Genomic DNA, 72,089 nt, shown 5'->3' with positions numbered 1-72,089 from the left:
GGCATTTGAAACACTGAGAGTGGCCCTGACTACCGCCCCAATCATGAAATCCCCAGATTGGTCGCTTCCCTTTGAAATCATGTGTGATACCTCCGATTATGCTGTGAGGCTGTGTTAGGCCAAAGGGTCAATAAGGCACCATTTGCTATATACTTTGCTAGTCGCACTTTCTCGGATGCACAATTGAACTATACTACCACTGAGAAAGAGTTGCTAGGTCTGGCCTTTGCCTTAGATAAATTCTAGTCCTATCTCCTAAGTTCCAAGGTCATAGTCTTCACTGATCATGCCACTTTACAGTATTTACTATCAAAGAAAGAGACCAAACCTAGGTTAATTAGATGGATTTTGTTGCTTTAGGAATTTGACCTAGAGATCCAAGATAAGAAAGGATCTGAGAATGTGGTGGCGGAACACCTCTCCCGAATCCTTGTCGAGTATTATAGCGATCCCGGTTTTCCTTTTCGTGCTTAACTGTAATCTGGATTCGATTTCGTAAGGGTGCTGTTGTCTTATCCTCTTTCTATCCCTTTCTCTTTGTGTTCGAGCTTGGAGTTGTGTTGGGCAAGTTGGGAATAAGTTGGTTGCGTTTTAAAACGTAAAGTCTTTGCCCAGTTTTTGGTCTTTCCGCTCGAGCGGCGATTTTGACGCTAGAGCAGGACTCTGTTGTTGTTTGTCCGCTCGAGCGGGGGTGGTGGGCGCTCGAGCGGGGAAATCACCTATCTAGTATTTTGTCTGTAGTGGTATACGCTCGAGCAGGGGATTGGACGCTCGAGCGGGAGTATGTGTCTGACGCTCGAGCGGGAGTTTGACGCTCGAGCGGGCATCATGTCTGTAAAAGTTCTGGAAGCGTGCATCCGCTGCTCGAGTGGGGGATTGGACGATCGAGCGAGGATCTGTGAGTGAGCGGGGCGACTTTTATATAAAGCCGAGATTCGACCTTTTTGTTCACTTTTCAACATCATTTCTCTCTCTTACTTTTCCAAAAAGCTATTTTGAGAGTTCCTCTCACTAAAACCCTAACTTCTCTCTTGGGAATGATCTAGTAGGAGTTGTTTTCTCACCTTGGGCCTTTACAAAAGTTGTGTTGATCATCGAGGGCTATCTTTTAATCTGAAAATTTCGAGATTTGGAGCATTTTCGTTTCTTCACCTCCTTCGTTGAGCCCCATCATTCGAGGTAGGGATAACCTACTCCATCTTATGAGCTTTGTCTTTAAATTTTAGCATTTTGTTATGTTGGTGGTTGTTGGGTAATTTTTGAGAAAGTTTGGGCCTTTGTATAATTTTACAAAAGTTGGGGTTTTAAATATATAAACCTATATGCATGTTAGGCATAGAGAAATGAAATTAATGTTGGGACATTGATGGAAATGGAACCTTAGGGTTGTTTTGTAAATTATGGTAATTTGCCCTAATTGGTTTAATTAATTAATGCATATAATTAATTGAAGAAAGCGAGGAATTGAATTGAGAATGTTGAAATTAGGAATGTATGGGATTAAAGAGTGTAGACAAATCATTTGTTGCTCACCTAATTGGAATGTTGATATATTATCCATTTGTGCATTTATTTCCTGTTTAGAAATAATTGCTTTGGGCTACCGGTGGAGGGTAGTGTTGATTGTTGTAGACAATGCATGATGATTAGGCAAACTAAAACTAATCAATCGGATGTGTCATAGAGTATGACAGTTGATGGAATACATTAACTTTTTGTATTGAGTGATTGTGTATATGACCAATGTGTTTATATGCATTATGTGTAGACGGTTGGTAGAATACATTAATTTTATGTATTGATTGATTGTGTATAGAACCTTTGTGTTTATATGCATTGTGTATAGAGGAGGAGATGGGGGATGTACTCCGCGGTTTAGGGGAAGATGGGAGATGTACCTCTAAACCGGATAGGATTGGGGGGAGATGGGGGATGAACTCCGTAGACACAGCTCATATGCTTGTCTAGAGAAGTGAAGATACAGCTCATATGCTTATCTTTGTGAAGTGTAGATACAGCTCATATGCTTGTCTTGTGAAGTGTAGATACAGCTCATATGCTTGTCTAGTGAAGTGTGGATACAGCTAATATGCTTATCTGTTGATGTGTAATATGCTTATCTATTGGAATGTTGATGTAGCTCATATGCTTATCGGATTGTAGTATTGATGTAGCTTATATGCTTATCTGTTGTAGTAGTGATGTAGCTCATATGCTTATCTATTGAAAAGTTTGTTTGATTTGATATAGCGCTAAAATGTATATCATCATCGTTTGTGAAGTATGGAAGTAGTTTATGTGTTATTAATATAACACCAAATTGTGCATCCACCGTGAATTTTGAAAGTGTTCTAGTGATGAACTATAATCTCATCAAAATGTTTTGGCCAGAGTACTGAGCCCTGTTTTTCAAACTCAAAGTTGAATAAGAAATGAAAAGTGAATTGTAACGTAGGCTTGGTTGTCATGGAATTGAAGTAAGATGTAAATGGAGGTGTAAGTATCGACCATCTTTCAGTTGCTAATCTTTTAGGCATTATTTATAATTGGTTTAGTATATCTCTGCTGGGCGGTGGCTCACCCTATATGGGAACATCATTTCAGGTACAGGTAGCATGCCACCTCTGAGGACATAGCTTGGAAGGCTAGGGGCAAACATACTTTTGTTGCCTTATTTTCCTTTTAATGTATTACATACTTTTGTAATGAAGTACTCTGATGAATTGAGGAAATGTGGATCTTTTGTATATAAATGTATGTTTATATTGATGGGTTTAATGTTATTATTTTGAGGGCGTTACAAGTATACTAGTGACCCTCTTATTTTTCATGATTCGTTTCCGGACGAATAACTCTTTGAGCTATCACAAGCGAGCCCCTCGTGGTTTGCACATATTGTGAATTAATTGGCCATTGGGCAAATTTCGCAGAATTGGTCTAAGCAAGACAAAGACCGATTCTTTTCGCAGGTCAAATATTATTTTTGGGAGGATCCAGAGTTGTTTAAATATTGCTCTGACCAAGTGATCCAACGGTGTGTGCCGGAGAGTGAGGTGCATAGCCTTCTTACATTTTGTCATTCTTCTGCATGTGGCGGTCATTTTAGTGGGCATAAAACAGTCTCCAAGATTCTACAAAGCGGGCTTTATTGGCCCATAATTTTTAAAGATGCCCATCAATTTTGTAGAACTTGTTTACGTTGTCAGCAAATGAGTTCAATATCTTGGCCTGACATGATGCCAATGACCCCTATTCTTGTAGTAGAGATATTTGATGTTTGGGGGATTGATTTTATAGGATCTTTCCCGTCGTCATTCAGCTTTGAGTATATTCTCTTGGCAGTCGATTATGTGTCTAAGTGGGTGGAGGCGATAGCTACCCAAACAAACGATCATAGAGTTGTAATCAAATTCTTGCATGAAAACATCTTTAATCGTTTTGGGTTTCCTAGAGCCATAATAAGTGATCAGGGTACACATTTTTAATCGGTTCTTTGAGTCGATAGTTAAGAAATACTCTATCACTCATAAAGTTGGCACTCCTTACCATTCTCAAACTAGTGACCAAGTAGAAGTCTCAAATAGGGAGGTAAAGCACATAATAGAGAAAACGGTGTGGCCAGATAGGAAAGATTGGTCACAATGGTTGATTGATGCATTATGGGCCTACCGCACAGCTTATAAGACACCCCATTGGGATGTCACCATATAGGGCGGTGTTTGGCAAAGCTCCATCTCCCGATTGAACTTGAGCATCGAGCATTGTGGGCCATAAAGAAGTTTAACTTTGATATGGTTGCGGCTGGGCTCAACCGGAAATTGCAACTCAGTGAGTTGGAGGAAATCCATAATGATGCTTATGAGAGTTCAAGAGTTTTTAAAGCTCGGACTAAAGAATTCCATGACAAGCACATTAATAGAAAATCTTTTGAACCCTACCAAAAAGTATGGCTTTTTAACTCAAAATTGAGACTCTTTCCGAGTAAGCTAAGATCTAGATGGGATGGACCCTTTGTGGTTGTTGAGGCATTTATTGATGGCGCCGTTGAGGTGCAAGATCCAAAGAATGGCCACACTTTCAAAGTGAATGGCCAAAGATTGAAACTATATATAGAGGGGATTGAGAATGGGGAAATGATTGAGTCCATTGCTTTGATGGACCCTTTTTACTATGATTGATAGATTGATTTCTTGTTTTCCTTTCTTTCCCTTCTATTCTATTCTATTTTTCTTTGTTCTTGTTGTGCTTTATTTGCGTCTAGGAGACTTTAAATCCTCTAAATGTGTAATTCCTTTGGTGTTGGCCGTGCCCGAACGGCATTTGATGGTCTGGTATAGCCACCTAACCGTGTTTGTAGTGAGTTCCTAGGAGACCAACTGAGACGGTGGAAACTAGAGTTCGAATGGCAAAGCCTAGAACACAAAGGTTTGGAATTTCCGAGACTAGAGTTTGGTTTAAATACCTAGGGGTGTGGAGATTGCTTCAAAACTACCCCGGCTTGAACTTTGTATGGCAGCCCCATAGGTTGAGGTAGCTTTATGTACCTAAATTCTGAATACCGAATCAACCTAGTCTGTCACCCTGTTGGAGAATAGGAAAAGTTACAAACATAGTTAGGGAGAAAAATAGTACCTGTGTTTTTCGCGTGAAGATTATACCTTTGTTCGGCATTCCGATATTTTCTTAAAGTGCTATATTTATTGCGGATGGCAAATGATGGTAGGAATGGCTTAGCATGATTTTGGTAGTGCTTGGTTTTAATTTATTTTCTTTACTCTTTTAAAAATATTTTATGGTGTAGATATATTTTTATACTAAAAATAAATAAAAGAAAAAAAATATATAAATAAATTTAAAAAAAAATTGTACTTCGTCAATTTATATATATATATATATATAAAGAAGAAAAAAATTATACTTGGTCAATTTATATATAATAATAATAATAACCCAGACTGCTTGAGCGGATGGACTGGGTGCACGAGCAGCCCAAGCCCAAAGGCGTACTGTTTTCGCGCCGTAGGAACGGCCCAAATTAGGCGCTCGAGCGGCCCAACACCAAAAAAAAAAAAAAAAAAAAAAGACCGCACGAGCGGATGGGCTGGGCGCACGAGCGGCCCAACCCAAAATGGCTACTGCTTTCACGCCATAGGAGCGGCCCAAACAAGCCGCTGGAGCGGCCAAACATAGGCGCTCGTGTGGCCCAAATGGGCGCACGAGCGGTCTAGCGAGAAAAAAAAAAAAAAAAAAAAACTCTGCAGTTTGTTTATTTATTTATATTATTTATTTATTTTATATTTCGTTTAAAAAATAAAAAAAATAAAATTTAATAAATAAAAAAAAATTTGTGTATATATTTATATTTATATACTTTTCTTTATTTTGTTCCAAAAAAAAAATGCAGATTTATTTTAATTTTTATTATTTGTTTTATCTGATTTTATTTTATTTTATTTTTTTTCCTATTTCTTTTTCTTCTTCTTATACTAAAATAAATAAATAAATAAAGAAAAATTCTCTGCAGTTTTAAAAAAAATTAAATAAAAATAAAAATAAATTCGTGTATAAATATGTAAAAAAAAAAAAAAAAACCTTTGACCAAACCCTACCACCCAGATTAACTATCACTTTCCCAACTATCTCTCTCTCACTCTACCTCTCTTATCTTTTTCTTATTCTTTAACTTCTTATTCTCTCTCAAAACTCCACACACCCACAAACTCCATCAAACCCCACCATCACCGACCTTCACCTTCCTCTTCCTCACCACCATCTCACCGCCGGCGCCCTATTTTCTCTCCATCCAGCGAATCTCCGACGACCACCATTTTTTCCAGCGAATCATCTTTCTTTTCTCTCTTTCTCCACTTTTTCAAGGTAATTTTTTCTTCTTTGTGTAGATTTGTGGGTGTAAAAGTATATTTGTAGAGCCTTTATTTTTGGTTGTTGTTGTTCTTGTTTGTGATTGATCTGGTTCTTACTTCACTAAAAAAATAAAAAATAACAAACAAAATTCCAAAAGTGTGTCTGGGTGTCCTTGCCTCGCTGGATGTGCGCCCATGCTGTCTGGTAAGATCCTCTCTCTCATTTTACTATCTAATGTCTACTTGCTTACACTGAGGATCTAATGTCTACTTGCTTACGTTGAGGACAATGTTATATTCCAGTTGAGGGGTGAGAGTATTTGAAATAAGTTTTCATGTTTATACTTGCTACACTTGATTGCACCATTTCACTTAATGTTTACTTTGTGCCAGTATGATAATGATATGAGCATATGTTAATTGGGAAACATAGTGGGCTTGTATCAAAAGGGTTTATTGGATAAATACTCACATGTGATGTTTGCACTAGGATAGTTGTTTGTGTTTGTGGTATTAGTGCACTTGTCATGATTATGCCTTAATTCACATGAGCACACTATCATAGTAGTGACCTCTTTATTATAATCCCTACTGTACATCATTGATAATGGTTGGGGTTGCAGAAAAAAATAAATGAGTACCCAAGATTCTTGTTCAAAAAATAAAAAAAAATAAAAAAAACTTGACTTGTTTAGGTTCATAGCCTCTTTAACTCGAGTTACTAAGCCCGTAGGAGTGTCTCTACACCTAGTGTCCTAAAACCGTCTGGTTTAGGAGTCATTGGCCCAATACTTGCTACATGGGTTAATTAGAAAGCTTATGAGACATTGCACAGTTAAGGTAAAATAAGAATAACTTGTTCGGATTCGTAGCCTTTTTAGCTTGAGTTATTAAGCCCGTGGGGGTGTTTCTACATCTAGTGCCCTAAAACCATCTGGTTTGAGAGTCATTGGCCTAATGCTTGTTACAAGAGTTGACTAGAAAGCTTAATGGATCAAGACATTGCACAATCTTTCAAAAAAAAATAAAAAAAAATAAATAAATAAAATAAAATAAAATATTTGAGAATCTTAGTTGCAACAGTTTAGTTTTTCTGTATATGTTGAGTGTTATTATGAGTTACATTGAGCTATTATAGTGAACAGTTAACTAATATGGAGATTGCACTTTACACCGAGGGTACTAATGATGTGTCTACTAGCATTCACAAGTACAAGGGACTTTACTTTTATATAAACTGAAGTGTAGTTTTGGCTCAATAGATTCCTTCATACTTGTCTACTGTGTCTCCAATGACTCATCATTTCTTAATATCATATTGTAATGGCATATAAGTTGATTGTTATGTGGAGTAATGTGGTTCATTGTTGTTGAGCGGATATGAATATGTTGATATTTGTGGGTATCATATCTGAAAACCCTCACGAGACTATACTCGTCCACTTGGGGTAACCTTGTGGTTTAAAAACTTGTTGCATATGCTAAATGCAATCGTGATCCCTACGAAAGTGGCTGAGAGTATTTTACTTTTCTTATTTGTTTTGTTTTACTTGAGGACTAGCAAAATGTAAGTTGGGGGGTGTGATGTAGGCCGAAAGATACCACATTGAAGCCACTTAAGTTACATTTTTAGTTTTTTAATTTTATTTATTTGGCGGAGATGATGTGTTTCATGCATTTGTACATATTTAGCAGGAAATATGAAAATTCAATCAAAAAGGCGTGAAAGCAGATCTTCCGAGCGAGAAGTGAAGAATCCGAGCCAGCCAGACCACAGCACGTGCGGCCCACATAGGTTCTCAAGCGGCCCATCTAGGGACACGTGCACAGAATTTTTGGTCTGTTTTGCTCCGAATAAAAGACAGAAAAATAACCAAAATGAGGGTTCGAAAATTAATTTAGAGGAAAATGAAGGCTAAGGTTCCAAAGATGGGATATTCTACCAAAGCTTGAAGGACACTTCCATGGGGGTTTCTTTCTCATCTTCTTTCTCTTCTCACTCCTCCATGAGTGGCTAGTCGTCTTTTCTAGGGTTTTGATGAAACCCTCGCTATGTAATAGGATTTCTCATTAACTTTAATTGTAAATGAGTTAAATGGATGTATGGATGATTTAGAAGTTTTTAATATTCGTTTCTTTCATCTCTTCAAGCATTTTTACTCTCTGTGATTGTCTAATACTTTCCATACATTAGTTTTCTTTGTGTTTGTATTCAAAGTACGAGACGAGTCATGCTATGAGAAACGGGTCGTGTTGCTATCATAGTTTAGAGCAAACGACTCGTACTACTCGGGATGATTCGTACCTGTACGTTGAATGCAACAACCCTCTTGATCAATATTTCAAACTTGTAGTTGTGAAATATTAGGTAGTTCAAACCGAATCGCAATTGGTGGCCAATGTTAAATCTTATTCATGTGGTTAGTGGTGAATTCTCTACCCTAGGATTTTTCTCGAAAATTAATATCTCAAACCCTAATATTAGTTGTCAGTCTAATTCCTCAATTTCTTTTAATTGCTGTTTAGTTATAAAATCAATCTTATCTTTTTAATCAAAATTAATTTAGGAATTTTGCGATTGAATTAATCTAATTTCACATTTGTCCTTGCGGATCGATTCCTGGACTTGCCATTATTCTGATAGAATTTGGTATAGTTTAGTGATTTAATTTTGGTGTGTTCAACGACTCATCAGGGAGCTTTTAAGTTTTTATCAAATCTCACAAATGGCCATTAGTAGACGACCGAATGAATGACTGGGTGGATGACCGAATTGGAGAAAATTTGAAAAAAATTTACATTAAGCTAGACAACAATGTGGATATCTTCTCAGTCGTCCTCTCGATCAACCGGTTGTTTGATGAAAATTAAAAATTTAACGTTGAAATGTTTGGTATTAGACAAAACTTTTAATCCAAATCTTTATTTAAATTTAATAGGAAAAATAAAAAAATAAAAATAAATAAAACAGTATACATTATAAAGATGTTCTTACAAGAGAGACGATAAGCATGGCTCACTTCAACCAATCACCCCAAGAAATAAAATAGAACTAGTACATAAAGAAAAACGATTTTTAATTATGCCGATTAATCCACTTCTAAAACCGACCACGTATTGGTATCACGTCGGTTAGTATGTGTTGGGACACATAAACTAAACCAATGTAATACTAGATACAAGATGGATTAGGGCAGGATTAGTCGGTCTAAACAACAATTCTCAAAATAAAATAAAATAAGAAAGTAAAAGCTAGTCCATGAGATTCATGACTTTCTTCCAGGCAGGCCTGCTTGAAATATCCATCCACCAAGAATTCACATTCTTTCTGTTTCTAACCAAGTGTCCAAGCCCAGCTTCATTCAACAGATACCTAATTGCCGGAAGGTGGCTGAGGTCAGCGAGCGTGAACGAATCTCCAGCTAGATAGTTGCTCTTCGACAACCTCTGCTCATAGATGTCGAGCACTTTCTCAAGCTTGTCCTCACAGCTGTGGACCAATGCCAAGTCGCTTTGCTCCCCCATGCGTGGGAGGACCACCTGCTGAAGAACCAGGTTGTACACCAAGTCGTTGAAGTTGTGTGCTTCGATCTCGAGCCACTGGTCAACCAGGGCTTTCTCTTCCAGAGTGGTTCCTAGTAGGTTGGGACCGTAGTCTGCATTCTTTGCTGCATAGTACCTTATGATTGCCCTTGACTCTGTAAAATGGGTGCCCAACATGGCCCAAAGAAAAACAAAGATGACCATTTGTTAGAATTTAGGCTTTTTCCAAAGGGTCTTGTTAATGAAGATGCACGACCACAAATTATGATTTTAGAGACAAAAATTTAATGACTAAATCATTTTTTTTTTGGACAAAATATTGTAATTATCAGAAGTGTTACTTTTTTACTTTTAGTAATGAAATTAGATATCTAGTGATGAATTACTATATGTTTGGGATGAATTTTTTTGTTCCAACAAGTAAATATTTTTTGGCACAAACTGTTGCCTTTAAAATGTATTTATTAGCAACATTTGTAAATTGTTATCACTAAAAGTTATTTTTTAAATTTTTTTTAAAATAACCTTTTAGCGACGATCTTTACGACAGTAAGAATTGGTCCCTAACTGTTTTTGTAACAAAATTTTTAATGTTAGAAACAACAAATATTAATTTCTAAAACTCTTATATGTTATTGAGATGTACAATCATTTTAAACATCCTAACAAATATCCTAAGGGTACATATTAACAAAATCTTTTACATTCACATACTCTACAAAATTTTTCTTTGTTTTGAATGAGAATTCAAATTTAACAAATATGACATTGAATTTGTTTTTAAATTATTTTTTTATTTTCAATTTATTTTTATTGTTTATTTTCAAAATTTATGTATCTCTTATTATTATTATTATTATTATTTAATAAATCAACTATTGATCGTACATTAAGGCTCCAATTGTTTCAAAGTAAAATGCTTTGTTTAGTTGATCAAAAAGCAAAAAAACATTTTTCAATTAAAATATTTTTGGTCATTGGACAAACAACGAATTATATTTCAAAAGTTCGTATCGTTTTTGCTTCTCTCAGTCAGCGCTTCATCAAGTTCAATCCTTATATTATTTTAATTTTTTCATTTTTTAAAGTTTTATCTATAAATGATTCATCTAAATATTTTGTCAACAAAACACAGAAAAATTAAAAAGAAAATTGCCTAAAATAAAAAGATAGAAATTTAGAAGAAATAATTTTTGAATCAATCCAATTTTCCTTTTTCTATCTGACATCTTAAAAGCAACCACATTTGTTTGCATTTTTTGTCTTTAGTAAAACTAGTTTAATTTGTGTCAGCAAATTTTATTTTCCAAGTTCGTCTATTATAAAAAAAAAAATTAATTCAAAAATTCAAAAAAAATATATATATCGATTATTTTTATTTTTTGTTTCTATGCAATTTCAATTATTTTTGTTTCTTTTACTTTTCAGAGGTGTTTAATCTAATAGATCCCCAAAGAAGGAAAAAAAAAAAAATTAAGAAAATTTTTATTAATTGCCTTTGGAAACAAAAAATTTTAACTGAAAAATTAAAAAGACATTAAAAGGCTAAAAAAACTAAAAACTTATATAAAAAATCAAAAATTCTTTTCATTCTCTTTACTTTTTGTATTTCTTTTTATAAGAAGTTAAAAAATTATTTTTAAATATTTTTTATACTTTCAACTCATATTTTAATTAAAAAATTACTCAAAAAATTAGTTCCCAAACAAATAATACGACCAAAAATAACAACAAAAAAATTTGCTAAAAAAAGCAAGTCAAACCCAGCCAGTTGGTCGGCTAGGGATCGTATGCTTATTTAGAGGTAAGCGTGTACAAACTCTGTACACAACTTGCTACCCTGTGTACGCTGTACTTTATAACACTTCCATGTTCTCCAAATCAACCCAAAATAGACCAATCCTTTTCTGGCAAGTTGGGATCTAACTGCATGCATTTTAGGTGTAATAAGGAAAAATTAAGAGTTTGAGTTTATGGAACAGTAACGATTCTTTTAAGTGGTATATTTTTGTACATTAATTTTATTAATAAACTAATCACTCTAACTTCTTAGAATGTTGACAAAAAAAATAAAAAACAAAAATCAATTCAAATAAATTCTTATTTGATTTTACACTTTTACCCTTCCATTTTTTTAACAACAAACATAGCATAAAAGTGGTCACAACCAATACTTTTATCTCTCATTTTGTGACCTACTGTAAAATTCCTCAGTAATGTTAAAGACTCATAAAAATTATTTAGAAACATATCATATATAGATTCAACTCTTATCCAGGTATCAGATAGGTTTACTGTAATGCTTTGTGCACCTTTTGTTTTTTTTCCTTATAATGTATTAACATATGTAATGTATGATTTTTTTTTTTCATCAATAAAGTTATCTTTTTTGGCTAATAAAAAAAAAAAATCTAGATTCAATTCTTATTAAAAGATCTCAACCGCAATTATTTTTTGAATAAATTTTCTAAATCTTAATATTGCTGAAAATTCATAACAAATTATGAAATGCACAGTTATCATTTTTGAATTAAATCTATCCTGATCTTTCTGTAAAACGTTATTATTTGGAGGCACGTCGAACATATTCAATGCAAGGAAGTGAAGTAAGATAAAAGTGTTGTTGAAAGTAAATTAAAAGTTGATGATCTTAAAATAAAAGATAAAAGTGAAAAGTATCTCTTATTCATCTTTTAAAAATTAACTTTTTTTTTAATTTATTTAAATTATTTATGTCTAGTAAATTATAAATAGAAGTGTACCAAACAACCTCAAACAATAATTTGAATATATATTTTTTTTATTGTCAAGGTTATACATGAATATATGGGTGAATTACACTAACCACCTTCAGTTTTGGAGAAAATACAAGAAGTCTCATAATTTTGACATAATTACACTGAGCTCCCTTATGATTTTCATTTTCCATTTCTATCAATAATTTGTTAGTTATATGAACGAAAAATGATATTGTCATCTCTTTAACATCAAAATATATAATTTACATTATTTATTTTTTGTGTTTTCACAACATCTGCATTAATTTCAATCAATTTAATCTTACAAAAAGGAAATTAGTATAATCATGTCAAAATTATGAGACTAAATGTATTTTTGTCAACTCTAAGGAGAGGTTAGTATAATTTTCCTATCATGACACAAAGGTGCGTAGGGTCCAATATCTTTGTAACCACGGGTAACAATATTTTTTTTTTATAATTATTATAATTTTTTTCTTTTTAAATTTTTGGGTAAGGAGAAGTTTAGCTTAGCTCAATAAATATCATTTTCAAAGAATTGAAAGAAACTAATATATATAGGCTAATTTTTATGTATGAAACAATCTTTTATTTAGTAGTCAATTTATTGGATAAAATGAATTTAAAGAAGATCTAAGGCAAACTCTTTTTCTCACATCTTTTCTAATCATCAATTAATCATCTCTTTCACACATCACTATAGATCATAAAAATAGGTTTAAAAAATGGATTTCTATATGATTTTTAAAAAAAATTAACTGAAAAAAATGTTGACTGATTAATTCCTGAGAAATTAAATACTTAGCTAATAGCTAGAATAAATTGAAAATGCTCTTACCAAAAAGCCTGAAGTCGCCATCCTCTATGACTGGAACTTGTCCAAAGGGCTGCAGAAGAAAAATAATATTCATATTAGTAAGTTAAATAAAAAGGAAGTCTTGGTATACACTCAGGGTATGTTTGATTGGAAGGATTAAAGTATGAGATTGGGATTATTAATCCGTGGGCCCAATCATCCTATATTTGTTTTGACATTTTGGTTTAGGATTATTATTCCAATGCATAGTTAATCTAACAAATTTGTAGGATTATTAGTAATGGGGTAGGGGTGGGATAGTTAATACCACACTAATTTGATAGGATTATTAATACCTCACTATTAGTGTTGTGAATCAAACATGGTCTCAGTGACTATATTTGATTAACACAAATTTATTAAGTATTTGATATGTTATTTATATGGCACTCATAATATTATCAAGCTGATATGAATCATTAAAATATATATATATATATATATATATTGTTTAATTTTTTACATATGTGGTTTATTTTTATTTTTTTCAGTAGAATAATTACAAATATAAAATGTATTACATCAAACAAACCACTAGCCTAACAAGGCTAGAAGGCCAACAATCACTAAGCCCAACAACCAATCACCACTAACTATACAACCCCATACATGAGGAAAAATAAACACACAAAAGAAATATCAAATTTCTTTCCATAGGAATTAATCCGTAATCTCATATCACAAGAAAGAAAAAAGCAAAATAAAATAGAGAATGAAGGACATGAATTAAGGAGAATGAGGACATCATAGTATTAATGAGGTCTCTTTGTAATAAAACATGTAGAATAATGATGACTTGTAGTATTTTGTTTATTAAAATGGAGTAAAATAGAATGAGGATTCTATCAAAATGTTTATTCTTATATTCTATTGAACACAAAAATAGTAAAAAAATAAATAAAATGAAATTATCATTCAATATTATAAAAAAAAATGATCAATCCATAAAAGAGTTTGGGGAGTGACCTTCCATTCTATTCTATGTTATTCCAATAACTGAATAGAGCAACTTTCAACTTCACAAGGGAACAAAAGTTGGAGAAAGTACCAAAGGAAAACAAAAGCAAAGTAACGACAATTATGTGCAAGAAAGCAAGAAAATTGTTTAACAGCTCTAAAACAATGAGCTCTAATAGCTCTAAATACACTGTAGTTTCAATTGATTTGATGTTTTGCTCTTTGTTTTATTTTTTTTATTTCCTGCACTGCCAGCTCTAATGAGCTGGCTTGGTACTCTCTTTTTAGTGGTATGTATCACCACTCAGAAAACAATGACTTTGTTTGCGGCAACTTAAATTAATTAATTATAAATTTTTGTTAGTGTAATTTATGTTTATAATTTATTAAGCAATTTAAATAAGTTAAAAAATTAATTCTTCAAAAGTTGGAAAAAGATATTTTTGGGCATTGTATTTGGAGACCTCTTAGGCAACCATATTTGGAGTCCTCCTCCAAGCACCACTTCTTTTGCCAACTACTTTCAACCGTTGATAAGTATATCTCTCACTGACAATAACTACCTTCGATCTACAATCATTTTCCGTCACCACTTTCCATTAATCATCACCTCTAATAATCAATTATTATTGTCGCTCACCTCCTATTAATAATACCTCCAACCACCTCCCATCATTTGTTTTTAAAATAAACTTTCAAAATACATGTGTATATTAAACATATTTTTTTATTTTACCATAAACAAAACAAAACAAAAAAAATTAGACAATTGGTGTAACGACCTCTAACACTCCATATGTAACGAATTAAAGGACAAAGAGATTAATGTCACCGTTACACTCAATGTTTTCTTAAAAAATGATTTAAAGGACAAAGAGATTAATGTCACCGTTACACTCAATGTTTTCTTAAAAAATGATTCAATAAATATATATAGTTTGAGACAAAGAACAAAAAGTTTGGAAGTAACGAATAGCATGTGGAATTCTTGAGCTACTCATCAATGATTAGATAACTAGGCTGCCAAGGTTAAGCTGCAAAGGAGGAGCATGGGATTTGTTTTTACTTACTTGGTTTTCACAGAAAACATTCGCTAGGTAAATAAAGAAAAAAAATAACTTTTACTTTTAATTTTCACCCTTGATCAGAAAATTCCTTTCTTACAAAAGAAAAAAAAAAGAAGGTAAGTTCCATTTTTTGGGAATAAAAAAAGGCTAGAGGGGGCCAATAGCACATAGTATGCTGAAGAATCAATCAAATGGTATTAGGCAAATCCAACACAGCTGTGTTAAAGGTACAGAAAGTTTGACACACATAATACACAGATTTGAGACAAAAAATATTCACATCTATAGTTATAAAGTGTTACATGAGCACTTTTTGTATTTGAAACCTTTTGCACACTTAAATATTTTCAATCCAATAACTTGATCCTATCTCACTGTGTGCATAATGAAAAATAATTACAAATAAGTGATAAATTTTATAGATATTAATAATTAAAATCAAATATATGATCAAATATTTTAATCAAATCACATATAATAACACGTATATTCAAATATATGAACTCAAGTGCTATTAAGACAAGACCAACGACACTAAATAACTTCTCATATTTACTGGCTTTTTTGCATTGGCCAGCAAGAAGTCTCACCTGCCGAAGTAAGAAATCGGGTTTTTTATGTTCTCCAGAGTCAAGATCAACATGAATAAGCTCAAAATCAACCCCCATCTCCACAAGGCAAGCCAGCACTCTCTGCGGGCAAGCAGCCCTAACTGGACCATACACTTTAACAACCATCTCTCTTCACAAACACTTAAAACCTAAAACACTTTTTTTTGAGGGATTGTTATTATATATGTATATACACACACAAAAGGATATGTATTTATATATTTATACTTGAGTTGAGGCTTGACAAGTCTAGGGAGATCTTTCCACTTAAATAGGAGATGATTTGAAGTGGGTCTCTGAACTCTGGGAGTTTGGACAATGTGGGGGTTACCATGTGAGAGTTTCCAGCATTGATTTTCTTGTTCCTTCTCTGCTTTTGCTTCTTTTTTCTTTGTTTGACATTTTTGTGCATGGTGGTTCTTGGGGGTTGTCACATGTTTTTCTTTGTTTGACATTTTTTTGCATGGTGGTTTTTGGGGGTTGTCACATGCTTAACGATAACTGGTGGGTGGTGGCTGAGAAGGAAAGTAAGAACTCCCTACCAAATCAGTCACTGGTTTTTTTTTTTTTTTTTTTTGGGTCTGTGAACGGCGGAGATTCTTTGTTCTGATTTCCCATGTTCCTAGATCCTCTCCACCATGCTAATTATTTAGTAATTTTGGGATATAAATATATGATATTTCATAGTATCGTAATTGATGGAGAAGGTGAGTAGATGAGTAGGTGAGATATTATATTAATGATTAGGGAACATAAGAAGATATTTTAAATGATGATTGGTTAAAGAATACAGACAAGTAATATTTTAAAAATATTAAATAATTTTTCCTCCAACACACAGTGATATAAGAAAAATAAAACAAATAACCATTGTATGATATTGTAAGGTAGTGACGTGGCTTGAGTTGGGACAAAAGGATAAAAGATAAGGAAACAAATGATCCGTCCTCTCTTTTGCTGGATTGAAATTAGGGAGAATTACTTACCAGTAGAATAGGGAAAAAAATTATAAAAATATATGAAGTGTAAGTAAATTTGTGATAGGGTGTAAAAAAAAAATTGGGGTGCGGATGCACTCCTCCATGTTTGTGTAATTTATATTTGTCTGCTTTATTACTAAGTAATTTCCCCTTAAGTTATAATGTTACATTTATCAATTTTTCTATTTTATTTTTAATTTATTATCTCATCTATCAGTATTGTATTGGAGATAAACATAAGTGGTCTACGCAGAGCTAACACTTGTGGATCACAACTCCATCAAAAAAAGTCAAAAAATAAATTTTTAGTGATAAAATTTTAAAAATATTGCTAATAATAAATGTTCCAAAAAAATTATTTTTTAAAACGAAAATTTTGATTCCAAAATTATGGTAATTTATTTATAAATATCCAATTTGTCTCTAAAAATATAACAATGACACATTTTGTAACTAAGATATTTTATTCTTAAAATATAATTTAGTAACTTTTCTAAAATCTTAATTTGTTCTAATAAGAATGATATGAATTAGTAGAGAATTAAGTGAAATTCCTTCCAAAATTGACTTTGAGGTTATCATTTTATAAATACATAAGCTTTTTAATTATAAAATTTTAACTGTCACATTATTGTGATTAATTTTTATTTTATTTTTAAATTCTAGAAGAATATTATTTTAACCCAAATAGAATTGCTAGGTAAGATTTGTTAAGAAAGTGGAATATTTTGGTTCAGGGTACTAGAGGATTGAACAAATCACGTGTAGCAGTGTTGGCTTTTTGGCTTTTCGAAGGGTATTTTTGTGAATGTGAGCGTGCCAGCAAGGATCAATCAGTCCTTACAGAAATTATAATTGCCAACCAATTATCAGACGATTGTGTTTTAGTTCTTTTCAGCCTCAATGAAGAGGACTTTTACTGGTGGCTTGACTTAGGAGAAATTAAGAGAAATAACAGTAATATGAAGAACAATTGAAGTATTTCATAAAAATGAACACTTACAATGGTCCGAACTCAGCCTCGGAGAGGTTTACAACAGCAATCTACTTGAATCTACTTGAAGCTACTCCTATGAATCGAAGTGCAGTGCGAGTATTTAAAATGCAGGTATTTAAAGAACAGGTATTTAAGGACTGGAAATGTAGATGACTGGAAAGAAAATATATGAAGTAAATGACTGGTTTGTATGATCTGAGTCCGTCCCTCTTTCTGGGGGCTACCCTGCTATTTATACTCGTCAGTGATGACCTTCGAACTGCACTTCGAACTGTCGAACTGCTCCTCCATGATCGCTGGTCATGCTTCCTTACAAGTAGCTCCATTACGCCATTACTGGCAGTTGAGCTTCCCTCTTGTACTTAGATTTGAATATGAGTAACCGTTTGAAGACACGTCATCTTGCATCCCGTTTATTTGATCTAGTGTTACTCGGATCATGTGAGGACCAATGTTTATTGTCACGTGTACGATCAGGATTAAAGGCTTGAATAACCTTCCTTTATTACCCTTACTATGCCACGTGTCGAACTGTAACTGGCTTTTACAAAATATGTAGCCAACATTACCCCCCGCACTAATATACCCAATACTTGGTGATATTAGTGGATTGCAGTTTTCCCGCGCTTCCAGAACGTGTATGGAGTCCATATTCTGGAAACACAACCGTCATCCATTTGGAGATCATTTACATTAACTCGTCGAACATCCCAATACCTTAGTATTCGAACAGGCTATGGCTGCATCAACTTCCCTTTCTATTGATCAAGCATATGAAGAGCCTTTGAGTGATGTTGTTCCCCCTCGAAAGAACCTCCATGCATTCATTAGCCACCTTTACCCGCCCTTCTATATTCAGGTAATGGAGGCTTTTGTAGATTATAAACCTCTGGATTATGAACACATTGCTTTTAATCCCTTGGTTTACAAACTTACAGATACAAAGAATTCTTCCCCTAAGCTCCCTTTGTATTCTGACCGAACTACCCTCGAGTCTTTGCTTCGACAAGTTGAAAATATGGATCTAGGAAACTCTTCTTTACAGACCTCTGCATGGGATGAAACTGTGACCTCTTCATCCTCTGGAGCTTCTGGCTGGACAAGCTGGTCCACTCCTGAGACTTATGATCTAAGGGAGCGAATCAATCACCATTTTGTTGAGTTTACTGACCCCTTGGAGTTTCCCTCCTACGCTCGAAGCTCAGTGGTCTACCCTTACGTGCCCATTGACCTTCGACGTAGCTTGGAGGAGAATCTGCTTGTGGCTTGGTATACTTCTTCCATGCCTACGAAGATAATGCATCCTGCCCAACGTTCAGAAGAAGCACAAGGGTATGCCCCTTCATGTCAAGGGATGAGGTAGACATTTTTGAAGGAAGACTAGCTAGTCTTTTTGACATACCTTCTACCTCTCCTACTTCTACTACTGAAGCTGAGCCATTAGCCTTGGCTAACTCCCTTTTGGAAATCTTCGAGAGTTCTCCTTCCTCCAGCAACAAGCCTTTTGTACCTTTAGTAGATTTGGACACATGCTTGCAACTGTTGACTTCCTTTTCGAGGATCCCCTTCGAGGCTCTACAAAGGCCCATCATCAGGAATGGGTTCCTTCAATGCTGTAACATTGCTGAGCAGTCTGCCATGAGTGTTTCAAGTCATCTATCTCAGGCTGCAGCTACTATTGATTTTTATCTCAACATTTGCCATGCTGCTAAAGCTGCGGATGATAAGCTGGTTAAGGACCAGAGTTTTGTTTCTCAGGTGCATACTGAAGTATCAACTCTGAAAGAACAACACTCTTCTGCCTCCCACTTTCGAGTCCAACTTCTGGAGAAGAAAGCTCAGCTCGAAGAGGAGTTAGCTGCAATAAACCAAGCCTTGGTTCGAACTGATAAGAAACTGCACATCACCAATCAAGGACTGGCTGATCGAAAAGAAAACATGGCTGCAGCTATTCAATTATTTCCTTCCCTTAGTAATAGGAAAGCTATTGTACAAAAACAATTAAAGCATTGTAATGATTTTTGGGCCAATTTGTGGCATAATGTACTTGATTCTTTATGAAAGCACACTATTTTGAATATAATTTGAACAAGCTTGTGTTTTTGCATATGGTGTTTACTCTGTCCCTTGTGTCTCCCAAACGGTTGGAAAATAAGGTTTTAGATATCTGCCATTAATCTTTTTGGGATGTACATAACCATTCAAATTTCTTAAATGGTATGCTCCAAAAGGCAGAACCCTATGAATTTGATATGGCCCTTCCCAATTAGGTGACCATTTGCCAAACTTATGGCTTTTAATCCCAATTGGGAGTATTGTCTTCCATACCAAATCACCTTCATCAAAGCCAATGTGTTTGACTTTCTTATTATAATTCTTGGCTGCTTTCTTCTTTTGGAAAAGAATGCTATTTAATGCCAAAATTCTGGCTTCATCTATGCCTTCTAATTCTAAGCACATACTTTGATGGTATTGTTCAGGATTCAATTGATCTTGACATCTTACTCTCAAAGATTTAACATTAATCTCTACTAGTAAGACTGCATCATGTCCATACACCAAGGCATAAGGAGTGACCCCTGTGCTTGACCTCGGTGAGGTTCTATATGCCCACAGAACATCCAACAATAGGTTATGCCAATCCCTGGGATTGTCATCCACAACCTTTTGTATTCCTTTTTTCAAGGACTTATTGGATGACTCAGCTTGACCATTAGCTTGTGCATAATAGGGTGTGGAATTAACAAGGCTAATTCCAAATTCTGCCGCAAAAGCCTTCACCATCTTCCCATCAAACACAGTTCCATTATCAACTGTTATGGTTTGCGGGATTCCAAATCTATGGATCAAATCTTTAATAAAACCAATAACCTCTGTTTGGTCTACAGCCTTGTATGGCTTAGCTTCGACCCATTTAGTGAAGTAGTCAGTGGCCACTAGAATGAAACAATGATGTTTCGAAGAAGGTGGGTGTATTTTTCCCATCATATCCATGGCCCACCCTCTGAATGGCCAAGGCTTCACTACTGCATGTAGGTCAGTTATGGGCACGTGCCTTATTGTGCCATGCTTTTGACATGCCTGACACCCCTTTGCATATTCTATGCAGTCTTTAAGAATGGTTGGCCAATAATAGGAATGCCTTCGAAGCAACCATCTCATTTTTACACCAGGTTGATGAGCACCACAGATGCCTTCATGAACCTCAGCCATGGCTGTTAATGCTTCTTTTGGGCCTAGACATTCCAACAATAAGCCATCTCCCCCCCTTTTGTAGAGAGCATTACCATATATCATATATTGCATAGACTGCAATTTAACTTTTCTACTGGCCTTCGAAGATGGGCCAACCAAGTACTGCATTATTGGATGCCTCCAATCTTGTTCTTGTAAGTCATTATGATTGACTTCCAAGATCACATTCCTTTTATTCAAAGGTTGAATTAATCTCTGATATGTTGTTTGGCTTATGTCCCTTTGGGTATTATCCCTTCTCTTGAAGTTCGAAGCCTTTTGAGCCACATCATTGGCTCTATTGTTCAAGAATCTTGGAACATGGGTTACATTTGCTATTTGAAACTGAGAAAGCAAATGTAATGCAACAACATAATATGGCAAGATACTTATGCTTTGACACTTGAAAATTCCTTTCACTTGGTTAATCACCAATTGAGAATCCCCAAATATGTCAACTGCATGTACTTGTAATCCAATAAGAATCTCTAGTCCCACAATTAAGGCTTCATATTCAGCCTGGTTATTGGAACAGGTAGCTTCATCCACTCTAAAACCATGGGTAGTTTCTGTCCCCTGTGGAGACTTGATTACAATACCAATTCCAATTAACCCATTTGCTTTCGACCCATCGAACCACATTTGCCATGGCTCAACACTGGTCATACCAAGTTCCATTATCTCCTGGCTCTCAGTTTGAGATGGATGGTCTGCCAAGAAATTGGCTAAAACCTGCCCTTTTACTGCCCTTTGAGGGACATATTCTAGATGAAATTCTGATAAGGCAAGTATCCATTTGCCAATTCTTCCCCTCAACATTGGTCTAGATAACATATATTTAACCAAATCTGTGGTTGCAATTACCAAGACAGTTGTAGGCAAAAGATAATATCTTAATTTTATTGCAGCAAAATACAAAGCAAGACACAGCTTTTCAACAGCTGAATATTTACATTCACACGAACTTAAAAACCTACTAAGGTAATAAATAGCTTGCTCCTTGCCTTCTTCATTGTCTTGGGCTAAGAAAGCTCCCAATGAATCCTCTGCTGCAGCTATGTATAACTTCAAGGGCTTGTTCCCCTTTGGTGGCATCAGCACTGGAGGTTTAGCCAAGTAGGCCTTGATACCTTCGAAAGCAATCTGATGCTCTGCTGTCCACACAAACTCCTCTTCATCTTTCAGCCTTAACAAGGAAGAAAATATTTTAGTTTTCCCTGCAGTGTTAGAAATGAACCTTCGAAGAAAGTTAACCTGCCCAAGGAACCTTTGTAATTCTTTCTTACTTGATGGGGGTTTGGCTTCGATGATTGCTTTGGCTTTATTCTGATCAATCTGAATTCCTTTCTTGTGAACAACATAGCCCAAGAAATTTCCAGATGATACCCCAAAAGCACATTTAAGAGGATTGAGCTTTAACTTGAACTTCCTCATCCTTTCAAAAGCTGCTTCTAAGTGAAACAGGTGCTCTTTCATGGATTGGGATTTAACTACAATATCATCAATATAACATTCCAGATATCCTCCAATAAGATCATGAAAGATAGTGTTCATGGCTCTTTGGTATGTAGCTCCAGCATTCTTTAGACCAAATGGCATTTTAACCCACTCAAAGGTGCCAATATTCCCAGGACATCTGAATGCTGTCTTGTGGATATCTTCCTCTGCAATGCATATTTGGTTGTAGCCGGAATGCCCATCCATCATTGACAAGACTTGGTGACCTGCTGAACTATCTACCAGCAAGTCCACTATAGGCATAGGGTACTCATCTTTGGGAGTTGCTAGATTTAAATTTCTGAAATCGATACATACCCTCATTTTGCCATTCTTCTTGACTACAGGCACAATATTAGATAGCCACTCAACATACCTGGCTGTTCTAATAAAACCTGCCTTGAGGAGTCTAAGGATCTCTTCCTTGACCTTCTGAATTACTTCTGGACTCATCCTTCTTGGTTTCTGCTTATATGGCCTGAAATTAGGCTTCATAGGGAGCCTATGTTCCACTAATGACCTGTCCAATCCTGGTAGTTCATTATAAGACCATGCAAAGCAATCTTTGTATTTCTTCAGAACAACCAAAAGCTGGTTTCTGTCCAGAGCATTCAAACAAGCACTTACATAAGTGGGCTGTTGTACAGAACCTTCCCCTAGATTTACTTCTTCTAAAGGGTCTTGTGCATGAGAACTCCCTCTAGTTTCTGCTGCCTTTGAAGTGATCTTCGAGCTTGGTTCTGCCCCTAAGTTCTTCAGTTCAATATCTCTGCCCTCCTCCTCATAGACAAAATCTGTCCACAAGGCTTCCTCTTCCTGTATTTCTTGGACTTTTGTTTCAATGTCCAAGGCACAGTACTTACCAAGAGTCAAGACTCTAGCCTGTTGCTGCTGCTGTTTGCAGCCAATTATCATGGCCTCTCTCTCTTGCTCCTGAACTTTCTGGACTATTGCTTTTATGTCCAATGCTGAAAACTTGATCAAAGCCAAGGACTTGGCTTCTGGTGGTTCCTCTCTTTGCCTATAACCAGGCATTATTGTCATCTCTAAGGACAACCTCTTCACCAGCACTTTTTTGGACTAAGTGCTTCAGGTGTGTCACCTCCTCATCAGCCGTCACTTCGGCTGAATTGTCATCTTTCATCAGTATACTGAGAGGTGTCACTCCCTCAATATACAATTTAGCCTCCGCAAAGTCTGCACAGGCTATGAAGGGTTGAGGATCTGCGTCGATCTCCTCTGTCTCTCCATTGCCCAAGGCCATCATGATTTTCTGATGTAAAGAAGAAGGCACACACTTGTTAGTGTGGATCCAGTCCCTTCCAAGCAAAGCATTGTATTTAGCATTACTGTCGATTACGAAAAATGCTGTCATACAATCCCTGGTTCCCACACTTAAATTAATGGGTAGAATCCCCTGAGCCATTTGTTTATCTCCAGCAAAACCAGCAATGGTTGTGCTGGTTGGTATCAACCTGGGATTCTTTTTCCCTAGTTTCTTCAAAGAAGATTTCGGGAGTAGGTTCACTGCTGCCCCATTGTCTACTAGGACTCGGTTCAGCTGTACCCCATCAAAGAAAGCCTTGATGTACAAGGGCCTGACGTGCTGTGTCATCGAATCCGAGGGGTACTCAAATGGATATGATAGATTGATGCTTACCACCTCTTCACTCTCATATCCATCTTCCATCGGGATGACCATTTCGAAGTTATCTTGCACCATACTTGCTTGTGAATCTTCACTGGAGATCTGAACTGGGTCAGCTTCCTGCCCCTCTTGATTCTCATCTCCAGCTTGAAATTCTTGTGGCAGTATGTGTACCATGTTTACTGATACTGGGGGAAACGAGCCAAACTGGATGGCTGGCTGTACTTGTTTCCCCTCTTGGTTACTTTGGTTGACTCCCTCAGAAACATCCTGCATGATGCATTCTGGTATTTCATCACTAACTGATCCCTTCGAAGGATCTTTCTCAACTGGCTCTTTAGTCAGAAACGTTTGCTCAGCCATGAAGGCTTCAAACATCTCTTCCTCCACAACCTCTTTCTTCTGACTCACGCTAATCTCTTCTTCAGTCTCGCTATCTGTTTCCATCAGAGCTTTCTCCAACCCTACCAAACTGGCCTTTTCTCTGGTTTTCAGTTCAGAATGAACCTTGGCCAACTGTTCTCGGCTGCAGACCACTGTGCTCTGTGGAACTGGCTTTGGAGCATGGTCTGATTTTAGGTTCTTCCTCCCTTCCGTTTTGACTGATGAAGAATTTTCTCCACCTTCCTTCAGATCCTTTTGGTACTGGGTGTACCTGCGCTGAATTTTTCTCCTCTGTGATCTTGAGATGACTGGGATCATGTCGGGTTCCCTCGTCTTTGGGTGTTTAAGCAGTACCCAGTTGTTCGGAGCCACCATAGGAGGCTTGATCATCCTGCCTTGGTTTACAGTATCTCCATAAGCACGTACCTCCCTAGGTTTGTTTTGCATTACAAACCAATCCGGGACCCCAGGTACCCATGAGCTTACTGATTCAGAAGCTGACCTGCCTTTTTCCACCTTCGAAGCCATCTTCGAAACTGGCCGTGAAGGTAAGTGCTTGGTTTTGTCCTCATGTTTTGAATCTGATTCAGACCTTCGATAAGGGTGACCATTTTCTGTCCTGCGTGAAACTGATCTAGGGAGCCAATCTCTGGCTTTGATTCCATGGACTGAACTCCTCTCCAGCTTTCTTTCAGAATGGCTACTCTCCATTCTATAATAGTTATGTGGTCTGGATTCATGCAAGAGTTCCTTGCCTTTGTCATGCATTCTGTTTACCACAGGCTCAACCACTGGTGGTCTCTGCCTATCACTAGCCGGATACGGCCTTTTGTTGTAAGCATTGGTTGATTTAGGACGTCTCTGAACATCCCTGTAGTATTGCTTCCCATCAGTTGGAAGCCCCTTCAACCACTTGTAACTGAGTCTGCACCTGGGGCACATTCTCTGCATCACTGCTGCTTCTAAAGAATCATCATCCAGTGACTCTTCATCAGAACGTTCCATCTGGTGTGAGGAACCTTGTTCAATAACCGGTGGTCTTCTAGTATTCTTCTTGACGTTGGTTTGATTAGCAACATGCATCTGCACATTGACTTCCTCCAATTCTGTCAAGGACAAGTTCTGGAAATCTGATGTAATGACATTGGCTGCTGCCTCTCCAACTTCTGGAAAGGGATCACTGTCAATTCCCATGGCTTTTTCTGTTTTAGCTGAGAACTTCAAACTTCCTTTCCGAATCTGTTCTTGGATCCTGTCTCGAAAAACAATGCAGTTTTTAGTCGAGTGAGACCAAGAATTATGCCATTTACAGTATACTTTTCCTTTCAGTTCATCCGGAGATGGTAGTTTTACTCCTTTAGGCAACTTAAGGAAATTAGCCGCGAGCAAATGATCAAAGATGTCATCTGCTTTTGTTAAATCGAAAGAGTATTTTCTGTGAAAGTCTTTCTTTTTAAACTGCTGGTCTATAGTTGTATCCTTACGAATTAATGCTTCACAGATTACAGGTTCTTTGCCTACAATCTCTGCTGCATCTATTTCATAATTAGGATCTCTATAATATGTCTTATATGATGCATTATTTCGATCTTTTTCCTCTTCTAATAATGTTTCATATCGAGACACCTTATAGGTCAGTTCGACCAAATCTCTGAATTCAGTTGAATCAAACTTCTTTCGAAGCCTGAATTCTAAACCATTTTGAGCCAATCTGACGAATTCTGGCTCTGGCAGGATGACTCTACATTTATTTCGAGCCCTTTTAAATCTGGCAATAAACTGAGTAGCCTTTTCTTCAGGCCTTTGACTCAACCTAGCCAAATCTGCCATAGATACTTCTGGTTCTGATTGGAAGAATTGGGCATGAAATGCCTCTTCCATTTGTTGCCAATTTTGAATGGAGCCAGGTGTAAGGTTGATGTACCATACAAATGCTCCTCCCGTTAGGGAATTTGGAAATAATCTCAGTTTCATATAATCATGGTTAGTGAATTCACCGCATTGAGCAGCAAATCTAGCAATATGTTCTATCGTTGATTGATTTCCAGTCCCATAAAAAAGGGTAAAATCTGGTATCCTGAATCCCCTTGGGTATTCATGTACCCTATCTACCCATTCTGGGTATGGTTTTCTGTATATAGGAGTCTGGACCCCCCGAGCCATTGGTCCACATATCTCCCTAACAATATCAACAATCTGGTCTCTAGGGACCATATTTTGTGCCTGCTGAACCACTACTGGAGGAGCAAACACAGGATTTGGTGGATAAACTTGTGCTTGTGGTCCTCTTGGTCCATAAGGTGGTAAATTTGGGGCTGGTTGTCCTTGCGGTGCAGGTTGCTGTTGAGGGTATGGGTAACCCCTTTGAGCATGACCTGCGAAAGGACCTGCAACAGGTGCTAGGACAGGTGTCGTGTCTCTACCATTTGTAGGAAAACCCTCCAACCCCCCGGGTGTAAATTCGAATAAGGGATTGGTGTACCCTCTTGTGCCAGGTATGGCTTCGAACATAGGATTTGTAACCATTCTTACACCAGTTTCTTGTACTTGGCCAGATCCACCAACTTGTGTGGCTTCATTATTAAGTACTGAGGTATTTTGGCCTGCTATAGGCCTTGAAATGGGTTCATACCAAGACTGAGGTGATGGTCTTTCAAAGTTTTGGGTACTAGTTTGACCATTAGTATGTCCATTAACTTGCATAGGCTGTTTTTCTCTAGCCAATCTTTGTTGAGGGACATTTACAACTTCCTCCATTTGTCTTGTGTTTGTTGGTTGGTGGTTATTCATTCGATCCAAAAAGGATGTTGCCCACCTTTCCATTGTGTTCATTAGTTGTTGTCCCATGGCATTCACTAAACCATCCCATGGATTTGTTGGCATAGTGGACGGTCCAATTCCTTGGTTTTGTCCAATAATATGAACATATGGTTCTTGTCCAGAAGTACTGGTCTGCTCGACCATGGGTTCTGACAATATAGGAGTTTCCACAGGATGTGTTACCACATTATCCTCTGGATTTGGTATTTCTACCTCTCCTTCCACGCCTTCTTCGAAGCGTTCATTTTCTCCTTGTCGTCTTCTTCTAGCCATTTTTAATTAAGTCCCACCGGGCGTGCCAAAAATATATGTTGGCTTTTTGGCTTTTCGAAGAGTATTTTTGTGAATGTGAGCGTGCCAGCAAGGATCAATCAGTCCTTACAGAAATTATAATTGCCAACCAATTATCAGACGATTGTGTTTTAGTTCTTTTCAGCCTCAATGAAGAGGACTTTTACTGGTGGCTTGACTTAGGAGAAATTAAGAGAAATAACAGTAATATGAAGAACAATTGAAGTATTTCATAAAAATGAACACTTACAATGGTCCGAACTCAGCCTCGGAGAGGTTTACAACAGCAATCTACTTGAATCTACTTGAAGCTACTCCTATGAATCGAAGTGCAGTGCGAGTATTTAAAATGCAGGTATTTAAAGAACAGGTATTTAAGGACTGGAAATGTAGATGACTGGAAAGAAAATATATGAAGTAAATGACTGGTTTGTATGATCTGAGTCCGTCCCTCTTTCTGGGGGCTACCCTGCTATTTATACTCGTCAGTGATGACCTTCGAACTGCACTTCGAACTGTCGAACTGCTCCTCCATGATCGCTGGTCATGCTTCCTTACAAGTAGCTCCATTACGCCATTACTGGCAGTTGAGCTTCCCTCTTGTACTTAGATTTGAATATGAGTAACCGTTTGAAGACACGTCATCTTGCATCCCGTTTATTTGATCTAGTGTTACTCGGATCATGTGAGGACCAATGTTTATTGTCACGTGTACGATCAGGATTAAAGGCTTGAATAACCTTCCTTTATTACCCTTACTATGCCACGTGTCGAACTGTAACTGGCTTTTACAAAATATGTAGCCAACAAGCAGTAATGTGTGGTGTTTTCATTGCAGATTTTGTCATTGTATGAGATGGGTGAGTATGTAATGGGTGTGTTTTCTGTGCCAGTTTAGCCATATTTGAATGGTGGTTCGGTTATAATTACAAATGGTGTGTTTGGTAATGTTTATGTTTTTAGTTTATATTTATAAAATTTTATAAATTGATTTTTGTTTATTTTTTGTTTATTTTTAAAAAAACATAAACTACAAACGCGTTTGGTAATTGACAAAATGTTTAAAAAAAATTAAAAATATAAAAAAGAGTGAGAAATAGCAAGTGGTGGCTAGTGGCGGCGGAAGACGATGGTGGAAAGTGGTGACCGTGGGTGGTGAGTAGCTGGTGGTGGTGGGTGGTGGCGGGTGGGCGGCAGCGGTGGTGGTGGTGTTGGTGGTGGGTGACGATGGCGAGTGGTGGGTGGTAACGAGTGGGTGGTGGTGGCGAGTGGTGGGTGGTGGTGGTGTCAGGTGGGTGACGGGTAGGTAGCGGGTGGTAGTGGTGGTGGTGGGTGGTGGAAAGTAGATGGCGTGTGGTGGTGGCGGGCGGTGGATGGTAATGGCGGGTGGTGGGTGGTGACTGGTGGATGGCTGGTGGGTGTTGGTGGTGGTGGCAAGGGGTGGGTGGTGGCGGGTCGGTGGTGGTGGGTGGGTGGGTGACGGTGGCGGGTGGTGGGTGGTAACGAGTGGGTGGTGGTGGTAGATAGGTGGCGGATAGCGGGTGGTGGTGGGCGGTGGCGAGTAGATGGCGGGTGGTGGTGGTGGTAGTGGTGGTGGGTGGGTGGGTGACGGTGGCGAGTGGCAGGTGGTAGCGAGTGTGTGGTGGTGGTGGGTGGTGGCGACAGGTGGGTGGTGGGTGGTGGTGGTGGTGGTGGTGGTGGTGGGTGGTGTTGACAAGTAGGTGGCGGGTGGTGGTGGCAAGTAAGTGGCGGGTAGTGGTGGCGGGCGGTGATGGGTGGTGGGTGGCGGCGGCAGGTGGGTGGCGGGTGGGTGGTGGTGGTGGTGTTGACAAGTAGGTGGCAGGCGGTGGTGGCAAGTAAGTGGCGGGTGGTGGTGGCAAGCGATGGTGGATGGTGGATGGTGGCAGGTGGGTAGTGGTGGTGGTGGCGAGGGGTGAGTGGTGGTGGCGAGTGGGTAGCAGGTGGCTAGTGGCGGGTAGTGGCTGGTTGGTGGTGGTGGTGGGTGGTGAGTGGTGGTGGGGGGTGGGGGTGGTGGGGGAAGACGGTGGTGGAAAATGGTAGCAGGTGGTGGCTAGTGTTGGGTGGTAAAAAAAAAAAAACTCAAAATGAAAACACATTTTTTGTGTTTTCATTTTTTGGCCAAATTTATAAACTGAGACCACTGATTTATAAATCAAAAATTTTTCCAAACAAGTTTTTATTTGAGTTTTTTAAATTTTTGTAAATATAAACAGAAAACTGAAAACGTAAGTGTTACCAAACAGCACCAAAGAATTTGATGAACAACCTTATGGTCTGTTTGGCTTTATATCAAAGCAAGAAAGTCAGTTTCAAGTGGTTAAAATCACTGATCTAAGCCTAACCAGGGGTAACCTCTAGAATTAGATCCTAAAGGGCTGAGGCTCCAAAAGTTACCACTAGATAGTTACTACACAATAAGGTTATTCAACCATGTAACGGTAAGTCACTAATCTAATTAAAGGCAAGAGTGGCTTTTCTTTTCTTCTTCATATCTGATTAACCCAAGGTTGTGACAACCTGATAAGATTAGGTCCACGTTTGACAGTCTCTTGGATTAATTATTTGGGCGACAGCGCATATATGATTGATAGGACGAACCTTTTAGATTCGGGCAAATTTTATTAAGGAATGTGAGTTCAAATTTTCATCTGTGTGTAAGTCCGCGACTTACCATTATATAGTTAAGTGACTCTACTGTGTAATACCACATAAGGTGACCTCTGCAGTCTCAACTCCTTAGGTTCTAACTCTAAATGTCACCCCTCTGTGGTCAAACCTTTTTGTATCTCAGATTTTTCTCCTTTTTTTTTTTTTTTTGGAGAGAGAGAGACAGAGAGAATAAGTAATTTGGGAATACATATTACTATTTTCTGGACAAATTGTGCTCCTTCTCATTCTAAAGTTATAATGGAGGATTTTCATTGTATTATCAAAGAATTTATAATGATTCTTTTTAAATTTAAAATATTAATAAATTTTCATGATTATTTCACAACCCTTAGATAATGTAATGGACATCCTCCTTACAATTATGGAATGCAAAGGATCTTAGTCCCTTTCATACTTCATTTTCAGGCATTCTCATGATTATTTCACAATCCTTAGATAATATAATGGACATCCTTTTTACAACTATAGAATGTAGAGGATCCTCGTCCCTTTCATACTTCAGTTTGCAGGCATTACTTTAAGCTCGCAATAATAATTCAAACTGTTTTTCTTATACCTCTCACAACAAAGATTGTTTGTGCAAAAAATTAGTTTCATCAAATATCAATTAATAGATAAACAAATACATTTTTTTTTTATAAAATCAATTATTTAAGTTTAAACTCGTAATCGCCATTTATTTTAAAAATAAAATATAATTTTTTTTGTTATGTGTTTAGTAATGTTTAATAAAATTGATTTTTTTACGTAACCCATCTTTAGTGCTGGGTTTATGAATTGAACATTTTAAATCATTACCTAAGAAAAGATCCACAAAATAGAATATAAAATATGAGGAAATTGCAAAACATGAAAAGATTAAAAATATATCTATATAATAAAACAAAAAGGTTTTTGAAAATATACAAAATGTCTCACACATACATTTTGTTTGAATGGCCCATATCAACTCTTTTAAATGTCAATGGTTGAGATGACTTTCATTCCCATCCAAACATTTGTTCCCCTCAGCCTTCCACCTACCCACGTCTCCTTTCCCATTCCCTCTTTTCTCTCTCTCTCTCTCCCCCTATGTTCTTCTTCTTGAACAGAACCTTTTCCATCTCTCTCTATCTCTCCCCTCAAAACTTTCCTCTGTTGCTCCTATCTCTTTCATACTTTCATACGCTACTCTCTCTCCCATATCCATCGCGACCACCGACTACCTCTCCTTGCAACAACCACTGCCATTGCAACACCGACGACTGTTCACTTTTATTACCTTTGGAATGCAGATAATCATAGAGTTCGTGTCTTGACTCGATCTAGATCTAAAGCTCAAGTAATTTTTCCGGGTAAGAAAGTAATGATTACATTTGTCTGCATAAATCCTTACAAGATGTTAGTATATGACATTAGTGATATAGTAGAGCAAAACTACATCTGAGAGACACAGCGTCTGGGTTTGGGTGCATGAGTGCTGTTTTTCAAGTCTTTGATTTCCATCAGTTTCAGTTTGCATTGCACCAACAAGTACCCCCTTTTAAGCCTGATCTTGACGCTTTTCTTCCTGAAGAACCCACTCTCCTCAAAGGTAAGTCTCTCTCTCTCTCTCTCTCAGAGCAAGAAGAATAAGATTTGAGTTATGGGTATTGTGCAAATGCAAGGGTAGAGGCACCAAGGAACAACTTGGAGATGGATCAGGATGACCATTTCAGGGAAGCTGCTTCATTTCCATCAAGAATGACAGAGGAAGAAACTTTAAATATTCCAATAAGATATTTGTTGTTGTGTGTTAGTTACTATCATTTCTCTTTTTCAAAATTTTTATAATATGTATTTTTATATTTCCCAGGTTTAAAAATTTTAAAAATAAAAAAGTTGTTTTCATAACGTAGGTAATGATGATGGTAATAATATATATATATATATATATATATATTGGACAATTAATCTGTATTGTTATTGGTTTTGAAAATCCAGATGGGTATTCAAATCAAAACAAGTGTAGTTGGATCAAAAGTTGGAGCTCCAAAGGTAAGAACAGATGATTTATTTTTTCCCCTTCTCTCTCTGTTCTTTTCCTTCATTTCATGAATACATACATTTTTAGGGTTATTTATAACATTCTTGGGTTTGATTGGTACATTCATGAATACATTGATATATTTTTAGTTTCATCATCTGGGTTTAAAATTAGGTTCATTGGGGCTTGCAATCTGTGTAATTTGGGGTATGTTTTTATTATAATTGGGGTAAATGTTTCATTACATGTACATTTACACTCACTTTTTAAACCCAGATGTTTGAGTGTAAATGTAATGATACTCACTTTTTAACAAACACTGATGCATTGATACATTGGGGCTTACAATCTGGGTTTGAGTGTAAATGTAATGATACATTGATACATACATTTATATATTTTTAATGTAACAAACACTTAAAAAGTGAGTGTAAATATTTTAACCGTGCCAATGTTATGTTTCATCATCTGGGTTTGATATATTTTTCGTGTGTATTATGAAAACTCAACATGATATGTATATACGTGTGTATTATGATTTATATGTATAATGGTATAGTAATTTGTCTTAATTTTATAGCCTTTAGTTTGAGTCTGTGTTTTGAGACAATTTAGAGATTTATTGCTTAGATGAGCTACTGGAATATGTGTTTGAGTTTATGTATAAGCTGGGTTTCTACTCATTAGTTTATCACCGCATTGTGCTTATGGAAAATTTCAATTATGTTTGTGTCTCATTAGCACATGTCTAATGTATATGAAGTTTTATAGGACTACATTTTTTTGAATATTTGTCACACAATTTTGATTTTTAAAAATGCCTTCAGAATTGCTAACTGAATGAATAAACATGTCACATTCAGTTAATAACTGCTAATCAGTTTTCAAAACCAACTCATGTTTCTTAGTAAGCAATCTAGGTTTTTCTAGGATGTGGGCTGATTTTTGAATTCGGCCTCTTAGGCAAGTGGTTGTTTTAGATAAAAATGTATTACTCTGATCCATAAAGAGATAATAGTGAACATTGATGGATGCTAGAGGGAAATCACTACAGAGGAGCTTAATCTTTCCCTCTAAATATTTTGAGAAAGAAATTCGATTTTGTTTGATACTTATTATTTTCTTTCTTTCTCTTTTTGGATATTAATTAGCAAATTTATTAAGGGTCAATATTTCTTTAATTCTCACCCACTCACCTTCTTTTCCCCCGTCTTTTTGTTCACTTATGCAATCTCTCTCTTTCTCTCTTGCCTACATTCCTTCCGCTTTCCTTTTTATTTTTTTTTATTTTTATTTTCCTGCCTATCTTTTTCCCCCACCTTCTTTTCCCCCATCTTTTTTTTTTTTGAATTGTGATGGGACTGTTGTCCCTGTGTCAAAATGTGAACCGTTAGATTAAATCAATCCAGCAGCTAAGAAATGTCCAAGAGACATTATATTTCAATGGTGGATTTACAATCCTACGGTGTTCAAGAGAAGTGTTTCTTTGTTTTGATTCAAGAGTAGATCTCTTCTTCCCTTCCTTTCATCCATCTCTCTCTCTCTCTCATTCAAGAGCAGATCGGCGACTTCGCAGATGGAGAGTTTGTTGGGTGCTAGCCTTGCTAGATCGGTAGGTCCAAATCGGCGTGATCGCGGCAACAAATCAGTGAGGTTCACTATATTTGTTCATCTCCAAATTTTTTTTTGTGTGTAGCCTTGCTACCATCCCTTTGTTTTCTTTGTGTGTATATATATTGAAGCCACAGAGATCATCACTTTGTGTATACATATTGAAGAGTTTGTTGAATACTTGAATTTGTTGAATACTTGAACGAGAATGGCATCATTCAAAAAGGTTAGTTGAATGACTGGAGCCAGAAATGTTGATGTTGTGGTGTATGATATGATGAAGTGTGTCCGATTTAGGTCGATTCCGAGTTGTTTTACCCTATGATATCCTTTTCTCTTTTTTCTTTTCGTAGTTTTTTTTTTTGGGGTGGTGGCAAAATAAGACAAACTCATAGTCAATGGCACACTTGGCTAAAATTGAAGAACAATTAAGTTATTGTTAACTGTAGGACTTGAATCAATTTCGTGGAATGTGGATTGTTGTGGTGTTTAGAGTGATAACATGATTTGGTGTTATGTGTACTCAAGAAATGGATGGTGGATCATATGCTCATTTCAGTTACTCAGTTGGAGTATAGTAATTAATTTTGAATAAATTTGCCAAATTAATTGGTTTTAAATTTTGGTGATGTTGATGCTGTGTGCTACTGCTGTGTGCTTGCTGTTGTGTGCCTAGATTGCTGCTTATTAAAAAGCATCTCATCTGGTGTAAACAAACTTTATTAATATGATGTGCATCCTTTTAAGAGTGGACATTATTAATTTTCCCTAATATATGAGAAATCAATACATGATAAATCAATATTTAGCCAAGAGAATGCATTAAAAAAATATATATATTCAAAGAACAAGATTGAAACCTTAAACAAATAAACTATGGGATTTATGTTAACTGTAGGACTTGAATCAATTTCATAAAACTAATTAGGATACAAGTTTGTAAATATGGAGAAGCTATTCTTACTGCTAATACATTGGAGAAGTTGTTCCTTAACTCCCATGAAGAAGGTTTTGATTGGGTGAATGTTTTGATTGGATATCCTTATCTCTTTTTTCTTTTTTGTCTTTTTTCTTTTAGTAGTTTTTTTTTTTTTTGGTGGTGGCAAAATAAGAAAAACTCACAGTCAGTGGCACACTTGGCTGAAATTGAAGAACAATTAAGTTATTGTTACCTGTAGGACTTGAATCAATTTTAGGGAATGTGAATTGTTGTGTTGTTTAGAGTGAGAACATGATTTGGTGTTATGTGTACTCAAGAAATGGATGGTGGATCATATGCTCATTTCAGTTACTCAGTTGGAGTATAGTAATTAATTTTGAATTAATTTGCCAAATTAATTGGTTTTAAATTTTGGTGATGTTGATGCTGTGTGCTACTACTGTGTGCTTGCTGTTGTGTGCCTAGATTGCTGCTTATTAAAAAACATCTCATTTGGTGTGTTGGTGGAGAAATTATTGTATGTGATATTCCAATTGAAGACTACAACATGAACTGGAAAATCAGAGTGAAGAAACAGTACAATTGGGATCTGAGACTGATCAACGGTATGGTGTATAAATGAATCTTTTATATGTTTTATTACTAAAATACATTTGCAGGTACGTGATCAGTTCTCTTTCTAAAGTCTTTAAACCACATTTCTTTCTAACGGAAACAAATTTTGATGGTAATTTGACAGGGCTGTGATGATGGGTTTAATGCTTCATGTAAATGCTAAACAGTTGATTAGAATGGAAAGGTATAAAGATGCATTAGAAGTGCTTCCCATGGGAGAGGTTAGTATCTGGTGGACTACATGCCAAAACAAAAAGAGTAGGTTTTTGTGATATAATTGTGCGTGGATAAATACTCAATTTAATTTATGGCCTTCCACTTTTAGCTTGGGTTTTATATACCAAATTCAAGAACTACTCCAAATGATGGCCTAGAGGAAGGATAACGTAGGGTGTTAGCCTGAGCTGCTTTCTTCATAAATTTTCCTGCAATAAGATGTTGATGGTCATCAATTTTTTTGATGTAGCTCTTCCTTGCTTGAGCACCCTTTGTTCTTCATCTTCCTGGAAATGTATATGTATTAATAATCAAGCTGACAGGAATTGAGTTTTGCTAGTTTGCAAAAGATCTTGCTGTAGAAGCCCTTTGTAGAAATGAGAATGACACTCAGAAGGCTTTGGATGATTTGACAAATCCAGAATCTAATTCTGCCATACAGGTAAGTTATCATTACTTGAATATTTTCTTTGGTTGAGTAATCTCAGAATTGTTGAAAATATATAAAATGTATTAGAGATACACTTCATTTTAATGGTTTAGATCAATTTAGATCAATCCTAATCAATATCTAACGGTTGAGAGTAATTTGTTTCCCGCCCAAACACACACACACACTCTCTCTCTCTCTCTTCCACGTCTCCTCCCCCTCTCCCTTTCTGTTGCACGTCTCCTCCCATTCTATCCTTATCTCTATCTCCCTCTTTGCTCCTCTTCTTTGTCTCCCCCTTCTCTCCGACTGGCTTCAATTCGCAACCCTCCCACCAAATTTCTGCCTCTCTCCCATTCTCTCTCAGTGGCTTCTCGCAACCCTCCCAGCCTTCTCTCCGACTGGCTTCAATTTGCAACCCAAACCCCAATTGGAGCTCTCCGGGTTCGTTTTCTTCGCTTGCCATTTTTAGTTTACTTTGAATTGCAATTTCAGATTTTTGCCTCTCCCCCCTTCTCTCTCAGTGGCTTCTCGCAACCCTCCCAACCTTCTCTCCAACTGGCTTCAATTCGCAACCCGAACCCCAATTGGAGCTCTCCGGGTTCGTTTTCTTCTCTTGCCATTTTGAGTTTGCTTTGAATTGCGATTTCAGGTTTTGCTTGAAATTTCAGACCAATTGGAGCCCTCCGTGTTTTGTTTTCTTAAATATTTTTTTGCTCTAATGGGAATGTTTTTTGATATGTATAATTGGGTTCATTTAGTTATTTGCGTCATTGATCTATGATCAAAGTCTGAATCAAATATAACACTATTGTCCCTGTCATTGTTGTTGATTTTTATGCATCAGTTAGATTTTATAAATGTGTTGATTTGGTTGTCTGCATTCAAAGATCAGTGATCAAAGTTTGAATTGAATATTTTGCTTGAAGTTTCAGATTTTGCTTGAAATTTCAGACCGATTGGAGCTCTCCGGGTTCGTTTTCTTCTTTCATTGTGGAGTTTACTGGAGTTTTCACTGATAAGGAAAAGGCTGCTGCCCACTTGAAAGTTTGATTTAATTTCTTATTTGTTTTTTTGTTTTCTTAAATATTTTTTTGGTCTGATGGGAATGTTTTTTGATATGTATAATTGGGTTGATTTAGTTGTCTACATCATTGATCTGTGATCAAAGATTGAATCGAATATAACACTATTGTCTCTGTCATTGTTGTTGATTTTTATGCATTGGTTAGATTTTATAAATGTGTTGATTTGGTTGTCTGCATTCAAAGATCAGTGATCAAAGTTTGAATTGAATATAACACTATTCTCTATCATTGTTATCGGGTTGATTTAGTTGTCTGCGTACAATGATCATTGAAGTTTGAGTTGAATGTAACGCTATCTCTATCATTGTTGTTGATTTTTGTACATCTTGCTTAGTCTGGTTGAAGTTTAAGTTTGCTTTGAAATCCTTGACTTGGGTTCATTTCTGTTTATCATCATTTTCTAGTTTCATCTTTGGGACTCTTTATAAATTTGCTGATCAACATTTGAGTCTTAGATAATAGTTTTTGAGTCTTTCTCATTACTCAAATTTTAAAATCACTAAATGATTCCCCCTAATGATCATTGTTCGAGTTATTTTTTAAAACAGGTTCAAGAACCAAACATGCTGTCAAGAACCAAACAGTTATTTTTAAAATCACTAAATGATTCCCAGATGTTCTTCTTCACAAGTTCAAGAACCAAACATGCTGTCAAAAATTGCTTCTAGGTTCAAGAACCAAACATGCTGTCAAGAACCAAACAGTTATTTTTAAAATCACTAAATGATTCCCAGATGATCCTCTTCACAGGTTCAAGAACCAAACATGCTGTCAAAAATTGCTTCTGGGTCTTCAATTTTTGTTCCCTGTTTTTCAATGGGGACCCAATTATAGTCTAAATCTTCTAAGGTCTGATGTCATCTCTGGTCTCACCATTGCAAGCCTTGCAATCTCATAGGCCTGTTTCTGTTTTCATTGGAAGAAGATGACAAATGGGCTTATGTTCCTTTCTTAGGTGGAATCTTACTTAAACCTTTATTAGTCAATTGCAAGTGCCATTTCACACCCACTTTTCTTCCTTTATTGCATTTTATTTTTGTTAATAGTAAAACCAATACAGACCAGTGCAATGTAGGAATGGCAACAAAATATGTAGGTCCCCTGCTTTTAATTTTACTAAAGTATTTGTACTTGGGTCTTTTTATAATCCACAATAGGCCAGTGTATTGAGTTTTCTATTTCTACTTGAGTACCGACATTATGTTTTGTTCCTTTCTTGACTTGGGTTTATTTCTTCTAATTATGAAAACTTTAGTTAGGCCTGTTTCTATTTTCATTTTCTATTTTTGTTTTCAGAAAACAGATAAAAAGGTTGGTGTTTTGTTTTTTGAACAAACATAAAAAGGTTGGTTGGTGAACTATTTTTGATTTAATTAAATTTTTGTAATGAACAAAACCCACTTTTTAGGAATTATTTTTCAAATTTTCGTAAACCGTTTTTGCTTAGCAATGAAAAAATTCACTTTTTTATTTTATTTTTTTATTTTAACATTTCATTGTTCCTTTTTTTTTTTTTTGTGAAAGCATGAAAAACAAAGAAAACAAAAGCATAACCAAACAGGGCTATCTAGGAAAATTATCCGGTTTTATGTCACATTTCTGGGTGTTTTTCCAAAAATGAAAAACAAATGACAGAAAATGAAAACATTCGAGTATTCATATGTATATATAATCATAAATATTAAAATGATGGCCATTTTTAGAATTTTTCATTGTCTTCGCTTTTCAAAAAAACTAAAAACAGAAACACAACTAAACGGCTAGGAAAATTATTTGTTCTATGTCACATATTGGGGTCCTATACTATCCCAGAAAAATATATAGCAAAGAAGAAAATATATACTGTTTTCCCAGATCTCATGTCGATTAAATAGTGTTGGGAATAAATTTAAACAGTGTTGGGATTAAATTTAAATTTAAACAGTGTTGGGATTAAATCTAAATTTAAATAGTGTTGGGATTAAATTTAAATAGTGTTGGGATTAAATTTAATAGCGTTGGGATTAAAAAATAAATTTAAATAGTGTTGGTATTAAATTTAAATTTAAATAGTGTTGGAATTAAATTTAAATAGTGTTGGGATTAAATTTATAATAAATTTAAATAATATTGGGATTAAATAGTGTTGGGATTAAATTTATAATAAATTTAAATAGTATTGGGATTAAAAAATAAATTTAAATAGTGTTGGGATTAAATTTGTAATTTTATCAAATTAAAAAATAAATTTAATGGTGTTGAGATTACTTGAAGAACCGACCTGATTTGCAGAATACGATGGAGGTGGTTTCGACCACTCGGTTGTGGTTGAGATTGATGAATTTAATTCTTATCTCGGATAGTTATTGAATTTAATATATAAAAAACCATATAATCAACTCAATCAACGTATTTATATGCGTACAACTTGAAACATGTGTGTTTATTTTCTAAATTAATAACTTGTGTGTGGGTAATTTTCTGACCACACTGCCCGCCTAGTAATCAGCTGGAGAGCACCGGCAGAATAGATGGCTTCAGCTCACCTGCAACAGAAAGAGAAGTCTCCGACGGTGGTTCAACCACCCGGGGGCACTCCGACGATCAAGTCAGTATATCTCTCAAAGATAATCAAGTGCTAAACTCACTGCTCAAAGCATAAAATTGCGTACCTTAGACCCACGGGGGTGCCTCTCTTTTATAGCCAACATAAACCTAGTCCCAATAGAAGCCTGACTTCTATGGACTCCAATTCAGTACTTACTTTGGACTCCTCAAGAGATAAAGATAAACTCCCTAAGAGCTTTATCCTTCTCTTGGCTAAGTCTCCTCTTTGCTCTAGGACTCTTGTCCCTTATCTTTTATCCATTTATCTCGGATTCTGATATCTTTGGAGACAATCTCGGCCTTGCCGAAATAACATCGGCGTCACAACCTGGACACGTGGCACCTCGGCTGACACGTCAGCGTCACCTTGCCATGTGTTGGTATTCAGAAAATACATCCCCACAACTGCCCCCTAGGTTCTATTACCTCGGCATTCTGAGGTGATGGAACCTATATCCGTATTTTCTTCCAGTAAATCGGTTTAAATTTTGACAGCCGAGATCATTCATTCCAGGCCGACATGCTTTCCCCAAAAAAATCAAGATTTTTAAGGACTTTCTCACGCGCATGAGCTGTCATGCACCTCAATTCAACCGTTTTAGACATACGTTTCCCTCTTACTGGTTCGTACAAGTGACGCGCTTTGTTAGCCTCCTCTTTTCTCACGTGCGCCGTCTGACGCCCTCGTTCTTCTAGGCGTATTGATTGTTTTGGCTGCCGTTTCTGTTTAATCAAAAACTTTTTTCCATCTCTTCACTTTTTCATTCGAATCTCCTGCTCTCTCTCCAGCTTTCGAAATCCCCCATTGCTTCAAGCTTCCAAAGCTCTGCAACCTTCTCCGTTCACCCCTTCCGGCAAGATTTCCACCGGTCTGCTGCTCCTGCAATCGTCGTAAGACATCGGCAAATCCCTTCCCGACTTCCCTTTTTCTGGTAAGCTATTGTTCCTTTCGTTTTCAGTTCCTTGATGTTTCTTCTTCTTTTGCTGTCGCCATTACTGTACTGTTTCAAGCTTTTTTAATTTATAAATCATACATCTGAATGCATTCATCCATGATTTTGCCTTTGCCCACATTTTGAACACAAGCACTGTTTCACCACTTCTTTGCATTTTTGCCACTGTTCTTGGGCATATACTCTTGTATTCTTCATGCTCTTGATAGCCCATCCTAATTCTTGTTTCTAAAACTTTGTTTTTGTTTCCTGTTTTTTTGCATTTTTTCCAGATCTGTATCTTTGATCTTCATCTTCATAGCTTTAGGTTTGGGATTTGTTTGTAGAACCCATAACATAGGAAAAAACTGAAACATTCCTTACAAATTTCTGTACCAGCCTAAACCTAGGTTTTTGCCGAGGTCTCATTAATAAGAAACATCTTTCTTCTGAATTTCAACCCTTCTAATATGAGCATGGAATTCTGTTTTATTTGAACATATTTAAGAATGGAATATTTGATTACAAATATTCTTATTCTATGAAATATGTTCTATGTTCACCCTGTGCAATCAAACCTATTTCTCAAATTCTGTTTTATTTGAACATATTTAAGAATGGAATCTATGTTCAAAACAGAAGTCAAGTTAACATTGTTAAATTATGCACATTTCATAGAAGTCAAGTTAACATTGTTCAACTGTTAAATATAAATTCCAACTTTTGAACATATTTTGCACATTTCATAGAAGTCAAGTTAACATTGTTAAATTAAGAATGTGTTCATAGATTAAATTAAGAATGGAATCTATGTTCAAAACAGATGTCAAGTTAACATTGTCAAGGTAACATATTTAAGAATAGGTTTTGAAATATGTTCATATTTAAGAATGGAATTTATGTTCATAGTTCAACTGTTAAACATTCTGAACACATTAAATTATATTTTTATGTTCATCAACAATGTTAAAGATTCTGAACATATGTTCATCAACCATTGTCAGAATCTATGTTCATCAACTAAAAAGAGTATGGGCAAAAAAAAGAATGGAAAATCTATGGAAAAATCGAAAGGGAGAGAAACGAACCTCGTCAGTTCACTCTTCCAGATTGTCCAGGTCGTCTCCTCTCCTTCGTCCTGTATCGTCGCCTCACTCTTCCAGATCGTCCAGATCGTCTCCTCTCCTTCGTCCTGTATCATCGCCTCTGTGTCTAGGGTTCAAAAAAGGAAATGGGAAAGCTAAATAAGAAGCAAAGAAAGGGGAAAAAAAAAAAATACAAAACGACGTCGTTTTGTAGTGCTGCTGGGAGTGTTGCAGGAAAGAGGGGCTGAAGATCCGAACTCATTAAGAAATTAGTCCCATGGGATTAGGTTTTTTTTTTTTTAACATGTTGGGCATTTTTTTTAAATATTAATATTTAATGTTTTTGTATTTTTTTGTTAAGCAAAAATCATAATTTTATTTTTTTTAATATTTTATATTTCTTTTATAAGGTAATAATTTAACAATCTACATACTAACAACTACCATCAATACAAACATTTACTTAATTGTCTCACTATTAATCTCCTCCATTCTACCTCTTAATACAAACGGGACTAGAGATGATTTGATTTCCTCTATCATCCAATGCAACCCCTATATTTTTAGAATGCTGCTGATTCCAAAGAGTGGATTTGGAGAGCATTGTGCACTTTTATGTTAGTAATAAAAATATAATTCAAACCATTATAAACTGCCGTATTTATTTGTGGTGACCACAATTTGAAATTCTATTTACTGCAATTCCAATTCATGCGGTTAATTGTGCACAAAGCCTGGGAAGGGTCCTCCACTACATGTTCAAAGACCGCTTTATTGCGATGGAGCCAAATACCCCAAAGGATTTTGATCGATTCTCCTAATCCATTCTCGGAACCAAGAGTCCACTGGTAGTTGTTCACCAACGTCAAAATTCAGTCCCAACCTAGATCCTCAAGTGATAGTTACATGAAATTGGCATTTTATTCTAAATTAAAAGATGATTTATAAACATAATTCCTCCAATTTCATGATAATAAGTTTTTGAATCTAATTTACCCATGAATTTTTTTACCCCACAAGACATAATAAGGTACAACAAATGATCTGATATAATATAAAAGATTATATATATCATAACTAGCCCTTTTGTGTGTGTGTGTGTGTGTGTTTGTGTTTTTTTTGGATCAATCAGTATGAGATTTACAATGAGAAGCATTATAATAAATTTGACAATTAAAGTCTAACAATACACCAAATCTAATCAAATAACTAACTACAAACAATCCAAAAATAGAAGAGAAATAAGCATTACAAAGATATCAAACTCTTCTTCTTAGAAGTTGAACAGAAAATAGATAAGGAATAAATGAGCCTTCGATGCCCGAATATAATAAATTTAAATTTAAGGGGTATAAATAATAATGAGTGAGAATTGAGGGATTGTTCAGGTAATTAATCCTTCTTTTGTATTTTTTTTTTTTTTTTTTTTGTTACAGAGAAATCCTCTCACCCTCCTGCAGGTTCAAGGCAGCGCCCCATGAGGAGATCACCAGGGTGTCCTGTTGTCCGTTCCGAGTAAGAGACTATAACCTGGAAGCTTGTCCCGATCTCCAAAGGCAAGCTTTATAACCTGGAAACTTGTCCCGACCTCCAAAGGCAAGCTTCGATTAAGTCAGGACTCGCACAGTGGGAGAACATTAAACCCACACTAAGTAGCTGATTAAGCATCTTTGAGGTCCAACCTTCTAACCAACAGTGTTTCGCCCAAAAGATTGACCCAAAGAGATAATTTGACTTATAACTATGGGACATAAATCTCAAAACTTTACCACAATGCTACAACACCTGGGTTAACTTCTTCTGTATTTATTCAATCAGGAATCAAAATTTCATTTACATAAAACTCACCTACAGTTAGAGAGAGAGAGAGAAAGAGAGAGAGAGAGATGAAGATATTTGGCAAGTACATATTTCCGAGGCAGATCGTACTCTTTGGTTCAGGGTACGTATCTATCTTCTTCTTCTTCTTCTTCCATATTTTCTTGTTTATTTTGCTTCTCACCTCATAAATTGGTTAGATTAGATGTCTTATTTTCTTGTAAATATAAATATATACAAATATTGAAATTGAAGTGGGGACAAACATAACACAGGGTTATGTTCTTGGCTGCAACAACGTACGACGTTCATAGATCCATAAAGAACAACGAAACGCCCCCATCCAAACAACAAATCCAAGCCCTGGAGGATTATATCAGCTCCATCCGCCGATCTCCTTGACCTCACCACCACCGCTTCTGAACTTGCCACGTCTTCATTTCCTAAAACTAAAACTCTATCCATACCGCCTAAAAATAAAAAAATAAAATCCACAAAACTGATATGATAATGTCATTTTTGTAATTGAATTATCTTAACATTTATTTTATTTTAAAGTGAAAGATTTGTATTAAACTTTTTTTTTTATTATTTTAGTTTTTTTGTTTTTATATGTATGGTGTGTGAAGAGAAATATATTACCAAAATAGTTCATCAAAACATTTCAAATCCGATGTAGATTCTTTCTGAGCATTTAGTTTCTTACCGGGTTATTTGGTATTAAGCATATTTATTTGTTTATTTGTTTTTGTTTTGTTATATCGATTCTCTAATTTTTTTTTTTTTTTTTTTTTTTTTTTTTTTTTTAACATCTTTGTGTAAAAAATTTAAAAGTAACTAAATAAACAAATATCAAACCAAGGTTCTACACGTAAAAAGTCAAGGAGACTTACATGTAGGCAGTGGACTTATCGGCCAATAAATTTTATAATAATTAATAATATTTTTTATTATAAATTATTAAAAAATATTACTAATTATTAATTAAATGACAATTTAAAAATTGTATTATAAAAAATGACACCAATGATAAGTTTTAACAATATTTTTAAAAAAAAAGTCGCTAATTTTTAACTTTCAGTAACAATGATAAGTTTTAACGACAATTTATAAAAATCGTGATCAAAAAATCACTAATTGTAAATTTTAGCGACAAGTATAAAAAATCGTCGCAAATTTTTTTTTTTAATAACGATTGTACCCAGATTTATTTTTAATAAAATTTGTTGAAAATTAAATTCATCTATTAAGATTCATTATTAATTTACTTAAAAGGACAAACTACGTTTATAGTTGTAACGTAATACATAAATATACATTGATTTGTTGCTTCAAAATATTTATTTATTTATTTATTTTTTTTGTAAAAACCTCAAAATATTGTTTGATCTATGGATTTGGAGAAGATTCGAAAAGTGAAAGGGAAAAAGTAGGTAAAATATAAATGAAATATAATTATATTTTATTTATGCTCTACACAATTTTTTTCTTTTCCTTTTTAAAATTTTTTCCAAATTTATGAATCAAATACTGCTTTAACATTTAGCTGAATTTTGTGAAAAATTAAAAATGGTGATGTGATGTAATAATGGTATCATTTCGGTGAAAACAAATATAGATTTTTCATAAGGATGTTCAATAGATATTTTGATTTGTTCAAATTGATCGAATTAAATTGATTCATATATTTTAGATAGATGCGTTTTTAAAAAAAAATTTAATCCGCCTAGCTTTAGACAAATGGTAGATTTGATATTCTTTTGACTACAACCGAACCGCAAGAATCGCAAGAACCTTTAATAATTTGTAAGATTTTGTGTTTTTAATTTATTTAAATATTCTGTCAATGTTTTTAATTGAAAAAGAGTTTAAATATTTTGTTATATTTTAATTTGTTTTCAATTTGAAAATTCTTTTATCAAATGACAAGTGTTGATATTTGATATTTTTATGTAAAAAATATAAGGCTTAATTTTATCTTTTTTTTTTAAAAAAAAAATCATGTTAAATAGTTTTTGAATAAAAAAAAACAGTAACGAAATAGTTTTGATTATGTAGAGTTTTTTTTATATGTATTTATTATTGATATTTGACATTTTACTTAATAATTTTTGATTATATTGAGTTGAATTGTGATTCAAAAAAAAAAAATTATTAACAAATTATTATATTATATTCAAAATTTATAAAAACTTAAACTATTTAATCGATTCATATTTATCCATCAATTCGCTAATCCTCTCAATATACATCTGCCAATCCAGCAGCGGATTGAGCTTATAAATGGAGATTCCTGTTCATGAAATAAGAATATTCTTTTACTTGAGAAGATGTTTGCCAGGACTTTTTTTTTTTTTTTACCAGAGAAAAACTTGAAAAACTGTATTGTAGTATTCCATCACATTTTAATTAAAGTGCACACACAATATTTTTATTTATAAATCATTGACGACAATCCATAGCCTGTTAGACTATTTTTAATCTAAATTCAAATCTTTTATCAAATTTAAATTTAATGAAAACAGTATTTTAATCATTTTATTAAATTGGTATCAAATGAAGAGAGCCTTACTTTTTTCATCTAATCAAGGGAGTGATGTAGGCCGAAAGGTATCACATTGAGGCCACTTAAGTTACATTTTTAGTCTTTTAATTTTATTTATTTGGTGGAGAGATGATCTGTTTCGTGCATTTGTACATATTTGGCAGGAAATATGAAAATTCAATCAAAAATGGCGTGAAAGTAGATTCTCCGAGCGAGAAGTGAAGAATTCGAGCTAGCCAGACCACTACACGTGCAGCCAAGCTTAACCGCACATGCGGCCCACCACCGCTCGTGCGGCCCACCTTGGGACGCCTGCACAGAATTTTTGGTCTGTTTTGCTTCAAATAAAAGATAGAAAATAGCCAAAATGAGGGTTCGAAAATTAATTCAGAGAAAAAGGGAGGCTAGGGTTCCAAAGAGGGGATATTCTACCAAAGTTTGAAGGACACTTTCATGGGGGTTACTTCCTCATCTTCTTCCTCTTCTCACTCCTCCATGAGTGGCTAGTCGTCTTTTCTAGGGTTTTGATGAAACCCTAACCATGTAATAGGATTTCTCATTAGCTTTAATTGTGAATTGGTTTGAACGGATGTATGGATGATTTAGAAGGTTTTAATATTTGTTTCTTTCATCTCTTCAAGTATTTTTACTCTCTGTGATTGTCTAATGTTCCATACATTAGTTTTCTTTGTGTTTGTATTCAAAGTACGAGACGAGTCATGCTATGAGAGATGGGTCGTGTTGCTATCATAGTTTAGAGCAAATAACTCATACTACTCGGGATGATTCGTGCCTGTACGTTGAATGCAATAACCCTCTTTATCAATATTTCAAACTTGTAGTTGTGAAATATTGGGTAGTTCAAACCGAATTGCAATTGGTGGCCAATGTTAAATCTCATTCATATGGTTAGTGGTGAATTCTCTATCCTAGGATTTTTTTCGAAAATTAATAGCTCAAACCCTAATTTTAGTTGTCAGTCTAATTCCTCAATTTCTTTTAATTGCTGTTTAGTTATAAAATCAATCTTATTTTTTTAATCAAAATTAATTTAGAAATTTTGCGATTGAATTAATCTTAATTCACATTTATTCCTGCGGATCGATACCTAGACTTGCCATTATTCTGATAGAATTTGGTATAATTTAGTGATTTAATTTTGGTGTGTTCAATGACCCATCAAATTTAGGCACCGTTGTCGGGGACTTCTGACGAAATTAGTTAATTTAAAGTTACATTCTTATATTAATTTTTAGTTTAGGATTTTATGCTTTCGTGTTGTTAAGTGTGCAGAGCGTTTAAAATTGGAGATATCACCGAAGTGCAAGCGGAGCGCAATCAAGCTTTAAAAAAAAAAAAAAAAAAATCGTAGCACTAAAGTGCGTAAACAGAAGCAAATACTTGCAAGCAAAGCACCAAAGTGCTAAAAAGCAAGACGAAGCTCAATTAGAGGTTGGAGACAACGTCTACACGTCAAGCACCCGCAAGACGAGTAAAGCGTTTTCGTTAAACCGCTGTGAGCATTTCTCTCTTTGGCATTTTGCTTTCATAACTTAGTGCACAGAGTCGGAACTTTTTTTGTGTGTGTGGGTAGTGTATGCACGGGCGTCGTTCTTGTCGCCCTGAATTGTGGAGTTTGGACCTTGAACTAGAAATGACTCTTCAGAGACTTAGGGCCTCTGCCTGTGTTCCTAGGCTTGAGTATTCATATTCATACATTGAGCCATTAGAGATGGCAAATCCAAATGTCCCGAATGTGCCTAACCGGACCCTTAAGGATTATTTCACACCCACTGCATATACATCACCGTCATGCATCCAATTACCCAACACCACTACTGTTCATTATGAGATTAAGTCCAGCACCATACAAATGCTTCCATCATTCCATGGACTAACTCATGATGATCCTTACAAACATTTGAATGAATTTCTGGAAATTTGCTCGACAGTGAGGATCCATAATTTCACAAATAAGGCCTTAATATTGCGATTGTTTCCATTCTCATTAAAGGATAAAGCCAAACACTGGCTGAATTCCTTACCTGCTAATGCAATCACAACTTGGGACCAATTACAACAACGGTTCTTGGAGAAGTGCTTTCCCATAGGTAAAACCAACCAACTTAGGCGAGCCATCACAAACTTTGCTCAAATGGATGGCGAGCAATTCCATGAGACGTAGGAAAGACTTCGAGACTTTCTCCAACAGTGTCCCTACCACCAAGTGCCAGATTGGCAACTTGTTCAAACATTTTATTATGGCTTAACTGAGCCGCACCGCCAAATGGTGGACTCATCCTGTGGTGGGACATTTATGTCCAAAAATGATGCCGAGGCATGGCAATTGTTTAAGAACCTAAGTAATAATTCCCTTCACCATGCCTCCGCAGCCCAGCAAGTCCGGCAACCAGTAGTTGGAGCCCCGAAAAGAAGGGGCATTTATGAGGTCGGGCAAAATCTAGAGTTAGCCCAACAAGTAGAGACACTGTCCCACAAAATGGATCAATTATTAGTTGCGGGACATGCCCTTACCCAACAAGATTAGCCTTAATTTCACGAGGCATGTGTTATATGTGCGAGCCCTGCTCATGACTTGAGTGAGTGCCTTTTGGCATTACAATTTCCGGAGTTAGTCCAAGAGCATATGAATGCGGCTCAAGGATTCTCCAACCCGAGTAATGATCCATACTCCAACACATACAATCCGGGATGGAGAAATCACCCTAATTTTTCATGGAGACCCCCTTCACAAGGCACTTCTTACAATCCTCCACCACCAAGGCAGAATTTCAATAATTTTGCCAACCAATCATCCTACCGACCACCGCAACCTTATCGACCCCCACAACCGTACCGGCAACCATAACCCCTGCCTGTTATTTAGGGCAACTCTGCTTTTGAGACTCAGGTGCTGGAAGTTCTCTCAGAATTTAAGGGGTTAGCACCGGTAGTTCACTCCCACACTCACTCTATTGCCAAGCTAGAGGCCCAATTGGGACAAATGGCTAACAACATGAATCGAAGAGAGGAGAGAAAATTACCAAGTCAAACTGTGGCCAACCCTAAGGGACAATACGAGGCAGAGAGTTGGGATGGAAATGGAAAGCACCATGAGCAAGTGTAAGCAGTGATTAGTTTGAGAAGTGGGAGGGAGTTAGAGCCTCAGTTAGTTACGTCTGATGCAACTAGAGCTAAAAAGGGTGACCATGGTGGTACACCCAATGAGAGCAAAGGTGAGGGGAAAACACTTAAGAGGGATGACTTAGCGCCTAACACTTTACATGAGCCCAAGGCACCATATGTGCCTAAGGTACCCTTTCCCCAATGCCTTGATACACCATCTCCTTTTAATAAGAAGGTGGCATCTATGGAAGCAATGATGGAGGTCTTTAAACAGGTAAAAATCAACCTCCCCTTGTTGGAGGCGATTAAGCAAGTACCCTCCTATGCCAAATTTCTGAAGGATCTTTGTACGCAAAAGCGTAAATCTAGGACACACATGTCCCAAAAGGTCCTACTCACGGAGTAAGTAAGCTCCGTCTTGTTGAATGACACACCTCCTAAGCTTAAGGACCCGGGTGCCCCAGTCATTGCATGCATTATAGGGGACCATTTCATTGATAGGGCCTTGTTAGATTTAGGGGCTAGTGTCAATTTGTTGCCGTACTCTGTGTACGAGGAATTTGGGCTTGGCGAGTTAAAGCCCACTACTGTCACTCTTCAGTTGGCTGACCAGTCCCTCAAAGTGCCACGTGGAATGATTGAGGATGTGCTAGTGAAGGTCGATAGGTTTTATTTTCCTGTCGACTTTTTGGTTTTAGATATGGAACTGGTAGCCAGTTCTAGGAAACAAATCCTGGTAATCTTAGGTCGACTTTTCTTGGCTACAGCCAATGCATGCATTAATTGTCGAACCGGGATTATGGAAGTTTCATTTGGTAACATGCAAGTGAAACTTAATGTTTTCCAAGCATCCCAACAACCCCATGAGAGAGGAGTGCTTATTTGTGGATGAGGTTGTGGAGGAAGTTTTGTCCTCCATTCTTGTAGAGGACCCTTTAGAGGCTTCTCTAGCTCATTTTGGGTTTGAAAATTTTGATATTGATGGATCGGTTGAGGAGGTGAATGCCTTGCTTAATGTTTCTTCTACACCGGATTTTCCTCCGTGGAAAGCCTGGATTGAGTCACTTATTCCTCTGTCAAGAGAGCCTACCATACCATCTTTGGTCACACCACTTACACTTGAGTTGAAGCCACTCCCAGTCACACTCAAGTATGCATTTTTAGGACCCCAGGATACTTTACCAGTCATCATTGCATCTGACTTGACTGCAGAGTAGGAGAGTCAGTTAATGAGTGTTCTCGTGGCACATCGGAGTGCTATAGGGTGGTCAGTGGCTAATTTGAAAGGGATAGATCCCTCTGTGTGCATACATTATATACATCTAGAGGAGGACACCAAACCTTCTCGTGAAATGCAACGGAGACTTAATCCTAATATGAAAGAAGTGGTGAAAAAGGAGGTATTGAAATTGTTAGATGCAGGTATTATATACCCTATCTCGGATAGCAAGTGGGTGAGTCCTACACAAGTGGTGCCTAAGAAATCGGGCATCACTGTTGTTGAGAATGAGAGAGGAGAGTTAGTTCCCATATGAACCACTATTGGGTGGCGAGTGTGCATTGATTATAAGAGACTGAATTCCTCGACTATGAAGGATCATTTTCCTTTACCTTTCATTGACCAGATCCTAGAGCGGTTAGCGGGGCAGGGTTTCTACTGTTTTCTTGATGGCTATTCGGGGTATAATTAAGTCCTGGTGTACCTCGCTGACCAGGAAAAGACCACATTCACATGCCGTTTTGGCACTTTTGCTTACAGGCTCATGCCCTTTGGGCTATGTAATGTACCGATGACTTTTCAACGGTGTATGATGGCTATTTTCTCCGATATGGTGGAGAAATTCTTAGAGGTCTTTATGGATGATTTTTCGGTGTTTGGACCGTCTTTTGAGGAATGCCTTAGGAACTTGACTAGAGTGTTGGAACGATGTACTGAGGCAAACCTGATCTTGAGTTGGAAAAAAAACCATTTTATGGTTCGAGAGGGTATAGTGTTGGGACACATTGTGTCTCCTCGAGGTATAGAGATAGACAAGGCTAAGGTTGACCTCATTGTAGACCTTCCTCCACCCAATTTCGTGCGTCAAATTAGGTCTTTTTTAGGGCATGCAGGTTTTTACCATAGGTTCATCAAAGACTTTAGTAAGATATCACGTCCTTTGTGTAATTTATTAGTTAAAGACGTGCCTTTTATCTTTGATGATGCATGCTTAAAGGCATTTGAAACACTGAGAGTGGCCCTGACTACCGCCCCAATCATGAAATCCCCAGATTGGTCGCTTCCCTTTGAAATCATGTGTGATACCTCCGATTATGCTGTGAGGCTGTGTTAGGCCAAAGGGTCAATAAGGCACCATTTGCTATATACTTTGCTAGTCGCACTTTCTCGGATGCACAATTGAACTATACTACCACTGAGAAAGAGTTGCTAGGTCTGGCCTTTGCCTTAGATAAATTCTAGTCCTATCTCCTAAGTTCCAAGGTCATAGTCTTCACTGATCATGCCACTTTACAGTATTTACTATCAAAGAAAGAGACCAAACCTAGGTTAATTAGATGGATTTTGTTGCTTTAGGAATTTGACCTAGAGATCCAAGATAAGAAAGGATCTGAGAATGTGGTGGCGGAACACCTCTCCCGAATCCTTGTCGAGTATTATAGCGATCCCGGTTTTCCTTTTCGTGCTTAACTGTAATCTGGATTCGATTTCGTAAGGGTGCTGTTGTCTTATCCTCTTTCTATCCCTTTCTCTTTGTGTTCGAGCTTGGAGTTGTGTTGGGCAAGTTGGGAATAAGTTGGTTGCGTTTTAAAACGTAAAGTCTTTGCCCAGTTTTTGGTCTTTCCGCTCGAGCGGCGATTTTGACGCTAGAGCAGGACTCTGTTGTTGTTTGTCCGCTCGAGCGGGGGTGGTGGGCGCTCGAGCGGGGAAATCACCTATCTAGTATTTTGTCTGTAGTGGTATACGCTCGAGCAGGGGATTGGACGCTCGAGCGGGAGTATGTGTCTGACGCTCGAGCGGGAGTTTGACGCTCGAGCGGGCATCATGTCTGTAAAAGTTCTGGAAGCGTGCATCCGCTGCTCGAGTGGGGGATTGGACGATCGAGCGAGGATCTGTGAGTGAGCGGGGCGACTTTTATATAAAGCCGAGATTCGACCTTTTTGTTCACTTTTCAACATCATTTCTCTCTCTTACTTTTCCAAAAAGCTATTTTGAGAGTTCCTCTCACTAAAACCCTAACTTCTCTCTTGGGAATGATCTAGTAGGAGTTGTTTTCTCACCTTGGGCCTTTACAAAAGTTGTGTTGATCATCGAGGGCTATCTTTTAATCTGAAAATTTCGAGATTTGGAGCATTTTCGTTTCTTCACCTCCTTCGTTGAGCCCCATCATTCGAGGTAGGGATAACCTACTCCATCTTATGAGCTTTGTCTTTAAATTTTAGCATTTTGTTATGTTGGTGGTTGTTGGGTAATTTTTGAGAAAGTTTGGGCCTTTGTATAATTTTACAAAAGTTGGGGTTTTAAATATATAAACCTATATGCATGTTAGGCATAGAGAAATGAAATTAATGTTGGGACATTGATGGAAATGGAACCTTAGGGTTGTTTTGTAAATTATGGTAATTTGCCCTAATTGGTTTAATTAATTAATGCATATAATTAATTGAAGAAAGCGAGGAATTGAATTGAGAATGTTGAAATTAGGAATGTATGGGATTAAAGAGTGTAGACAAATCATTTGTTGCTCACCTAATTGGAATGTTGATATATTATCCATTTGTGCATTTATTTCCTGTTTAGAAATAATTGCTTTGGGCTACCGGTGGAGGGTAGTGTTGATTGTTGTAGACAATGCATGATGATTAGGCAAACTAAAACTAATCAATCGGATGTGTCATAGAGTATGACAGTTGATGGAATACATTAACTTTTTGTATTGAGTGATTGTGTATATGACCAATGTGTTTATATGCATTATGTGTAGACGGTTGGTAGAATACATTAATTTTATGTATTGATTGATTGTGTATAGAACCTTTGTGTTTATATGCATTGTGTATAGAGGAGGAGATGGGGGATGTACTCCGCGGTTTAGGGGAAGATGGGAGATGTACCTCTAAACCGGATAGGATTGGGGGGAGATGGGAGATGAACTCCGTAGACACAGCTCATATGCTTGTCTAGAGAAGTGAAGATACAGCTCATATGCTTATCTTTGTGAAGTGTAGATACAGCTCATATGCTTGTCTTGTGAAGTGTAGATACAGCTCATATGCTTGTCTAGTGAAGTGTGGATACAGCTAATATGCTTATCTGTTGATGTGTAATATGCTTATCTATTGGAATGTTGATGTAGCTCATATGCTTATCGGATTGTAGTATTGATGTAGCTTATATGCTTATCTGTTGTAGTAGTGATGTAGCTCATATGCTTATCTATTGAAAAGTTTGTTTGATTTGATATAGCGCTAAAATGTATATCATCATCGTTTGTGAAGTATGGAAGTAGTTTATGTGTTATTAATATAACACCAAAATGTGCATCCACCGTGAATTTTGAAAGTGTTCTAGTGATGAACTATAATCTCATCAAAATGTTTTGGCCAGAGTACTGAGCCCTGTTTTTCAAACTCAAAGTTGAATAAGAAATGAAAAGTGAATTGTAACGTAGGCTTGGTTGTCATGGAATTGAAGTAAGATGTAAATGGAGGTGTAAGTATCGACCATCTTTCAGTTGCTAATCTTTTAGGCATTATTTATAATTGGTTTAGTATATCTCTGCTGGGCGGTGGCTCACCCTATATGGGAACATCATTTCAGGTACAGGTAGCATGCCACCTCTGAGGACATAGCTTGGAAGGCTAGGGGCAAACATACTTTTGTTGCCTTATTTTCCTTTTAATGTATTACATACTTTTGTAATGAAGTACTCTGATGAATTGAGGAAATGTGGATCTTTTGTATATAAATGTATGTTTATATTGATGGGTTTAATGTTATTATTTTGAGGGCGTTACAAGTATACTAGTGACCCTCTTATTTTTCATGATTCGTTTCCGGACGAATAACTCTTTGAGCTATCACAAGCGAGCCCCTCGTGGTTTGCACATATTGTGAATTAATTGGCCATTGGGCAAATTTCGCAGAATTGGTCTAAGCAAGACAAAGACCGATTCTTTTCGCAGGTCAAATATTATTTTTGGGAGGATCCAGAGTTGTTTAAATATTGCTCTGACCAAGTGATCCAACGGTGTGTGCCGGAGCGTGAGGTGCATAGCCTTCTTACATTTTGTCATTCTTCTGCATGTGGCGGTCATTTTAGTGGGCATAAAACAGTCTCCAAGATTCTACAAAGCGGGCTTTATTGGCCCATAATTTTTAAAGATGCCCATCAATTTTGTAGAACTTGTTTACGTTGTCAGCAAATGAGTTCAATATCTTGGCCTGACATGATGCCAATGACCCCTATTCTTGTAGTAGAGATATTTGATGTTTGGGGGATTGATTTTATAGGATCTTTCCCGTCGTCATTCAGCTTTGAGTATATTCTCTTGGCAGTCGATTATGTGTCTAAGTGGGTGGAGGCGATAGCTACCCAAACAAACGATCATAGAGTTGTAATCAAATTCTTGCATGAAAACATCTTTAATCGTTTTGGGTTTCCTAGAGCCATAATAAGTGATCAGGGTACACATTTTTAATCGGTTCTTTGAGTCGATAGTTAAGAAATACTCTATCACTCATAAAGTTGGCACTCCTTACCATTCTCAAACTAGTGACCAAGTAGAAGTCTCAAATAGGGAGGTAAAGCACATAATAGAGAAAACGGTGTGGCCAGATAGGAAAGATTGGTCACAATGGTTGATTGATGCATTATGGGCCTACCGCACAGCTTATAAGACACCCCATTGGGATGTCACCATATAGGGCGGTGTTTGGCAAAGCTCCATCTCCCGATTGAACTTGAGCATCGAGCATTGTGGGCCATAAAGAAGTTTAACTTTGATATGGTTGCGGCTGGGCTCAACCGGAAATTGCAACTCAGTGAGTTGGAGGAAATCCATAATGATGCTTATGAGAGTTCGAGAGTTTTTAAAGCTCGGACTAAAGAATTCCATGACAAGCACATTAATAGAAAATCTTTTGAACCCTACCAAAAAGTATGGCTTTTTAACTCAAAATTGAGACTCTTTCCGAGTAAGCTAAGATCTAGATGGGATGGACCCTTTGTGGTTGTTGAGGCATTTATTGATGGCGCCGTTGAGGTGCAAGATCCAAAGAATGGCCACACTTTCAAAGTGAATGGCCAAAGATTGAAACTATATATAGAGGGGATTGAGAATGGGGAAATGATTGAGTCCATTGCTTTGATGGACCCTTTTTACTATGATTGATAGATTGATTTCTTGTTTTCCTTTCTTTCCCTTCTATTCTATTCTATTTTTCTTTGTTCTTGTTGTGCTTTATTTGCGTCTAGGAGACTTTAAATCCTCTAAATGTGTAATTCCTTTGGTGTTGGCCGTGCCCGAACGGCATTTGATGGTCTGGTATAGCCACCTAACCGTGTTTGTAGTGAGTTCCTAGGAGACCAACTGAGACGGTGGAAACTAGAGTTCGAATGGCAAAGCCTAGAACACAAAGGTTTGGAATTTCCGAGACTAGAGTTTGGTTTAAATACCTAGGGGTGTGGAGATTGCTTCAAAACTACCCCGGCTTGAACTTTGTATGGCAGCCCCATAGGTTGAGGTAGCTTTATGTACCTAAATTCTGAATACCGAATCAACCTAGTCTGTCACCCTGTTGGAGAATAGGAAAAGTTACAAACATAGTTAGGGAGAAAAATAGTACCTGTGTTTTTCGCGTGAAGATTATACCTTTGTTCGGCATTCCGATATTTTCTTAAAGTGCTATATTTATTGCGGATGGCAAATGATGGTAGGAATGGCTTAGCATGATTTTGGTAGTGCTTGGTTTTAATTTATTTTCTTTACTCTTTTAAAAATATTTTATGGTGTAGATATATTTTTATACTAAAAATAAATAAAAGAAAAAAAATATATAAATAAATTTAAAAAAAAATTGTACTTCGTCAATTTATATATATATATATATAAAGAAGAAAAAAATTATACTTGGTCAATTTATATATAATAATAATAATAACCCAGACTGCTTGAGCGGATGGACTGGGTGCACGAGCAGCCCAAGCCCAAAGGCGTACTGTTTTCGCGCCGTAGGAACGGCCCAAATTAGGCGCTCGAGCGGCCCAACACCAAAAAAAAAAAAAAAAAAAAAAGACCGCACGAGCGGATGGGCTGGGCGCACGAGCGGCCCAACCCAAAATGGCTACTGCTTTCACGCCATAGGAGCGGCCCAAACAAGCCGCTGGAGCGGCCAAACATAGGCGCTCGTGTGGCCCAAATGGGCGCACGAGCGGTCTAGCGAGAAAAAAAAAAAAAAAAAAAAAAACTCTGCAGTTTGTTTATTTATTTATATTATTTATTTATTTTATATTTCGTTTAAAAAATAAAAAAAATAAAATTTAATAAATAAAAAAAAATTCGTGTATATATTTATATTTATATACTTTTCTTTATTTTGTTCCAAAAAAAAAATGCAGATTTATTTTAATTTTTATTATTTGTTTTATCTGATTTTATTTTATTTTATTTTTTTTCCTATTTCTTTTTCTTCTTCTTATACTAAAATAAATAAATAAATAAAGAAAAATTCTCTGCAGTTTTAAAAAAAATTAAATAAAAATAAAAATAAATTCGTGTATAAATATGTAAAAAAAAAAAAAAAAAACCTTTGACCAAACCCTACCACCCAGATTAACTATCACTTTCCCAACTATCTCTCTCTCACTCTACCTCTATTATCTTTTTCTTATTCTTTAACTTCTTATTCTCTCTCAAAACTCCACACACCCACAAACTCCATCAAACCCCACCATCACCGACCTTCACCTTCCTCTTCCTCACCACCATCTCACCGCCGGCGCCCTATTTTCTCTCCATCCAGCGAATCTCCGACGACCACCATTTTTTCCAGCGAATCATCTTTCTTTTCTCTCTTTCTCCACTTTTTCAAGGTAATTTTTTCTTCTTTGTGTAGATTTGTGGGTGTAAAAGTATATTTGTAGAGCCTTTATTTTTGGTTGTTGTTGTTCTTGTTTGTGATTGATCTGGTTCTTACTTCACTAAAAAAATAAAAAATAACAAACAAAATTCCAAAAGTGTGTCTGGGTGTCCTTGCCTCGCTGGATGTGCGCCCATGCTGTCTGGTAAGATCCTCTCTCTCATTTTACTATCTAATGTCTACTTGCTTACATTGAGGATCTAATGTCTACTTGCTTACGTTGAGGACAATGTTATATTCCAGTTGAGGGGTGAGAGTATTTGAAATAAGTTTTCATGTTTATACTTGCTACACTTGATTGCACCATTTCACTTAATGTTTACTTTGTGCCAGTATGATAATGATATGAGCATATGTTAATTGGGAAACATAGTGGGCTTGTATCAAAAGGGTTTATTGGGTAAATACTCACATGTGATGTTTGCACTAGGATAGTTGTTTGTGTTTGTGGTATTAGTGCACTTGTCATGATTATGCCTTAATTCACATGAGCACACTATCATAGTAGTGACCTCTTTATTATAATCCCTACTGTACATCATTGATAATGGTTGGGGTTGCAGAAAAAAATAAATGAGTACCCAAGATTCTTGTTCAAAAAATAAAAACAAATAAAAAAAACTTGACTTGTTTAGGTTCATAGCCTCTTTAACTCGAGTTACTAAGCCCGTAGGAGTGTCTCTACACCTAGTGTCCTAAAACCGTCTGGTTTAGGAGTCATTGGCCCAATACTTGCTACATGGGTTAATTAGAAAGCTTATGGGACCTAGACATTGCACAGTTAAGATAAAATAAGAATAACTTGTTCGGATTCGTAGCCTTTTTAGCTTGAGTTATTAAGCCCGTGGGGGTGTTTCTACATCTAGTGCCCTAAAACCATCTGGTTTGAGAGTCATTGGCCTAATGCTTGTTACAAGAGTTGACTAGAAAGCTTAATGGATCAAGACATTGCACAATCTTTCAAAAAAAAATTAAAAAAAATAAATAAATAAAATAAAATAAAATATTTGAGAATCTTAGTTGCAACAGTTTAGTTTTTCTGTATATGTTGAGTGTTATTATGAGTTACATTGAGCTATTATAGTGAACAGTTAACTAATATGGAGATTGCACTTTACACCGAGGGTACTAATGATGTGTCTACTAGCATTCACAAGTACAAGGGACTTTACTTTTATATAAACTGAAGTGTAGTTTTGGCTCAATAGATTCCTTCATACTTGTCTACTGTGTCTCCAATGACTCATCATTTCTTAATATCATATTGTAATGGCATATAAGTTGATTGTTATGTGGAGTAATGTGGTTCATTGTTGTTGAGCGGATATGAATATGTTGATATTTGTGGGTATCATATCTGAAAACCCTCACGAGACTATACTCGTCCACTTGGGGTAACCTTGTGGTTTAAAAACTTGTTGCATATGCTAAATGCAATCGTGATCCCTACGAAAGTGGCTGAGAGTATTTTACTTTTCTTATTTGTTTTGTTTTACTTGAGGACTAGCAAAATGTAAGTTGGGGGGTGTGATGTAGGCCGAAAGATACCACATTGAAGCCACTTAAGTTACATTTTTAGTTTTTTAATTTTATTTATTTGGCGGAGATGATGTGTTTCATGCATTTGTACATATTTAGCAGGAAATATGAAAATTCAATCAAAAAGGCGTGAAAGCAGATCTTCCGAGCGAGAAGTGAAGAATCCGAGCCAGCCAGACCACAGCACGTGCGGCCCACATAGGTTCTCAAGCGGCCCATCTAGGGACACGTGCACAGAATTTTTGGTCTGTTTTGCTCCGAATAAAAGACAGAAAAATAACCAAAATGAGGGTTCGAAAATTAATTTAGAGGAAAATGAAGGCTAAGGTTCCAAAGATGGGATATTCTACCAAAGCTTGAAGGACACTTCCATGGGGGTTTCTTTCTCATCTTCTTTCTCTTCTCACTCCTCCATGAGTGGCTAGTCGTCTTTTCTAGGGTTTTGATGAAACCCTCGCTATGTAATAGGATTTCTCATTAACTTTAATTGTAAATGAGTTAAATGGATGTATGGATGATTTAGAAGTTTTTAATATTCGTTTCTTTCATCTCTTCAAGCATTTTTACTCTCTGTGATTGTCTAATACTTTCCATACATTAGTTTTCTTTGTGTTTGTATTCAAAGTACGAGACGAGTCATGCTATGAGAAACGGGTCGTGTTGCTATCATAGTTTAGAGCAAACGACTCGTACTACTCGGGATGATTCGTACCTGTACGTTGAATGCAACAACCCTCTTGATCAATATTTCAAACTTGTAGTTGTGAAATATTAGGTAGTTCAAACCGAATCGCAATTGGTGGCCAATGTTAAATCTTATTCATGTGGTTAGTGGTGAATTCTCTACCCTAGGATTTTTCTCGAAAATTAATATCTCAAACCCTAATATTAGTTGTCAGTCTAATTCCTCAATTTCTTTTAATTGCTGTTTAGTTATAAAATCAATCTTATCTTTTTAATCAAAATTAATTTAGGAATTTTGCGATTGAATTAATCTAATTTCACATTTGTCCTTGCGGATCGATTCCTGGACTTGCCATTATTCTGATAGAATTTGGTATAGTTTAGTGATTTAATTTTGGTGTGTTCAACGACTCATCAGGGAGCTTTTAAGTTTTTATCAAATCTCACAAATGGCCATTAGTAGACGACCGAATGAATGACTGGGTGGATGACCGAATTGGAGAAAATTTGAAAAAAATTTACATTAAGCTAGACAACAATGTGGATATCTTCTCAGTCGTCCTCTCGATCAACCGGTTGTTTGATGAAAATTAAAAATTTAACGTTGAAATGTTTGGTATTAGACAAAACTTTTAATCCAAATCTTTATTTAAATTTAATAGGAAAAATAAAAAAATAAAAATAAATAAAACAGTATACATTATAAAGATGTTCTTACAAGAGAGACGATAAGCATGGCTCACTTCAACCAATCACCCCAAGAAATAAAATAGAACTAGTACATAAAGAAAAACGATTTTTAATTATGCCGATTAATCCACTTCTAAAACCGACCACGTATTGGTATCACGTCGGTTAGTATGTGTTGGGACACATAAACTAAACCAATGTAATACTAGATACAAGATGGATTAGGGCAGGATTAGTCGGTCTAAACAACAATTCTCAAAATAAAATAAAATAAGAAAGTAAAAGCTAGTCCATGAGATTCATGACTTTCTTCCAGGCAGGCCTGCTTGAAATATCCATCCACCAAGAATTCACATTCTTTCTGTTTCTAACCAAGTGTCCAAGCCCAGCTTCATTCAACAGATACCTAATTGCCGGAAGGTGGCTGAGGTCAGCGAGCGTGAACGAATCTCCAGCTAGATAGTTGCTCTTCGACAACCTCTGCTCATAGATGTCGAGCACTTTCTCAAGCTTGTCCTCACAGCTGTGGACCAATGCCAAGTCGCTTTGCTCCCCCATGCGTGGGAGGACCACCTGCTGAAGAACCAGGTTGTACACCAAGTCGTTGAAGTTGTGTGCTTCGATCTCGAGCCACTGGTCAACCAGGGCTTTCTCTTCCAGAGTGGTTCCTAGTAGGTTGGGACCGTAGTCTGCATTCTTTGCTGCATAGTACCTTATGATTGCCCTTGACTCTGTAAAATGGGTGCCCAACATGGCCCAAAGAAAAACAAAGATGACCATTTGTTAGAATTTAGGCTTTTTCCAAAGGGTCTTGTTAATGAAGATGCACGACCACAAATTATGATTTTAGAGACAAAAATTTAATGACTAAATCATTTTTTTTTTTTGGACAAAATATTGTAATTATCAGAAGTGTTACTTTTTTACTTTTAGTAATGAAATTAGATATCTAGTGATGAATTACTATATGTTTGGGATGAATTTTTTTGTTCCAACAAGTAAATATTTTTTGGCACAAACTGTTGCCTTTAAAATGTATTTATTAGCAACATTTGTAAATTGTTATCACTAAAAGTTATTTTTTAAATTTTTTTTAAAATAACCTTTTAGCGACGATCTTTACGACAGTAAGAATTGGTCCCTAACTGTTTTTGTAACAAAATTTTTAATGTTAGAAACAACAAATATTAATTTCTAAAACTCTTATATGTTATTGAGATGTACAATCATTTTAAACATCCTAACAAATATCCTAAGGGTACATATTAACAAAATCTTTTACATTCACATACTCTACAAAATTTTTCTTTGTTTTGAATGAGAATTCAAATTTAACAAATATGACATTGAATTTGTTTTTAAATTATTTTTTTATTTTCAATTTATTTTTATTGTTTATTTTCAAAATTTATGTATCTCTTATTATTATTATTATTATTATTTAATAAATCAACTATTGATCGTACATTAAGGCTCCAATTGTTTCAAAGTAAAATGCTTTGTTTAGTTGATCAAAAAGCAAAAAAACATTTTTCAATTAAAATATTTTTGGTCATTGGACAAACAACGAATTATATTTCAAAAGTTCGTATCGTTTTTGCTTCTCTCAGTCAGCGCTTCATCAAGTTCAATCCTTATATTATTTTAATTTTTTCATTTTTTAAAGTTTTATCTATAAATGATTCATCTAAATATTTTGTCAACAAAACACAGAAAAATTAAAAAGAAAATTGCCTAAAATAAAAAGATAGAAATTTAGAAGAAATAATTTTTGAATCAATCCAATTTTCCTTTTTCTATCTGACATCTTAAAAGCAACCACATTTGTTTGCATTTTTTGTCTTTAGTAAAACTAGTTTAATTTGTGTCAGCAAATTTTATTTTCCAAGTTCGTCTATTATAAAAAAAAAATTAATTCAAAAATTCAAAAAAATATATATATCGATTATTTTTATTTTTTGTTTCTATGCAATTTCAATTATTTTTGTTTCTTTTACTTTTCAGAGGTGTTTAATCTAATAGATCCCCAAAGAAGGAAAAAAAAAAAAATTAAGAAAATTTTTATTAATTGCCTTTGGAAACAAAAAATTTTAACTGAAAAATTAAAAAGACATTAAAAGGCTAAAAAAACTAAAAACTTATATAAAAAATCAAAAATTCTTTTCATTCTCTTTACTTTTTGTATTTCTTTTTATAAGAAGTTAAAAAATTATTTTTAAATATTTTTTATACTTTCAACTCATATTTTAATTAAAAAATTACTCAAAAAATTAGTTCCCAAACAAATAATACGACCAAAAATAACAACAAAAAAATTTGCTAAAAAAAGCAAGTCAAACCCAGCCAGTTGGTCGGCTAGGGATCGTATGCTTATTTAGAGGTAAGCGTGTACAAACTCTGTACACAACTTGCTACCCTGTGTACGCTGTACTTTATAACACTTCCATGTTCTCCAAATCAACCCAAAATAGACCAATCCTTTTCTGGCAAGTTGGGATCTAACTGCATGCATTTTAGGTGTAATAAGGAAAAAGTAAGAGTTTGAGTTTATGGAACAGTAATGATTCTTTTAAGTGGTATATTTTTGTACATTAATTTTATTAATAAACTAATCACTCTAACTTCTTAGAATGTTGACAAAAAAAATAAAAAACAAAAATCAATTCAAATAAATTCTTATTTGATTTTACACTTTTACCCTTCCATTTTTTTAACAACAAACATAGCATAAAAGTGGTCACAACCAATACTTTTATCTCTCATTTTGTGACCTACTGTAAAATTCCTCAGTAATGTTAAAGACTCATAAAAATTATTTAGAAACATATCATATATAGATTCAACTCTTATCCAGGTATCAGATAGGTTTACTGTAATGCTTTGTGCACCTTTTATTTTTTTTCCTTATGATGTATTAACATATGTGATGTATGATTTTTTTTTTAAAAGATCTCAACCGCAATTATTTTTTGAATAAATTTTCTAGATCTTAATATTGCTGAAAATTCATAACAAATTATGAAATGCACAGTTATCATTTTTGAATTAAATCTATCCTGATCTTTCTGTAAAACGTTATTATTTGGAGGCACGTCGAACATATTCAATGCAAGGAAGTGAAGTAAGATAAAAGTGTTGTTGAAAGTAAATTAAAAGTTGATGATCTTAAAATAAAGGATAAAAGTGAAAAGTATCTCTTATTCATCTTTTAAAAATTAACTTTTTTTTAATTTATTTAAATTATTTATGTCTAGTAAATTATAAATAGAAGTTGTACCAAACAACCTCAAACAATAATTTGAATATATATTTTTTTTATTGTCAAGGTTATACATGAATATATGGGTGAATTACACTGACCACCTTCAGTTTTGGAGAAAATACAATAAGTCTCATAATTTTGACATAATTACATTGAGTTCCCTTATGATTTTCATTTTCCATTTCTATCAATAATTTGTTAGTCATATGAACGAAAAATGATATTGTCATCTCTTTAACATCAAAATATATAATTTACATTATTTATTTTTTGTGTTTTCACAACATCTGCATTAATTTCAATCAATTTAATCTTACAAAAAGGAAATTAGTATAATTATGTCAAAATTATGAGACTAAATGTATTTTTGTCAACTCTAAGGAGAGGTTAGTATAATTTTCCTATCATGACACAAAGGTGCGTAGGGTCCAATATCTTTGTAACCACGGGTAACAATATTTTTTTTTTTTTTATAATTTTTATAATTTTTTTCTTTTTAAATTTTTGGGTAAGGAGAAGTTTAGCTTAGCTCAATAAATATCATTTTCAAAGAATTGAAAGAAACTACTATATATAGGCTAATTTTTATGTATGAAACAATCTTTTATTTAGTAGTCAATTTATTGGATAAAATGAATTTAAAGAAGATCTAAGGCAAACTCTTTTTCTCACATCTTTTCTAATCATCAATTAATCATCTCTTTCACGCATCACTATAGATCATAAAAATAGGTTTAAAAAATGGATTTCTATATGATTTTTTTTAAAAATTAACTGAAAAAAATGTTGACTGATTAATTCCTGAGAAATTAAATACTTAGCTAATAGCTAGAATAAATTGAAAATGCTCTTACCAAAAAGCCTGAAGTCGCCATCCTCTATGACTGGAACTTGTCCAAAGGGCTGCAGAAGAAAAATAATATTCATATTAGTAAGTTAAATAAAAAGGAAGTATTGGTATACACTCAGTGACTATATTTGATTAATTAACACAAATTTATTAAGTATTTGATGTGTTATTTATATGGCACTCATAATATTATCAAGCTGATATGAATCATTAATATATATATATATTGTTTAATTTTTTACATATGTGGTTTATTTTTATTTTTTTCAGTAGAATAATTACAAATATAAAATGTATTACATCAAACAAACCACTAGCCTAACAAGGCTAGAAAGCCAACAATCACTAAGCCCAACAACCAATCACCACTAACTATACAACCCATACATGAGGAAAAATAAACACACAAAAGAAATATCAAATTTCTCTCCATAGGAATTAATCCGTAATCTCATATCACAAGAAAGCTCTCTTTTGCTTATCAAAAAAAAAAGAAAGAAAAAAACAAAATAAAATAGAGAATGAAGGACATGAATTAAGGAGAATCAGGACAGCATAGTATTAGTGAGGTTTCTTTGTAATAAAACATGTAGAATAATGATGACTTGTAGTATTTTGTTTATTAAAATGGAGTGAAATAGAATGAGCATTCAATCAAAATGTTTATTCTTATATTCTATTGAACACAAAAATAGTAAAATAAAATAAAATGAAATTATCATTCAATATTATAAAAAAAATGATCAATCCATAAAAGAGTTTGGGGAGTGACCTTCCATTCTATTCTATGTCATTCCAATAACTGAATACAGCAACTTTCAACTTCACAAGGGAACAAAAGTTGGAGAAAGTACCAAAGGAAAACAAAAGCAAAGTAAGGACAATTATGTGTAAGAAAGCAAGAAAATTGTTTAACAGCTCTAAAACAATGAGCTCTAAATACACTGTAGTTTCAATTGATTCGATGTTTTGCTCTTTGTTTTTTTTTTTATTTTATTTTATTTTATTTTATTTCCTGCACTGCCAGCTCATTAGAGCTGGCTTAGTGCTCTCTTTTTAGTGGTATGTATCACCACTCAGAAAACAATGACTTTGTTTGCGGCAACTTAAATTAATTAATTATAAATTTTTGTTAGTGTAATTTATGTTTATAATTTATTAAGCAATTTAAATAAGTTAAAAAAATTAATTCTTCAAAAGTTGTAAAAAGATATTTTTGGGCATTGTATTTGGAGATCTCTTAGGCAACCATATTTGGAGTCCTCCTCCAAGCACCACTTCTTTTGCCAACTACTTTCAACCGTTGATAAGTATATCTCTCACTGACAATAACTACCTTCGATCTACAATTATTTTCCGTCACCACTTTCCATTGATCATCACCTCTAATAATCAATTATTATTGTCGCTCACCTCCTATTAATAAATACCTCCAACCACCTCCCATCATTTGTTTTTAAAATAAACTTTCAAAATACATGTGAATATTAAACATATTTTTTTATTTTACCATAAACAAAACAAAACAAAAAAAATTAGATGATTGGTGTAATGACCTCTAACACTCTATATGTAACGAATTAAAGGACAAAGAGATTAATGTCACCGTTACACTCAATGTTTTCTTAAAAAATGATTCAATAAATATATATAGTTTGTGACAAAGAACAAAAAGTTTGGAAGTAACGAATAGCATGTGGAATTCTTGAGCTACTCATCAATGGTTAGATAACTAGGCTGCCAAGGTTAAGCTGCAAAGGACGAGCATGGGATTTATTTTTACTTACTTGGTTTTCACAGAAAACATTCGCTAGGTAAATAAAGAAAAAAAATAACTTTTACTTTTAATTTTCACCCTTGATCAGAAAATTCCTTTCTTACAAAAGAAAAAAAAAGAAAGAAGGTAAGTTCCATTTTTTGGGAATAAAAAAAGGCTAGAGGGGGCCAATAGCACGAATCCGGATCCTCGGCCGCCCTACCCGGCGGCCCTACCCGGCAGCCCCCCAAAACGACGTCGTTTTGGGGGGTTTTTTTTTTTTTTTTTTTTTTTCCCCTTTTCTTCTTCTGCTTCGTTCTTTTCTTCTTCTTCTTCGTTCTTTTCTTCTTCTTCTGCCATAACCAGAGGGGAGGGGAGGGGAGAGGGAGAAGAGGGAGGAAGGAGGCTCGTCGCCTCGCCGCCGGCATCGCAGCTCGTCGCCTCGCCGCCGGCCGTCGCAGCAGTCCGATCGTCGCAGCCGTCGCCTCGCCTCGCCTCACCGCCGTCGCCTCCGCCTCCTCCTCCTCCTCCCCCACTGGTTATGGCCCCCTCCAGTCCGGCCTTCCCTTCCTCCTCCTCCTCCTCCCTCCTCCTTCCTCCCTCCCTCTTCCTCTCCTTCCTCCCTCTCTTCCTCTGCGTTTTTTTTTTTTGAAAATTTGCCCCCAAAACGACGTCGTTTTGGGGGCTGCTGGGTTTGGCTGCCGTTTAGGGCGGCCGAGAATCCTTGCTCCAATAGCACATAGTATGCTGAAGAATCAATCAAATGGTATTAGGCAAATCCAACACCAACACAGCTGTGTTAAAGGTATAGAAAGTTTGACACACATAATACACAGATTTGAGACAAAAAAAATTCACATCTATAGTTATAAAGTGCTACATGTGCACTTTTTGTATTTGAAACCTTTTGCACACTTAAATATTTTCAATCGAATAACTTGATCCTATCTCACTGTGTGCATAATGAAAAATAATTACAAATAAGTGATAAATTTTATAGATATTAATAATTAAAATCAAATATATGATCAAATATTTTAATCAAATCACATATAATAACACGTATATTCAAATATATGAACTCAAGTGCTATTAAGACAAGACCAACGACACTAAATAACTTCTCATATTTACTGGCTTTTTTGCATTGGCCAGCAAGAAGTCTCACCTGCCGAAGTAAGAAATCGGGTTTTTTATGTTCTCCAGAGTCAAGATCAACATGAATAAGCTCAAATTCAACCCCCATCTCCACAAGGCAAGCCAGCACTCTCTGCGGGCAAGCAGCCCTAACTGGACCATACACTTTAACAACCATCTCTCTTCACAAACACTTAAAACCTAAAACACTTTTTTTTTGAGGGATTGTTATTATATATGTATATACACACACAAAAGGTTATGTATTTATATATTTATACTCGAGTTGAGGCTTGACAAGTCTAGGGAGATCTTTCCACTTAAATAGGAGATGATTTGAAGTGGGTCTCTGAACTCTGGGAGTTTGGACAATGTGGGGGTTACCATGTGAGAGTTTCCAGCATTGATTTTCTTGTTCCTTCTCTGCTTTTGCTTCTTTTTTCTTTGTTTGACATTTTTGTGCATGGTGGTTTTTGGGGGTTGTCACATGTTTTTCTTTGTTTGACATTTTTTTGCATGGTGGTTTTTGGGGGTTGTCACATGCTTAACGATAACTGGTGGGTGGTGGCTGAGAAGGAAAGTAAAAACTCCCTACCAAATCAGTCACTGGTTTTTGTTTTTTGTTTTTACTTTTTTTGGGTCTGTGAACGGCAGAGATTCTTTGTTCTGATTTCCCATGTTCCTAGATCCTCTCCACCATGCTAATTATTTAGTAATTTTGAGATATAAATACATGATATTTCATAGTATCGTAATTGATGGAGAAGGTGAATAGGTGAGATATTGTGTTAGTGATTGGAGAATATAAGAAGATATTTTAAGTGATGATTGGTTAAAGAATACAGACACGTAATATTCTAAAAATATTAAATAATTTTTCCTCCAACACACGGTGATATAAGAAAAGTAAAATAAATAACCATTGTATGATATTGTAAGGTAGTGACGTGGCTTGAGTTGGGACAAAAGGATAAAAGATAAGGAAACAACTGATCCGTCCTCTCTTTTGCTGGATTGAAATTAGGGAGAATTACTTATCAGTAGAATGGGGAAAAAAAATTATAAAAATATATGAAGTGTAAGTAAATTTGTGATAGGATGTAAATAAAAAATTAGGGTGCGGGTGCACTTCTCCATGTTTGTGTAATTTATATTTGTCTGCTCTATTACTAAGTAATTTCCCCTTAAGTTATAATACTACATTTATCAATTTTTCTATTTTATTTTTAATTTATTATCTCATCTATCAGTATTGTATTGGAGATAAACATAAGTGGTCTACGCAGAGCTAACACTTGTGGATCACAACTCCATCAAAAAAAGTCAAAAAATAAATTTTTAGCGATAAAATTTTAAAAATATTGCTAATAATAAATGTTCCAAAAAAATTATTTTTTGAAACGAAAATTTTGATTCCAAAATTATGGTAATTTATTTATAAATATCCAATTTGTCTCTAAAAATATAACAATGACACATTTTGTAACTAAGATATTTTATTCTTAAAATATAATTTAGTAACTTTTCTAAAATCTTAATTTGTTCTAATAAGAATGATATGAATTAGTAGAGAATTAAGTGAAATTCCTTCCAAAATTGACTTTGAGGTTATCATTTTATAAATAAATAAGCTTTTTAATTATAAAATTTTAACTGTCACATTATTTTGATTACTTTTTATTTTATTTTTAAATTCTAGAAAAATATTATTTTAACCCAAATAGAATTGCTAGGTAAGATTTGTTAAGAAAGTGGAATATTTTGGTTCAGGGTACTAGAGGATTGAGCAAATCACGTGTAGCAGTAATGTGTGGTGTTTTCATTGCAGATTTTGTCATTGTATGAGATGGGGGAGTATGTAATGGGTGTGTTTTTTATGCCAGTCGAGGCATATTTGAATGGTGGTTCGGTTATAATTACAAAGAATTTGATGAACAACCTTATGGTCTGTTTGGCTTTATATCAAAACAAGAAAGTCAGTTTCGAGTGGTTAAAATCACTGATCTAAGCCTAACCAGGGGTAATCTCTAGAGTTAGATCCCAAAGGGCTGAGGCTCCAAAAGTTACCACTAGATAGTTGTTACACAATAAGGTCACTTAACCATGTAACGGTAAGTCACTAATCTAATTAAAGGCAAGAGTGGCTTTTATTTTCTTCTTCATATCTGATTAACCCAAGGTTGTGACAACCTGATAAGATCAGGTCCACGTTTGACTTTCTCTTGGATTAATTATTTGGGCGACAGCGCATATATGATTGATAGGACGAACCTTTTAAATTTGGGCAAATTTTATCGAGAAATGTGAGTTCAAATTTTTATCTGTGTGTAAGTCCGCGACGTACTGTTATATAGTTAAGTGACTCTACTGTGTAATACCACATAAGGGTGACCTCCGCAGTCTCAACTCCTTAGGGTCTAATCCTAAAGGTCACCCCTATGTGGTCAGACCTTTTTGTATCTCAGATTTTTCTCCTTTTTTTTTTTTTTTTTTTTTTTGAGAGAGAGAGAGAGAGAGATAGAATAAGTAATTTGGGAATACATATTACTATTTTCCGGACAAATTGTGCTCATTCTCATTCTAAAGTTATAATGGAGGATTTTCATTGCATTATCAAAGAATTTATAATGATTCTTTTTAAATTTAAAATATTAATAAATTCTCATGATTATTTCACAACCCTTAGATAATGTAATGGACATCCTCCTTACAATTATGGAATGCAAAGGATCTTAGTCCCTTTCATACTTCATTTTCAGGCATTCTCATGATTATTTCACAATCCTTAGATAATATAATGGACATCCTTTTTACAACTATAGAATGTAGAGGATCTTAGTCCCTTTCATACTTCAGTTTGCAGGCAGTACTTTAAGCTCACACTAATAATTCAAACTGTTTTTCTTATACCTCTCACAACAAAGATTGTTTGTGCAAAAAATTAGTTTCATCAAATATCAATTAATAGATAAACAAATATATTTTTTTTTATAAAATCAATTATTTAAGTTTAAACACGTAATCGCCATTTATTTTAAAAATAAAATATAATTTTTATCAAGCCTTGGTGACCTAGGCTTGACTTGGTTCGAAAAACTTCCAGAAGGCAGCATAGCCTCCTGGGCACAATTGGCGGAGGCGTTCGTCACAAGGTTCAGAACGAACACCAAAACCCCGGTGGAGATTAACCAGTTACTCGACATCGACATGGGCGAAAAGAAGACACTAAGATCCTACAATAGCCGCTACTGGGAGACATTCAACCAGACTGGGGACTGCCCCACCAATCTCGCCATTACACAGTACAAAAGAGGCCTTCCAGTCGAGAACAGACTAAGGGACTCAATCACCATGACCCCACTCCTCACCATGGAGGCCTTGATGGAAAGAGTGCATCAGCACATCACGGTGGAAGAGGATGACGCCCGTGCTAAAACAAAATCTGGCACAACCGCAGTACCAGATAAAAAGACCGCAGCAAAGATCAACACGGTAGAACGTCGAAACAAAAACGGACGAGGCAGGCGAGACAATGGTGAGGACCAGGATAAAAGATGGCTGAGAGTCCGCACTGCCATAACCAAAGTTTTCAAGAAACCGATCTACCGGATTCTGAGCGAAATACGCGATGAACCTTTCGTCAGATGGCCAGCTAAGCTAGGAGAAGCACAGAAAGACTACGACGAAAGATCACGATGCACCTTCCACAAAGAAAAGGGGCACCATACTGAAAATTGCATGCCATTAAGACAACACCTGGAGGAGTTGGTGGCAGTTGGTCACCTAGGTAAATACATTGAAGGAGGGACGCAACCAGCCCCCCAGGACCACAATAACCCCAATGGAATGCCAATTGACACCCCACCTCAAGGTGTGATCAATGTGATACATGGAGTATTCAAACCTGAGCGTGTATGCGAGCTCAGAGGATCGATCAAGAAGGCTGAGCACTTAAGAAAAGTACTAAGCGCTCAACCTACCACCAAAAAGGGGAGAACAGACCCTACGAACATCATGTCTTTTTCAGACAAGGACTTGGAAAGAATATATTGCCCTCACAACGATGCACTGGTCGTCACCCTCCGCGTCAAGGATTACGACATCAAGCGAATTTTGATAGACCAAGGTAGCTTATGTGAGATAATGTACTACAACACCTTCAAACAACTGAAATTGGAGGACAAGGACTTGGCACCAACTGTATCCCCCCTGAACGGATTCAACTCAATGCCAGAATGGCTAGTCGGCAAAATTACCCTGTCAGTCAAGGCAGGAAGCATGACAAAACAAGTGAAATTTTGGGTGTTAAAGGTCCCTTCCACTTACAACATAATCTTGGGAAGAACATGGCTCCATGCCATGAAATCAGTAGTGTCATCCTATCATCAAGTAATGCGGTTCCCAACGGAGCCGGAGTAATTGAAGAGGTCTTTGGAGACCAGATTATGTCCAAGCAATGCTTTGTCACGGCTAATGACAGCCGCGCTGCCAAGGGATATGTTCATTCGGTGGAAGAACTTGAGACCAATGAGCTATTCGCAGATGTTAGCAAAGCAGCTGACCAAAAAGCGGTGGAAGACTTGGTAAAGGTAGGAATAGATGATAAGAACCCGGATAAGTTCTTTTTGCTCGGATCGTCGTTGTCCAGCACTGAGAGATTAGAGGTCTTGGAATTCTTGACCTCTAACATCGAAGTGTTCGCCTGGACACCCTACGATATGCCAGGCATTGATCCAAACTTCATCTGTCACCAACTCAATGTCCACCCATCCGCCAGACCAATCATTCAGCGCACTCGCAGATCGGCACTCCACCACGCCGAGATAGTGGCGGAA

The 72,089-nt window shown here is 35.8% G+C and overlaps 2 protein-coding genes and 2 long non-coding RNA genes across 4 annotated transcripts; 2 read left to right on the top strand and 2 right to left on the bottom strand.

Moving 5' to 3' along the window:
* Positions 1–8,817: 8,817 nt before the first annotated feature.
* LOC145789702 (glutathione S-transferase F12-like) lies at positions 8,818–15,908 on the bottom strand. The gene is made up of 3 exons (XM_082866979.1): positions 15,637–15,908; positions 13,005–13,053; positions 8,818–9,562 (listed from the first exon to the last, which is right to left on the bottom strand). The coding sequence occupies exons 1-3, from the start codon at positions 15,781–15,783 to the stop codon at positions 9,117–9,119; spliced, it is 642 nt and encodes a 213-aa protein (XP_082723105.1). The 5' UTR covers positions 15,784–15,908; the 3' UTR covers positions 8,818–9,116.
* An 18,796-nt stretch (positions 15,909–34,704) lies between these two features.
* Positions 34,705–37,352, top strand: LOC145823503 (uncharacterized). Its single transcript, XR_014365785.1, has 3 exons — positions 34,705–35,360; positions 35,495–36,028; positions 36,946–37,352. It is a non-coding gene; the product is annotated as an uncharacterized LOC145823503 (long non-coding RNA).
* Positions 37,353–43,020: 5,668 nt separating this feature from the next.
* Positions 43,021–44,196, top strand: LOC145789701 (uncharacterized). The gene is made up of 2 exons (XR_014327933.1): positions 43,021–43,649; positions 43,801–44,196. It is a non-coding gene; the product is annotated as an uncharacterized LOC145789701 (long non-coding RNA).
* A 16,039-nt stretch (positions 44,197–60,235) lies between these two features.
* On the bottom strand, positions 60,236–67,566 carry LOC114291172 (glutathione S-transferase F12). Its single transcript, XM_082866978.1, has 3 exons — positions 67,286–67,566; positions 64,366–64,414; positions 60,236–60,980 (listed from the first exon to the last, which is right to left on the bottom strand). The coding sequence occupies exons 1-3, from the start codon at positions 67,430–67,432 to the stop codon at positions 60,535–60,537; spliced, it is 642 nt and encodes a 213-aa protein (XP_082723104.1). The 5' UTR covers positions 67,433–67,566; the 3' UTR covers positions 60,236–60,534.
* Positions 67,567–72,089: the final 4,523 nt, after the last annotated feature.

This window comes from Camellia sinensis, chromosome 4, assembly GCF_055761805.1.
Source record: "Camellia sinensis isolate YWXY chromosome 4, ASM5576180v1, whole genome shotgun sequence".
Lineage (NCBI taxonomy): Eukaryota > Viridiplantae > Streptophyta > Magnoliopsida > Ericales > Theaceae > Camellia > Camellia sinensis.
Note: the sequence above shows the minus strand (reverse complement) of the source record. Positions and strands in the feature narration are given on the sequence as shown.

What these genes read in the sequence shown, in the direction of transcription:
- LOC145789702 (XM_082866979.1), bottom strand. Translation starts at nt 15,783, where the DNA reads ATGGTTGTTAAAGTGTATGGTCCAGTTAGGGCTGCTTGCCCGCAGAGA. An exon ending in CCGATTTCTTACTTCGGCAG is followed by an intron (nt 13,054 to 15,636) that starts GTGAGACTTCTT and finishes TTTCTTCTGCAG; the next exon opens with CCCTTTGGACAAGTTCCAGT. An exon ending in TGGCGACTTCAGGCTTTTTG is followed by an intron (nt 9,563 to 13,004) that starts GTAAGAGCATTT and finishes CCCATTTTACAG; the next exon opens with AGTCAAGGGCAATCATAAGG.
- LOC114291172 (XM_082866978.1), bottom strand. Translation starts at nt 67,432, where the DNA reads ATGGTTGTTAAAGTGTATGGTCCAGTTAGGGCTGCTTGCCCGCAGAGA. An exon ending in CCGATTTCTTACTTCGGCAG is followed by an intron (nt 64,415 to 67,285) that starts GTGAGACTTCTT and finishes TTTCTTCTGCAG; the next exon opens with CCCTTTGGACAAGTTCCAGT. An exon ending in TGGCGACTTCAGGCTTTTTG is followed by an intron (nt 60,981 to 64,365) that starts GTAAGAGCATTT and finishes CCCATTTTACAG; the next exon opens with AGTCAAGGGCAATCATAAGG.